The sequence below is a fragment of the Phaseolus vulgaris genome, chromosome 10 (assembly GCF_000499845.2).
Source record: "Phaseolus vulgaris cultivar G19833 chromosome 10, P. vulgaris v2.0, whole genome shotgun sequence".
NCBI classification, from domain to species: Eukaryota; Viridiplantae; Streptophyta; class Magnoliopsida; order Fabales; family Fabaceae; genus Phaseolus; species Phaseolus vulgaris.
Genome location: NC_023750.2, coordinates 28,665,960 through 28,718,914, shown reverse-complemented (window position 1 = coordinate 28,718,914; position 52,955 = coordinate 28,665,960). Strand labels below are relative to the sequence as shown.

At 38.7% G+C, this 52,955-nt stretch overlaps 1 protein-coding gene across 1 annotated transcript; it reads right to left on the bottom strand.

Moving 5' to 3' along the window:
• Nucleotides 1–8,526: 8,526 nt before the first annotated feature.
• On the bottom strand, nt 8,527–46,852 carry LOC137817849 (filament-like plant protein 1). The gene is made up of 3 exons (XM_068621075.1): nt 46,191–46,852; nt 8,981–9,046; nt 8,527–8,560 (listed from the first exon to the last, which is right to left on the bottom strand). The coding sequence occupies exons 1-3, from the start codon at nt 46,850–46,852 to the stop codon at nt 8,527–8,529; spliced, it is 762 nt and encodes a 253-aa protein (XP_068477176.1).
• Nucleotides 46,853–52,955: the final 6,103 nt, after the last annotated feature.

The following is a 52,955-nucleotide window of genomic DNA, read 5'->3' as shown; positions in this document are numbered from 1 at the left end:
CTTGCCGCAATGAATACAAATCTTCCTATTGCCACTAAACCTAAAATTTTTATTTTCTTGAATGGGGAACCCCACCCTTTTGAAACAAATATTCTCAAATTTTCCACAGAAAGAGCAAGTAGGAGCATAATTACGATATTCAGTATCAGGAAGTTACTTGCTAATTGGCGTTCTTGCTGAACCACTAAAGAAATTTTTTTAGAAATAGGTGGTACCGGTTCCATAAGGAGTACGTGCGATCAAATGTTGTTGAATTGATCATTAAGCCCACGTAGAAATTGCATAGCTTGGTCCTCACATTTTCTTTTACTGATATCAGAAGCTACAGAGCAAGTACACTTAATTTGACAAACAAGTCGTTCTGACTCAAAGAAGATGCTTCAGATTGCAAATCAGAAATCCTAGAGAGATCACCTTGCGAATATCTAGTTTTCAAGTTGTTACAAATATCGATAACTACATCCATCCAAATAATGCTTTGTCTAATTGGGAGAGATACCGAATGTACTAACCACGAAACAACCATGTTGTTGCATCTGATCCGAGCTGAATGTGTAGATTCGTTTGTTGGTGGACAGTGGTGAGTACCCAAAACGAATTTCACCTTATTCTTCGCACTCAGCGCTGTTATGATGGACCTGCTCCAGGAATGGTAATTCGTCGAGTCAAGCACTAGCGAGACCAATGAAGCTGCTGGATTCTCACCAGGATGGAGATAAAGGTGCTAGTGGAGGGTTCCAGCGTAGGTGTATTTGTTCTCGTTGTTCGCTCTTCTGCCATTTCGCTAAAAGAAAACAAGAAACAGATCGTAAGCACATAAAAGATGTTGAATCAAGTGTGTTCAAGCTTTGAAGAATCCAAACCCTTTGAAGGTTGATGAAAGGCTGGATGTGCTTGTTGTTGCTAAGCTGTCTTTATACAGGATCTGGGGTAGATTTTATGTGTAAATCCACTATTGATTGAATCCAAAGCATAAGCATTCTCAAACCTTTTAATTGAAAAGTGTTTTTCAAACTACGTGAAAAACAACTTGTTGTTTTGTCGAAACACCCGATTGTTTTATACTTAGGTGTTTTTAGAAAGGTTGAAAACTGTTTTTGATAGTTGACTTGCTGTCAAACCAAAACAACCGATTGTTTCGTGAAAATAACAGATTGTTTGTTTTGGGACCATAACAGAAAACTGTTTTGTGCTTTGACTGAGCATTAAATGATTTTATAACTGAATACGCTCCAGTTTTAAATGCTTTGACCAGTCTTTGAAAGCAATAAATAGTTTGTTAAGATTGTGTAACAAACAACTGAGTTTTAATCACAAAAAAACATATTTGAGTTTTTCACTAATTTTGCTTTTGAAAGAGTTAGAGATTTCTTTGAGATTGCTGGATCAAAGAAAGTGTGATATAGGATTTTCATCTTGTATTGATTTCAGATCTTTTCTGTAACAAGTGTAATCCTCTGTACTTTGAAAGAAACTATGTGTGTGTAGCTGAGAAGTGTTGTGTGTTCTTGAGGTTGTCAAGATCAACATTCTTAGTGGTGTTGTGCTGAAGCCAAAGGAAGTGTGTGTCTTGAGGGGATCAAGGTCACTTCTTTGGTGGTGTTGTAAGTAATCTAGGGTTGATTACTTAGTGGATTCCCCAATGGTTTCTAGGAAGACTGGATGTAGCTCTTGGTTAAGAGTGAACCAGTATAAACCTCTGTGTGCATTCTCGCTATCCTTAAACTCTTTAATTTCAGTTTTATATTTGAAAACTGGTATAAACAACCGATTGTTTCTGCGAAAGAACCGATTGTTTTTCTAGTGTTGTGCTTATTTGCTTTGTGTTTTGGCAAACTGAATTCTGATTCAAGTGTTTCTCGAAGTAATTTCATTCTAGACTTAAAAGTTTGCAAAAACCCTCTTTAAACCATTCACCCCCCCCCCCTCTGTAGTTTAAAGTCATACATTCTAACAATTGGCATAAAGAGCTTGGTTCTTGAAATTTATTCAAGTGTGATCCTAAAATTGTTTTTAAATGGCTAATAGACTACCTTTTGGGGAAGGTGCTTCAATCAACAGACCACCTCTGTTTTGTGGTTTGAACTACCAATTTTGGAAAGTCAAAATGAAAATCTTTGTAGAATCACTTGACAAGGGTATTTGGGATGCAATTGAAAATGGCCCCTTTGTTCCAAAATTTGAAAAAGATGGATCTTCCATTGAAAAACCTTGGTCTCAATGGACTGATTCTGAAAGTAAGAAGGCCAAATTTGATTGCATTGCTAAAAACATAATAACTTCTGCCTTGAATTCAGATGAATTTTTCAGGGTCTCTCAATGCAAATCAGCAAAGGAAATGTGGGACACCTTGCAGGAAACTCATGAAGGTACCAATGAGGTGAAAAGAGCTAGGAAGCATACTCTAATCCAAGAGTATGAAATGTTCAGAATGCTCAAGGGTGAGACAATTGCTGAAGTTCAGAAAAGGTTCACGCATATCATCAATCATCTCATGAGCCTTGACAAAACCTTTGAAAAAGAAGAGCTAAACATCAAGATCCTCAAGTGTCTTGATAGGTCTTGGCAACCTAAGGTAACTGCTATATCTGAATCTAAAGATCTAACATCATTGAGTATGGCTTCTTTGTTTGGAAAGCTTAGGGAACATGAGTTAAAAATGAATCGACTCAATGTTCAAGAAAGTGAAGACAAGCATGTAAGGAGTATTGCCTTAAAAGCTGTCAAGCACAAAAGCAAGCAAGAATCCAGTGATGATAGTGATGAAGAGAACCTTAGTTTGCTATCCAGAAAGTTTAGCAAATTCTTGAAAAGGAACCGCAACAAAGACAACAACAAAGAAAGGTATGGAAACAAAAAATCCAATGATTTTAATTCCAATAACTATACCTGTTTTGGTTGTGGTGAGCAAGGGAACATAAAGGCAGATTGCCCAAACAAAGAAAGGAAGGAGAAGAAGTCAAGCTACAAAGAAAAGAAGGGAAAGACAAAAAGGGCCTACATAGCTTGGGATGAGCATGAAATCTCCTCATCAAGTGAAGAACAAAAAGCAAACATATGTTTGATTGCTGAAGAAGATGATGAGTCTTGCAGCTCAAGTGAGGTAAGTTAATGTGCTTCTTTAAATGAAGAAAATTATAGTGAATTGCTTGAAGTTTTTTAAGAAACACATAATGAAGCTAATCGATTGGTTCTTTCAAACAACCGATTGAAAGATCTTAACAGCTGGCTTGAAAAGAGAATGAAGGCACTTGAAGAAGAGCTGGAAAAATCTAAAAGGGATTTTAAAAATCTTGAAACACATTTCAAAAACTCTTCTTGCAAGTGTGACACTCTCATTTGTGAAAATTGTGAAAACCTTGAAAAGAAAGTGCATTATCTTGTAAGTATTGTGGATAAGTTTTCTAAAGGAAAATTCAACTTTGAGAATGTCTTGGCATCTCAAAACTGTGTTTTTGGAAGAGCTAGATTAGGCTTTAATCCACAAAACAAGCAAGATAAGTTTTCAAAAAAAATTTTCAAGAAAGCCAGTAAAACAACTGATTGTTAAGTCGAAACAATCGATTGTTACATGCTTTTATTGCATGAAGAAAGGCCATTCTGTTAGATTCTGCAAAATAAGAAAATTTTCGGTTCCCAGAGGCTTTATGAAATGGATTCCTAAAGGTTGTGAGGTTTCAAAAGAAAACAGTAAACCAAATGACCCAAATTTGTAAGGGGACCAAACCTTGTTGCTTGAATTCATGTTTATGCAGGGAATCTAGAGGAATATGAAGAACTGAATCAACTAATCAAGTTCTTAGAAGGAAAAGAATAACATTGAAGCTGAATCAATGTTATGTATCAGTCCAAGGCTCTCAATAATCAAAAGAGTATGCTTGATCAAAAGGCATATAGCTCATTGAAGGAACATCACAAAGAATAAGACATTCCTTATCTCTATCTTTAATTCATTTTTTTTTAAATTCATATTCATGCTTAATATCTCTCTTAAAATGTTCAAATACATCTGTTTTGAATTCTTTCTGCTCATGATTAAAATTTTAAAATCTGTTTTACTGCTGCAGAAAAACAACTGATTGTTTCCACGAAACAACCGATTGTTTTATGTCTGACAATACTGTGAAGGAATGGATTTAATTTCTTTTTGATTTTTGGCTGTTGTAGATCACAATTATGAAAGAATCCTTGGTCAATGAAGCAGTGTTGAAAGCTGATTATGTTCTGAAGGAAGTTACAACATGTCATAAAGGAATATATTCCAAAATCTTGAAAATTAAAGAGCTTTTATGACTAGTCAAAAATCACATGTGAGGATCATGTAGTTTTCTGCTTTTTCTGACGTTTTCTGTGCAGGTCTTGGTCAAGTCCTTTCTCTCTGAAAAACTGAAACCCACTCACGTCATTGAATGCAGTATGGTTCTGTTTCTTCTTTAAATTTTGTTGCAGTTGTTCTCTCTCACAAGAACAACCAATCGAGCCATCTCTTGCAACATCTCTTGTTCTTCTTGTATGAGTTTTCTTTACCCCTTTTTCTGCTGTCATGGAATCAACTCCTCCTACATCAAAGAGGGTCAAAACCAGAGCAGTGAGGTCTGGAGGGAGATTAGAGGGCTGGTTTTCTGGAGATAATTAGCTCATTGAAAGGTATAGGTTTGAAACTAGCTTAAAGGTGATAAACAACCCCAAAGTTGTTTCCTTTCATTGGCTGAAAAGTCAAAAGCTAGATAATGTGAGGAAACTGCTCAAAGATCAATCTCTAAGAAGGTTATTGGAGATGAAGGGGAACATTTACCTTGATTTGATTCGGGTGTTCTACACCAACCTCAAGTTTGAGGGAAACAACCTTGTTTCTCATGTGGAGGGGGTTGACATGGAGATCACATATGATATGTGGACTGTTGTTGCTGGTCTGGAGTATGCTGGCCTAAGAATCAACAAGGGAAATCTGGGAGTAGTGGAGGATTTAAACAAAGTCCAATACTACAAAAGTTGCTTGAAGAATCTGGGAGTTGTTCGGTTGGAGGCTTAAAGCTAGATGAGAGATTGCTTGCTCTTATTGTAACTTGGATTCTTACTTCAAGGGGGAGCAATCATTTTGTTCTTACAGAAGAAGAACTTGTGTACATCTACTGCATAATGAAGAAGATCGGAATCAATTGGATCCACATCATCAAAGAGCACATGCAAAAAGCCATGAGGTTAAGTGATTATCACTATCCCTATGCTGTTTTGATCTCTAAATTTCTGCTTTATTTTGAAGTGAGTCTAGAACATCAGACATCTGAGTTGGTTAAGTCAACTCAAGAGATGAACAATGGCTCTCTTAGCAAGATGGGATTCACCAAAATAGGTGGCAAATGGGTGAGCAAAGATGGTGATCATGGTGCCTCTTCAAGTGTTGTTGCTGCTGAGTTTGATGAAGAAGATCAAGCTGCTGACATGGAATTTCATCAAGAAGAGCAACCTGAAACCAATCTAGGTGCTGGAACCAGTGCAGGAAATCAAGGAGATGAAATGTCATCCATGTCTTCTTTTAAAAGATACATGGTAAATACGCTTGATTTATTTGCCGAGAATCAAAGAAATCTTCATGATTTGTGTGTAAGCAACTTCCAAAGCATAGATAACAGGTTCAACAACATGGATACACGGTTCATGACCTTGGATGAACAGATAAAAGCTGTTCAGAATCAAATCTTTGAACTCCAGTATGGCAAGGAAGATTAAAGGAAAAACAACCGGTTTAATTGCTTCTGTTTTAAATTTCTCTATGATCTGGAACAATTATCTCTTTATCTCTTCTTTTTGTCTATTTGTGAATACAAATAGGGGGAGATTTAAGCTGTGTTGTCTTTCGTTATCCTTTAATTTATGCAAAACTCTATGTCGTTTATGGATGTTTAAGTAAGCCTTATTTCTGCTGGTTTTAGAACTCCTGCTGTTTTTACTCTAACTCTATATCAGAGATACTGTGCTTTTCTTAAACTTTGTCTTGCAGGAACTACTTCGGATTCAATCAAACCCAACACAAGCAACTAGGGATTTGTCTTCATCAAATAGGGGGAGATTGTTGAATCAAGTGTGTTCAAGCTTTGAAGAATCCAAACCCTTTGAAGGTTGATGAAAGGCTCGATGTGCTTGCTGTTGTTGAGTTGTCTTTAGATAGGATTTGGGGTAGATTTTATGTGTAAATCCACTCTTGATTGAATCCAAAGCATAAGCATTCTCAAACCTTTTAATTGAAAAGTGTTTTTCAAACTAAGAGAAAAACAACCTGTTGTTTTGTCGAAACAACCAATTGTTTGTTTTGGGACCATAATAGAAAACTGTTTCGTGCTTTGACTGAGCATTAAATGATTTTATAACTGAATACGCTCCAGTTTTAAATTCTTTGACCAGTCTTTGAAAGCAATAAATAGTTTGTTAAGATTGTGTAACAAACAACTGAGTTTTAATCACAGAAAAAAATATTTGAGTTTTTCATTGATTTTGCTTTTGAAAGAGTTAGAGATTGCTTTGAGATTGCTGGATCAAAGAGAGTGTGACATCTTGCATTGATTTCAGATCTTTTCTGTAGCAAGTGTAATCCTTTGTACTTTGAAAGAAACTATGTGTGTGTAGCTGAGAAGTGTTGTGTGTTCTTGAGGTTGTCAAGATCAGCATTCTTAGTGGTGTTGTGCTGAAGCCAAAGGATGTGTGTGTCTTAAGGGAATCAAGGTCACTTCTTTGGTGGTGTTGTAAGTAATCTAGGGTTGATTGTTTAGTGGATTCCCCAGTGGTTTCTGGGAAGACTGGATGTAGCTCTTGGTTAAGAGCGAACCAGTATAAACCTCTGTGTGCATTCTCTCTATCCTTAAACTCTTTAATTTCCGTTTTATATTTGTAAACTAGTATAAACAACCGATTGTTTTTGCGAAACAACGGATTGTTTTTTTAGTGTTGTGCTTATTTGCTTTGTGTTTTGGCAAACTGAATTCTGATTCAAGTGTTTCTTGAAGTAATTTCATTCTAGACTTAAAAGTTTGCGAAAACCCTCTTTAAACCATTCACCCCTCCCCCCTCTAGTTTAAAGCCATCACTACAAAAAACAGTGTATATTGTGGCGGTTATTTTCGTATAAAGTGGCGTTTATAACCGCCACAATATACGCGTGTGGCGGTTTCCCAAACCACCATAGAACTGGCCGGCACAAAGTTTAATGTGGCGGTTTCACACTACTCGCTGCAACACCCGCCACTTTAACACTATGTTTAAAGTGTCGGTTTTTATATATAAGTAGTGTCAGTTATAACTGTCGCAATTTAATTCATTGATGAAGATTTCAGCACCATTAGTAGGGTATAATGTGACGTTTTTAACTGTCGTAATTTTAATTCTAAATAAATAAATTTTATCCAGCTCTTTTTTATAAAAATTTTTATATTCTGGTTTGCACAATTAAATAAACATAATATATTTTCATAATAAAAAAATAAAATACTAATAAAATGAAATAATGTATAAAGTTATAAGCCTTCATTCATTGCATTGAAAATTAAAACACATATAATATTGTTTAAAAGTTGATATACATAATTGAAAATTGAAACACAAATAATTATTCAAAAGTTGATACATAACTTCAAATTAAAATACACATAATTGTTCAAAAATTGGTACATAATTTAAAATTAAAACACATTGTTCATCCCCTTGATCCTGTTAATTGATTAGGTGATGGAGCACCGCTTCGAGTATCTGACGCCTGAAATAAATAATTTTAAGTTAATGATTTTTAATGTTTATAATTAATTATAAAATAAAAGACAAAATTATAATTATAAAAAAACACTATAATCAAATTAAAATATGCTTAAGAACTCCAAGAAAAAATGATATCATCAGCCAGTTTGGAAGTCATTAAAACAAATAGGCAATTTTGAAAAATTTGAAACATCATCCATTAATTAATATCTAATATTTAATACAATTTTATACACACGCACACAAACTTGGGCATCAAATGAAAGTAGAAACACATACCCAAAAATTAAGTACAATTTTGTAAGATTATTATGATCAACCATGAAATGCAGGCAAAAGGTTGAAAATTTAGTACCTTGAAAGATTTTCACTTGCCGGGAATTGCATTTTTTCCTGTTTTTTTGTCTGCTTGAGCTCCAAGTGTGCGCTAAAATTGCGATTGGTTTGGCTGATGAGGATGAGTTTCACTAGTTGCAACTGAATCTTTATAAATGGAAAATGGAGTTGCTCGAGTCCTGCATGAAGAGAGAACAATATGATGGACATTCATCAAGAATTCTAAAGAAAAACTCATAGGATTTGAGAAACCCTTCACATTAGAAATGCCTATGGAAAGGAAGGAAATGTTGCGAGTATTGAGTTAAAATTTCATATATTTCTCTACAAGAGAAAAATGTAGTGTGCAATTCAAAAAATAACTATCACATGGCAAACTCCAACCAAATAAAGCTAAAGAAACAATCATATTACGTATCATTCCTATCATTCTTGGCAGAAAGATCACCAGTTGTTATCAAGGCGGACAGGGAAAAACCTGCAACCACAGGGAAAGATGTTCAGAATTCAAATTCATAATTTTGAGAAAAATGATTGTGCACCAAGTAATGAACTCACGATTTTCTCGAGTGCCAAGAACAATTCTAAAGCTACGCGAGGGTGCTAGTTTTTCTACTGAATCCTAGACAACAAAAGAATATAGTAGATAGATCAAAAGATCCTTTTACAACTATAACAGTTTCAAAGAAGCACTCAATTGGAACACCACATACATCTTTAGTTGTTGTTGGCCTTGCCAACGAGTGTGCAAGAAATTTTCTATAAGCAGCCTTCAATTTATCATCTGGTTATCATTCTGAAAAATGGAGCAATCAAATAAGGTACAACATGCTATAACTAACTATTATCAAACAAGAAAATGCTTCATTCCCCGGCTCCAAGAGATTAGGGTCTTTACCTGGATATGTCAAGCTGAAAGCATGGCTCAAGATTATAACATTCATAAATAACTGACAAAGCGCAACTATACAGCAAAAGCACAAGCAAGATAAAATTTTGAAAACTGGTATTCACTTTAGTAACATATAAGGGTTATGAACCTACATAATCCACAAAAAATCTCCCAAACCCAACATTCTGCCAATTAAGTGCGATCTTTCCTAAAGCATAACCCATACCCAATTGAGTGTTATTCTCCTTTTATTTTCCAAAGGATATTAAACAGTAGAATTATGAGGAAAAGAATCTGTAATTGCATATCTCCAATGGAGTCAACAGACATCTTCACTCCACACAATGAGCACCAAGCTTTATTATCCTATGCTTTCTTTTGAATTTTACCTCACCAACTCCTTTCATAAGCAATATTCATTTCCTGTTTCTTTCAAGTTTAGGAATTTACACTTCTAATAATGATTGTGTGAACAAAATGAAAGCACACGTTAAAAATAGAATTGTTTATCTCTTTAAAAATGTCCTGAAAGCCAAAATCAATTCATATTGCATACATAAATAAATTGGAACTTTTCCTTAGTTTTATAATTTTCTAGTGATCCTAATGTATATTTAGATTGGGAGGCTAAGTGTGAACAAATATTTGAGATCCATGAGATCCAAGATGAGCATAAGCTTAAGCTAGCCACCCTAGAGTTTAGTGATTATGCCATGAAATGGTGGCATGGAATTGTGAAGGACATTATCTATCACAAGGGTCCTCCCGTGGACTCTTGGAACTCTTTAAAGGATCAAATGCGCGCTAGATTTGTGCCCCCACATTTTAGGAAAGACCTCATGTTGAGACTCCAACGGTTTCAACAAGGCACGCTAAATGTGGATGAATATTATAAAGAGCTAGAAACGCTTGTGCTTAAAATTGAATTAGAGGAAAGTGAGGAAGCTATGATTGCTAGGTTTGTGAGTGGTCTTAGGAAGGATATTCAAGACATTGTTGAGTTACAAGAGTATTCATCATTGGGCTCTTTAGTTCATCTTGCAATGAAGGTGGAAGCCCAACTTGCTAAGAAAAACTCTTTCAAAAATGCTTCCAATGATGGATACTACTCCAAGTCTTGGAGAAACAAAAATTCTTTTTCTAAACATCCTTCCAAAGATTCTTCTTTCAAACCCAAGGATCCTACGCCATCTACTTCTAGGCCTAAATCCCCAATTAAATCGTCTAGTCAAAAGTGTTTTAAATGTTTGGGATATGGTCACATTGCTGCAAATTGCCCTTCTAAACGAAGTATGTACATGCATGAAGGCATTGTAGTTAGTGAGCATGATTCCAATTCACCTAGGCATTCTTCACCTTCTAGACCATCAAGTGAAAATGAGAGTGAAAGTCCTTGTGAAGGTGACTTATTGATGGTAAGACGTATGTTGGGCACAATTCCAAAATCTTTGAATGATACTCAAAGAGAAAATATTTTTCACACCCGATGTCTTATCAACAACAAGTTATGTTCCTTGATTATTGATGGGGGAAGTTGCACTAATGTGGCTAGTACAAGAGTTGTGGAGAAGTTAGCCTTACCCACTATCTCTCATACCAAGCCCTACAAATTACAATGGCTTAGTGAAGTAGGTGAAATCATGGTGAATAAACAAGTTCTCATTAACTTTGAAATAGGAAAGTATAAAGATGAGGTTTTATGTGATGTTGTGCCCATGGAAGCTTCTCATCTTCTTTTAGGAAGGCCTTGGCAATATGATAGACATGTTTTACATGATGGCCTATCCAATACAATGTCTTTTTCCTTCCTAGGGCGCAAGGTTATATTAAAACCCCTCTCTCCCAAAGAGGTTCATGAGGACCAAATAAAAATGAAAACTAAAAGAGAAAATGAGAAAGAAAAAGAAGTAAGTACTACACCGAGTCACACCATTTTCTCCTCTAAATCCATCATGTTGACTCGTGCTATACCTCAAATGGACCCTCCAGGGTCTTCTTCTTCTTTATCTTTTTCATTACCCAAGGTTCCTATTTCAACACCACCTTGGTTAAAATATGTTAGGGATGATTTTTTTTTCATACCTCCTAATGGGTTTCACCATTTAAGAGGTCTTTTTCCCAAAAATATCATCATTCCCTAACACATTTTTCCAACTTGGTCGATTTGTAGGACCTCCTTTTCTGCAATCCCTTTGGTTCCATCTGCTAAGTCATGTATTCCTTTTTCTTACACTTTTGATTGTAAAAGTAAACTGACTTTGTTATATGAAGGGATTCAGAATTCGTGGGCGAATTCTCTCCAACTCGGGGAGTATGATGAGAATCAACTAAAGGTGGCTTTTTATAATGAAGAACAAGATCATTCGCCTTCACATTTAAAGTTTTTCTTGTTAATCTTTGCAAAAGATAAAGCCCAAGCCCAAGCCCAAGCTCAAGAAGGCCAAAGCCCACAAAAGCCCAAAGACCATCCCATGAAGGGCAAGGCCAAGTTTTAAATAAATATTGTTTAGAAAGGTGCTTAGAGGGAAACATTAGAAACCTCTATTGTTAAAGCATCTTTTAGTCTTTAGTTAAGAGTCTTAGGGGGGGGGGGGTGTTAGTAGATAGGTGTAGGAGTAAATAAGGAGGTGCCAAAGTGAGAGAAAGGATCACACCTTCCTCATGCTTTGTTTTAGGCGCAAATTCTAGAAGCTTTTTGGGAGGGAGTTTTTGAATTTGTGTAGCTTACATTTCAGCACCTTAGGCTATAAATAGAGGTGCTCTCTTTGTAAATTTCAGATTGGAATTAATCTAAGAAAACTCTACTCAAATTTTGAGTGAACTTTGGAGAGCTTTTGGAGCCTTCTTCTCTAGTCTTATCTTGATGGATCATTGGAGTCCTCAAGTGGCGGCATCACTCTCATCTAGGAGCATTCCACACTTCTAGTGGCGAGATCATCCAACATTCTTCCATCTTCATGAGCACTCTCTTCTCCTTCCTTCCTTCTCTTTCAATTGTTCATGTTGTCTTGTGTTCTTGAGTTGTTTGGTTCAGCTTTTCTATTTTTTTCCAGCACCTATGTTCTGTTCTTGTCTTTTAATTACACTTTTGTTCGGTTCATATGTTTGCTAATTCAATTCTGTTCAGTCCTTTCAATTTTACCTCTCTTTGTTGATTCAATTTGACAATATGTGGAGCATCCAAATGAGTTTGGGATTTGGTACTAGTTTTTGGTGAGTTCTTGTCTTAGAACAATGATCCAACTCTAAGAAAAGTGCCTCTATAATGTCCAGCTCAAGGTGATTCCTAAGAATGTCAAGAATCATTCTCTATATGGCTAGTGGAATCACATCATGTGGTATCATGAGTCTTAGGTTCTTCTTGCTTAATTGTTGAGTTGTGTGCACTTTAATTTCAAGAGCTCTTTAATTTCTTGCAATTTAAGTTTCTGTTTTAGATTTTTACTTGAGTATTCTTGCTGTTTTTCTTTTACATCAAGTGTTTGTGAAAAGGTTTATGGCACTCATTCTTCTTATGAGTATGGTTGCTCTTTTGGAATGACATTATCCTTCCTAGAGTTTACCTTAAGCTTCCTTTCACTTGTTGTTAAATTTGTGATGTGTCTTTTAATTTTGTAATCATGTCAAGTTTTGTCTTAGTCATGTTATTCCATAATTGTCATTACTTCTAGTAGTACTTTTATTGCTTTGATTGTTTCTTGCTTTGGTGTCATATAATTTTCTGAATTGATATTGATCCTTTGAGCATTTTATGTTTTAGTTTGAGTTCATGCTTGTATTCTAGACTTATACAAGTTCCAATACATCATTTTCCATTATGTCTTTGCTAGTTCATAATTCTGTTTTTTTTGTTCCTATTAGGATTCCTCTGTTTCTGAAAGAAGTGCTTACTGTTTTTCCTTATTACAATTGATTTACTCACTAGAAAATTCTGAAATTCTGGATTTGTGATATTAAAGGTGTTAGAAAAGAGTAGAAAAAAGAATCATTCAAAAATTCAAAGTACACAAAAAATGATAAATAAAATAAAAAAAGTGTACAATTCTGCCGAAAAGAATACGGTAATCTGGCAGCGATTTTAAATTATTGAGTTAACATCTTGAAGCTTCTGTGGTTTAAATTTCATAATCCAGTTCGCTCTACATCATTCCAGTTAAATCAGTGAATATCAAGCACAGTTTGCCTTTTAAAAAAAAATAAAAATTCCAGTAGCTAATTTTTTGTTTTCTTCATCTACTCTAGTGCTTTTCCTTAAGTATTCTTTTGTGTGCCTACTTTTCTCATTGAGTTCTTTATTTTCTTGATTGTCTTTCATTCTTACTCTTTGATTTTGTCTTACACATAGTTTTCCTTTTGCAATTACCTTTCCTTGCTTATACCTTTTCTTGTTTGTCTTTATTGTTTCATTGGTTTTGTGGTGGTTGCTCTTGAGATTGGTGTGCTTGCTTTGACATATTTCATTTGAGGATTCCAAGGCCTCAAGATCAGATTGGTGCAAGAACATTATTTCCTTGAGAGTGATCTCTTTTTCAGCCTCATTTCACTTCGGCAGTTTCATTGCCAAAGCTCACTGTTTTTGCTAATTTTTAACTTGTTTGCTGTTTTTGTGTGTTTGCTCTTTTTAATTACAAATGGCTGGATTTTCAAGTGATGCATCCTACAAGCAGAATTCTCCTTCCAAAGCTTCAATCCTTGGTGAATTACATGAAGCTCAAAGAACCATTAGACGGTTGGAGGAGAAATTGCAAAAGATGGAGGTCCAACAAGCTAGACCATCTCCTTCTATCCATGATGGGCATCATTCTCATAGACCATCTTCAAGAGCCTCTTCAAATGATTTTGGCCGTGAAGAAGAGCATAGGAGAAGGAGGAATCCACCACAATTTCATGGACAAAGACCTCATCATCAAGGAGAAAGACATCACTACGGCAATGGTTACTACCAAGATGCAAAGGCTAGGCTACCTTCGGTCAAGCTTCCTTGTTTTAATGGCTCTAGTGATCCTAATGTATATTTAGATTGGGAGGCTAAGTGTGAACAAATATTTGAGATCCATGAGATCCAAGATGAGCATAAGCTTAAGCTAGCCACCCTAGAGTTTAGTGATTATGCCATGAAATGGTGGCATGGAATTGTGAAGGACATTATCTATCACAAGGGTCCTCCCGTGGACTCTTGGAACTCTTTAAAGGATCAAATGCGCGCTAGATTTGTGCCCCCACATTTTAGGAAAGACCTCATGTTGAGACTCCAACGGTTTCAACAAGGCACGCTAAATGTGGATGAATATTATAAAGAGCTAGAAACGCTTGTGCTTAAAATTGAATTAGAGGAAAGTGAGGAAGCTATGATTGCTAGGTTTGTGAGTGGTCTTAGGAAGGATATTCAAGACATTGTTGAGTTACAAGAGTATTCATCATTGGGCTCTTTAGTTCATCTTGCAATGAAGGTGGAAGCCCAACTTGCTAAGAAAAACTCTTTCAAAAATGCTTCCAATGATGGATACTACTCCAAGTCTTGGAGAAACAAAAATTCTTTTTCTAAACATCCTTCCAAAGATTCTTCTTTCAAACCCAAGGATCCTACGCCATCTACTTCTAGGCCTAAATCCCCAATTAAATCGTCTAGTCAAAAGTGTTTTAAATGTTTGGGATATGGTCACATTGCTGCAAATTGCCCTTCTAAACGAAGTATGTACATGCATGAAGGCATTGTAGTTAGTGAGCATGATTCCAATTCACCTAGGCATTCTTCACCTTCTAGACCATCAAGTGAAAATGAGAGTGAAAGTCCTTGTGAAGGTGACTTATTGATGGTAAGACGTATGTTGGGCACAATTCCAAAATCTTTGAATGATACTCAAAGAGAAAATATTTTTCACACCCGATGTCTTATCAACAACAAGTTATGTTCCTTGATTATTGATGGGGGAAGTTGCACTAATGTGGCTAGTACAAGAGTTGTGGAGAAGTTAGCCTTACCCACTATCTCTCATACCAAGCCCTACAAATTACAATGGCTTAGTGAAGTAGGTGAAATCATGGTGAATAAACAAGTTCTCATTAACTTTGAAATAGGAAAGTATAAAGATGAGGTTTTATGTGATGTTGTGCCCATGGAAGCTTCTCATCTTCTTTTAGGAAGGCCTTGGCAATATGATAGACATGTTTTATATGATGGCCTATCCAATACAATGTCTTTTTCCTTCCTAGGGCGCAAGGTTATATTAAAACCCCTCTCTCCCAAAGAGGTTCATGAGGACCAAATAAAAATGAAAACTAAAAGAGAAAATGAGAAAGAAAAAGAAGTAAGTACTACACCGAGTCACACCATTTTCTCCTCTAAATCCATCATGTTGACTCGTGCTATACCTCAAATGGACCCTCCAGGGTCTTCTTCTTCTTTATCTTTTTCATTACCCAAGGTTCCTATTTCAACACCACCTTGGTTAAAATATGTTAGGGATGATTTTTTTTTCATACCTCCTAATGGGTTTCACCATTTAAGAGGTCTTTTTCCCAAAAATATCATCATTCCCTAACACATTTTTCCAACTTGGTCGATTTGTAGGACCTCCTTTTCTGCAATCCCTTTGGTTCCATCTGCTAAGTCATGTATTCCTTTTTCTTACACTTTTGATTGTAAAAGTAAACTGACTTTGTTATATGAAGGGATTCAGAATTCGTGGGCGAATTCTCTCCAACTCGGGGAGTATGATGAGAATCAACTAAAGGTGGCTTTTTATAATGAAGAACAAGATCATTCGCCTTCACATTTAAAGTTTTTCTTGTTAATCTTTGCAAAAGATAAAGCCCAAGCCCAAGCCCAAGCTCAAGAAGGCCAAAGCCCACAAAAGCCCAAAGACCATCCCATGAAGGGCAAGGCCAAGTTTTAAATAAATATTGTTTAGAAAGGTGCTTAGAGGGAAACATTAGAAACCTCTATTGTTAAAGCATCTTTTAGTCTTTAGTTAAGAGTCTTAGGGGGGGGGGGGGGGGGTGTTAGTAGATAGGTGTAGGAGTAAATAAGGAGGTGCCAAAGTGAGAGAAAGGATCACACCTTCCTCATGCTTTGTTTTAGGCGCAAATTCTAGAAGCTTTTTGGGAGGGAGTTTTTGAATTTGTGTAGCTTACATTTCAGCACCTTAGGCTATAAATAGAGGTGCTCTCTTTGTAAATTTCAGATTGGAATTAATCTAAGAAAACTCTACTCAAATTTTGAGTGAACTTTGGAGAGCTTTTGGAGCCTTCTTCTCTAGTCTTATCTTGATGGATCATTGGAGTCCTCAAGTGGCGGCATCACTCTCATCTAGGAGCATTCCACACTTCTAGTGGCGAGATCATCCAACATTCTTCCATCTTCATGAGCACTCTCTTCTCCTTCCTTCCTTCTCTTTCAATTGTTCATGTTGTCTTGTGTTCTTGAGTTGTTTGGTTCAGCTTTTCTATTTTTTTCCAGCACCTATGTTCTGTTCTTGTCTTTTAATTACACTTTTGTTCGGTTCATATGTTTGCTAATTCAATTCTGTTCAGTCCTTTCAATTTTACCTCTCTTTGTTGATTCAATTTGACAATATGTGGAGCATCCAAATGAGTTTGGGATTTGGTACTAGTTTTTGGTGAGTTCTTGTCTTAGAACAATGATCCAACTCTAAGAAAAGTGCCTCTATAATGTCCAGCTCAAGGTGATTCCTAAGAATGTCAAGAATCATTCTCTATATGGCTAGTGGAATCACATCATGTGGTATCATGAGTCTTAGGTTCTTCTTGCTTAATTGTTGAGTTGTGTGCACTTTAATTTCAAGAGCTCTTTAATTTCTTGCAATTTAAGTTTCTGTTTTAGATTTTTACTTGAGTATTCTTGCTGTTTTTCTTTTACATCAAGTGTTTGTGAAAAGGTTTATGGCACTCATTCTTCTTATGAGTATGGTTGCTCTTTTGGAATGACATTATCCTTCCTAGAGTTTACCTTAAGCTTCCTTTCACTTGTTGTTAAATTTGTGATGTGTCTTTTAATTTTGTAATCATGTCAAGTTTTGTCTTAGTCATGTTATTCCATAATTGTCATTACTTCTAGTAGTACTTTTATTGCTTTGATTGTTTCTTGCTTTGGTGTCATATAATTTTCTGAATTGATATTGATCCTTTGAGCATTTTATGTTTTAGTTTGAGTTCATGCTTGTATTCTAGACCTATACAAGTTCCAATACATCATTTTCCATTATGTCTTTGCTAGTTCATAATTCTGTTTTTTTTGTTCCTATTAGGATTCCTCTGTTTCTGAAAGAAGTGCTTACTGTTTTTCCTTATTACAATTGATTTACTCACTAGAAAATTCTGAAATTCTGGATTTGTGATATTAAAGGTGTTAGAAAAGAGTAGAAAAAAGAATCATTCAAAAATTCAAAGTACACAAAAAATGATAAATAAAATAAAAAAAGTGTACAATTCTGCCGAAAAGAATACGGTAATCTGGCAGCGATTTTAAATTATTGAGTTAACATCTTGAAGCTTCTGTGGTTTAAATTTCATAATCCAGTTCGCTCTACATCATTCCAGTTAAATCAGTGAATATCAAGCACAGTTTGCCTTTTAAAAAAAAATAAAAATTCCAGTAGCTAATTTTTTGTTTTCTTCATCTACTCTAGTGCTTTTCCTTAAGTATTCTTTTGTGTGCCTACTTTTCTCATTGAGTTCTTTATTTTCTTGATTGTCTTTCATTCTTACTCTTTGATTTTGTCTTACACATAGTTTTCCTTTTGCAATTACCTTTCCTTGCTTATACCTTTTCTTGTTTGTCTTTATTGTTTCATTGGTTTTGTGGTGGTTGCTCTTGAGATTGGTGTGCTTGCTTTGACATATTTCATTTGAGGATTCCAAGGCCTCAAGATCAGATTGGTGCAAGAACATTATTTCCTTGAGAGTGATCTCTTTTTCAGCCTCATTTCACTTCGGCAGTTTCATTGCCAAAGCTCACTGTTTTTGCTAATTTTTAACTTGTTTGCTGTTTTTGTGTGTTTGCTCTTTTTAATTACAAATGGCTGGATTTTCAAGTGATGCATCCTACAAGCAGAATTCTCCTTCCAAAGCTTCAATCCTTGGTGAATTACATGAAGCTCAAAGAACCATTAGACGGTTGGAGGAGAAATTGCAAAAGATGGAGGTCCAACAAGCTAGACCATCTCCTTCTATCCATGATGGGCATCATTCTCATAGACCATCTTCAAGAGCCTCTTCAAATGATTTTGGCCGTGAAGAAGAGCATAGGAGAAGGAGGAATCCACCACAATTTCATGGACAAAGACCTCATCATCAAGGAGAAAGACATCACTACGGCAATGGTTACTACCAAGATGCAAAGGCTAGGCTACCTTCGGTCAAGCTTCCTTGTTTTAATGGCTCTAGTGATCCTAATGTATATTTAGATTGGGAGGCTAAGTGTGAACAAATATTTGAGATCCATGAGATCCAAGATGAGCATAAGCTTAAGCTAGCCACCCTAGAGTTTAGTGATTATGCCATGAAATGGTGGCATGGAATTGTGAAGGACATTATCTATCACAAGGGTCCTCCCGTGGACTCTTGGAACTCTTTAAAGGATCAAATGCGCGCTAGATTTGTGCCCCCACATTTTAGGAAAGACCTCATGTTGAGACTCCAACGGTTTCAACAAGGCACGCTAAATGTGGATGAATATTATAAAGAGCTAGAAACGCTTGTGCTTAAAATTGAATTAGAGGAAAGTGAGGAAGCTATGATTGCTAGGTTTGTGAGTGGTCTTAGGAAGGATATTCAAGACATTGTTGAGTTACAAGAGTATTCATCATTGGGCTCTTTAGTTCATCTTGCAATGAAGGTGGAAGCCCAACTTGCTAAGAAAAACTCTTTCAAAAATGCTTCCAATGATGGATACTACTCCAAGTCTTGGAGAAACAAAAATTCTTTTTCTAAACATCCTTCCAAAGATTCTTCTTTCAAACCCAAGGATCCTACGCCATCTACTTCTAGGCCTAAATCCCCAATTAAATCGTCTAGTCAAAAGTGTTTTAAATGTTTGGGATATGGTCACATTGCTGCAAATTGCCCTTCTAAACGAAGTATGTACATGCATGAAGGCATTGTAGTTAGTGAGCATGATTCCAATTCACCTAGGCATTCTTCACCTTCTAGACCATCAAGTGAAAATGAGAGTGAAAGTCCTTGTGAAGGTGACTTATTGATGGTAAGACGTATGTTGGGCACAATTCCAAAATCTTTGAATGATACTCAAAGAGAAAATATTTTTCACACCCGATGTCTTATCAACAACAAGTTATGTTCCTTGATTATTGATGGGGGAAGTTGCACTAATGTGGCTAGTACAAGAGTTGTGGAGAAGTTAGCCTTACCCACTATCTCTCATACCAAGCCCTACAAATTACAATGGCTTAGTGAAGTAGGTGAAATCATGGTGAATAAACAAGTTCTCATTAACTTTGAAATAGGAAAGTATAAAGATGAGGTTTTATGTGATGTTGTGCCCATGGAAGCTTCTCATCTTCTTTTAGGAAGGCCTTGGCAATATGATAGACATGTTTTATATGATGGCCTATCCAATACAATGTCTTTTTCCTTCCTAGGGCGCAAGGTTATATTAAAACCCCTCTCTCCCAAAGAGGTTCATGAGGACCAAATAAAAATGAAAACTAAAAGAGAAAATGAGAAAGAAAAAGAAGTAAGTACTACACCGAGTCACACCATTTTCTCCTCTAAATCCATCATGTTGACTCGTGCTATACCTCAAATGGACCCTCCAGGGTCTTCTTCTTCTTTATCTTTTTCATTACCCAAGGTTCCTATTTCAACACCACCTTGGTTAAAATATGTTAGGGATGATTTTTTTTTCATACCTCCTAATGGGTTTCACCATTTAAGAGGTCTTTTTCCCAAAAATATCATCATTCCCTAACACATTTTTCCAACTTGGTCGATTTGTAGGACCTCCTTTTCTGCAATCCCTTTGGTTCCATCTGCTAAGTCATGTATTCCTTTTTCTTACACTTTTGATTGTAAAAGTAAACTGACTTTGTTATATGAAGGGATTCAGAATTCGTGGGCGAATTCTCTCCAACTCGGGGAGTATGATGAGAATCAACTAAAGGTGGCTTTTTATAATGAAGAACAAGATCATTCGCCTTCACATTTAAAGTTTTTCTTGTTAATCTTTGCAAAAGATAAAGCCCAAGCCCAAGCCCAAGCTCAAGAAGGCCAAAGCCCACAAAAGCCCAAAGACCATCCCATGAAGGGCAAGGCCAAGTTTTAAATAAATATTGTTTAGAAAGGTGCTTAGAGGGAAACATTAGAAACCTCTATTGTTAAAGCATCTTTTAGTCTTTAGTTAAGAGTCTTAGGGGGGGGGGGGGGGGTGTTAGTAGATAGGTGTAGGAGTAAATAAGGAGGTGCCAAAGTGAGAGAAAGGATCACACCTTCCTCATGCTTTGTTTTAGGCGCAAATTCTAGAAGCTTTTTGGGAGGGAGTTTTTGAATTTGTGTAGCTTACATTTCAGCACCTTAGGCTATAAATAGAGGTGCTCTCTTTGTAAATTTCAGATTGGAATTAATCTAAGAAAACTCTACTCAAATTTTGAGTGAACTTTGGAGAGCTTTTGGAGCCTTCTTCTCTAGTCTTATCTTGATGGATCATTGGAGTCCTCAAGTGGCGGCATCACTCTCATCTAGGAGCATTCCACACTTCTAGTGGCGAGATCATCCAACATTCTTCCATCTTCATGAGCACTCTCTTCTCCTTCCTTCCTTCTCTTTCAATTGTTCATGTTGTCTTGTGTTCTTGAGTTGTTTGGTTCAGCTTTTCTATTTTTTTCCAGCACCTATGTTCTGTTCTTGTCTTTTAATTACACTTTTGTTCGGTTCATATGTTTGCTAATTCAATTCTGTTCAGTCCTTTCAATTTTACCTCTCTTTGTTGATTCAATTTGACAATATGTGGAGCATCCAAATGAGTTTGGGATTTGGTACTAGTTTTTGGTGAGTTCTTGTCTTAGAACAATGATCCAACTCTAAGAAAAGTGCCTCTATAATGTCCAGCTCAAGGTGATTCCTAAGAATGTCAAGAATCATTCTCTATATGGCTAGTGGAATCACATCATGTGGTATCATGAGTCTTAGGTTCTTCTTGCTTAATTGTTGAGTTGTGTGCACTTTAATTTCAAGAGCTCTTTAATTTCTTGCAATTTAAGTTTCTGTTTTAGATTTTTACTTGAGTATTCTTGCTGTTTTTCTTTTACATCAAGTGTTTGTGAAAAGGTTTATGGCACTCATTCTTCTTATGAGTATGGTTGCTCTTTTGGAATGACATTATCCTTCCTAGAGTTTACCTTAAGCTTCCTTTCACTTGTTGTTAAATTTGTGATGTGTCTTTTAATTTTGTAATCATGTCAAGTTTTGTCTTAGTCATGTTATTCCATAATTGTCATTACTTCTAGTAGTACTTTTATTGCTTTGATTGTTTCTTGCTTTGGTGTCATATAATTTTCTGAATTGATATTGATCCTTTGAGCATTTTATGTTTTAGTTTGAGTTCATGCTTGTATTCTAGACCTATACAAGTTCCAATACATCATTTTCCATTATGTCTTTGCTAGTTCATAATTCTGTTTTTTTTGTTCCTATTAGGATTCCTCTGTTTCTGAAAGAAGTGCTTACTGTTTTTCCTTATTACAATTGATTTACTCACTAGAAAATTCTGAAATTCTGGATTTGTGATATTAAAGGTGTTAGAAAAGAGTAGAAAAAAGAATCATTCAAAAATTCAAAGTACACAAAAAATGATAAATAAAATAAAAAAAGTGTACAATTCTGCCGAAAAGAATACGGTAATCTGGCAGCGATTTTAAATTATTGAGTTAACATCTTGAAGCTTCTGTGGTTTAAATTTCATAATCCAGTTCGCTCTACATCATTCCAGTTAAATCAGTGAATATCAAGCACAGTTTGCCTTTTAAAAAAAAATAAAAATTCCAGTAGCTAATTTTTTGTTTTCTTCATCTACTCTAGTGCTTTTCCTTAAGTATTCTTTTGTGTGCCTACTTTTCTCATTGAGTTCTTTATTTTCTTGATTGTCTTTCATTCTTACTCTTTGATTTTGTCTTACACATAGTTTTCCTTTTGCAATTACCTTTCCTTGCTTATACCTTTTCTTGTTTGTCTTTATTGTTTCATTGGTTTTGTGGTGGTTGCTCTTGAGATTGGTGTGCTTGCTTTGACATATTTCATTTGAGGATTCCAAGGCCTCAAGATCAGATTGGTGCAAGAACATTATTTCCTTGAGAGTGATCTCTTTTTCAGCCTCATTTCACTTCGGCAGTTTCATTGCCAAAGCTCACTGTTTTTGCTAATTTTTAACTTGTTTGCTGTTTTTGTGTGTTTGCTCTTTTTAATTACAAATGGCTGGATTTTCAAGTGATGCATCCTACAAGCAGAATTCTCCTTCCAAAGCTTCAATCCTTGGTGAATTACATGAAGCTCAAAGAACCATTAGACGGTTGGAGGAGAAATTGCAAAAGATGGAGGTCCAACAAGCTAGACCATCTCCTTCTATCCATGATGGGCATCATTCTCATAGACCATCTTCAAGAGCCTCTTCAAATGATTTTGGCCGTGAAGAAGAGCATAGGAGAAGGAGGAATCCACCACAATTTCATGGACAAAGACCTCATCATCAAGGAGAAAGACATCACTACGGCAATGGTTACTACCAAGATGCAAAGGCTAGGCTACCTTCGGTCAAGCTTCCTTGTTTTAATGGCTCTAGTGATCCTAATGTATATTTAGATTGGGAGGCTAAGTGTGAACAAATATTTGAGATCCATGAGATCCAAGATGAGCATAAGCTTAAGCTAGCCACCCTAGAGTTTAGTGATTATGCCATGAAATGGTGGCATGGAATTGTGAAGGACATTATCTATCACAAGGGTCCTCCCGTGGACTCTTGGAACTCTTTAAAGGATCAAATGCGCGCTAGATTTGTGCCCCCACATTTTAGGAAAGACCTCATGTTGAGACTCCAACGGTTTCAACAAGGCACGCTAAATGTGGATGAATATTATAAAGAGCTAGAAACGCTTGTGCTTAAAATTGAATTAGAGGAAAGTGAGGAAGCTATGATTGCTAGGTTTGTGAGTGGTCTTAGGAAGGATATTCAAGACATTGTTGAGTTACAAGAGTATTCATCATTGGGCTCTTTAGTTCATCTTGCAATGAAGGTGGAAGCCCAACTTGCTAAGAAAAACTCTTTCAAAAATGCTTCCAATGATGGATACTACTCCAAGTCTTGGAGAAACAAAAATTCTTTTTCTAAACATCCTTCCAAAGATTCTTCTTTCAAACCCAAGGATCCTACGCCATCTACTTCTAGGCCTAAATCCCCAATTAAATCGTCTAGTCAAAAGTGTTTTAAATGTTTGGGATATGGTCACATTGCTGCAAATTGCCCTTCTAAACGAAGTATGTACATGCATGAAGGCATTGTAGTTAGTGAGCATGATTCCAATTCACCTAGGCATTCTTCACCTTCTAGACCATCAAGTGAAAATGAGAGTGAAAGTCCTTGTGAAGGTGACTTATTGATGGTAAGACGTATGTTGGGCACAATTCCAAAATCTTTGAATGATACTCAAAGAGAAAATATTTTTCACACCCGATGTCTTATCAACAACAAGTTATGTTCCTTGATTATTGATGGGGGAAGTTGCACTAATGTGGCTAGTACAAGAGTTGTGGAGAAGTTAGCCTTACCCACTATCTCTCATACCAAGCCCTACAAATTACAATGGCTTAGTGAAGTAGGTGAAATCATGGTGAATAAACAAGTTCTCATTAACTTTGAAATAGGAAAGTATAAAGATGAGGTTTTATGTGATGTTGTGCCCATGGAAGCTTCTCATCTTCTTTTAGGAAGGCCTTGGCAATATGATAGACATGTTTTATATGATGGCCTATCCAATACAATGTCTTTTTCCTTCCTAGGGCGCAAGGTTATATTAAAACCCCTCTCTCCCAAAGAGGTTCATGAGGACCAAATAAAAATGAAAACTAAAAGAGAAAATGAGAAAGAAAAAGAAGTAAGTACTACACCGAGTCACACCATTTTCTCCTCTAAATCCATCATGTTGACTCGTGCTATACCTCAAATGGACCCTCCAGGGTCTTCTTCTTCTTTATCTTTTTCATTACCCAAGGTTCCTATTTCAACACCACCTTGGTTAAAATATGTTAGGGATGATTTTTTTTTCATACCTCCTAATGGGTTTCACCATTTAAGAGGTCTTTTTCCCAAAAATATCATCATTCCCTAACACATTTTTCCAACTTGGTCGATTTGTAGGACCTCCTTTTCTGCAATCCCTTTGGTTCCATCTGCTAAGTCATGTATTCCTTTTTCTTACACTTTTGATTGTAAAAGTAAACTGACTTTGTTATATGAAGGGATTCAGAATTCGTGGGCGAATTCTCTCCAACTCGGGGAGTATGATGAGAATCAACTAAAGGTGGCTTTTTATAATGAAGAACAAGATCATTCGCCTTCACATTTAAAGTTTTTCTTGTTAATCTTTGCAAAAGATAAAGCCCAAGCCCAAGCCCAAGCTCAAGAAGGCCAAAGCCCACAAAAGCCCAAAGACCATCCCATGAAGGGCAAGGCCAAGTTTTAAATAAATATTGTTTAGAAAGGTGCTTAGAGGGAAACATTAGAAACCTCTATTGTTAAAGCATCTTTTAGTCTTTAGTTAAGAGTCTTAGGGGGGGGGGGGGGGGTGTTAGTAGATAGGTGTAGGAGTAAATAAGGAGGTGCCAAAGTGAGAGAAAGGATCACACCTTCCTCATGCTTTGTTTTAGGCGCAAATTCTAGAAGCTTTTTGGGAGGGAGTTTTTGAATTTGTGTAGCTTACATTTCAGCACCTTAGGCTATAAATAGAGGTGCTCTCTTTGTAAATTTCAGATTGGAATTAATCTAAGAAAACTCTACTCAAATTTTGAGTGAACTTTGGAGAGCTTTTGGAGCCTTCTTCTCTAGTCTTATCTTGATGGATCATTGGAGTCCTCAAGTGGCGGCATCACTCTCATCTAGGAGCATTCCACACTTCTAGTGGCGAGATCATCCAACATTCTTCCATCTTCATGAGCACTCTCTTCTCCTTCCTTCCTTCTCTTTCAATTGTTCATGTTGTCTTGTGTTCTTGAGTTGTTTGGTTCAGCTTTTCTATTTTTTTCCAGCACCTATGTTCTGTTCTTGTCTTTTAATTACACTTTTGTTCGGTTCATATGTTTGCTAATTCAATTCTGTTCAGTCCTTTCAATTTTACCTCTCTTTGTTGATTCAATTTGACAATATGTGGAGCATCCAAATGAGTTTGGGATTTGGTACTAGTTTTTGGTGAGTTCTTGTCTTAGAACAATGATCCAACTCTAAGAAAAGTGCCTCTATAATGTCCAGCTCAAGGTGATTCCTAAGAATGTCAAGAATCATTCTCTATATGGCTAGTGGAATCACATCATGTGGTATCATGAGTCTTAGGTTCTTCTTGCTTAATTGTTGAGTTGTGTGCACTTTAATTTCAAGAGCTCTTTAATTTCTTGCAATTTAAGTTTCTGTTTTAGATTTTTACTTGAGTATTCTTGCTGTTTTTCTTTTACATCAAGTGTTTGTGAAAAGGTTTATGGCACTCATTCTTCTTATGAGTATGGTTGCTCTTTTGGAATGACATTATCCTTCCTAGAGTTTACCTTAAGCTTCCTTTCACTTGTTGTTAAATTTGTGATGTGTCTTTTAATTTTGTAATCATGTCAAGTTTTGTCTTAGTCATGTTATTCCATAATTGTCATTACTTCTAGTAGTACTTTTATTGCTTTGATTGTTTCTTGCTTTGGTGTCATATAATTTTCTGAATTGATATTGATCCTTTGAGCATTTTATGTTTTAGTTTGAGTTCATGCTTGTATTCTAGACCTATACAAGTTCCAATACATCATTTTCCATTATGTCTTTGCTAGTTCATAATTCTGTTTTTTTTGTTCCTATTAGGATTCCTCTGTTTCTGAAAGAAGTGCTTACTGTTTTTCCTTATTACAATTGATTTACTCACTAGAAAATTCTGAAATTCTGGATTTGTGATATTAAAGGTGTTAGAAAAGAGTAGAAAAAAGAATCATTCAAAAATTCAAAGTACACAAAAAATGATAAATAAAATAAAAAAAGTGTACAATTCTGCCGAAAAGAATACGGTAATCTGGCAGCGATTTTAAATTATTGAGTTAACATCTTGAAGCTTCTGTGGTTTAAATTTCATAATCCAGTTCGCTCTACATCATTCCAGTTAAATCAGTGAATATCAAGCACAGTTTGCCTTTTAAAAAAAAATAAAAATTCCAGTAGCTAATTTTTTGTTTTCTTCATCTACTCTAGTGCTTTTCCTTAAGTATTCTTTTGTGTGCCTACTTTTCTCATTGAGTTCTTTATTTTCTTGATTGTCTTTCATTCTTACTCTTTGATTTTGTCTTACACATAGTTTTCCTTTTGCAATTACCTTTCCTTGCTTATACCTTTTCTTGTTTGTCTTTATTGTTTCATTGGTTTTGTGGTGGTTGCTCTTGAGATTGGTGTGCTTGCTTTGACATATTTCATTTGAGGATTCCAAGGCCTCAAGATCAGATTGGTGCAAGAACATTATTTCCTTGAGAGTGATCTCTTTTTCAGCCTCATTTCACTTCGGCAGTTTCATTGCCAAAGCTCACTGTTTTTGCTAATTTTTAACTTGTTTGCTGTTTTTGTGTGTTTGCTCTTTTTAATTACAAATGGCTGGATTTTCAAGTGATGCATCCTACAAGCAGAATTCTCCTTCCAAAGCTTCAATCCTTGGTGAATTACATGAAGCTCAAAGAACCATTAGACGGTTGGAGGAGAAATTGCAAAAGATGGAGGTCCAACAAGCTAGACCATCTCCTTCTATCCATGATGGGCATCATTCTCATAGACCATCTTCAAGAGCCTCTTCAAATGATTTTGGCCGTGAAGAAGAGCATAGGAGAAGGAGGAATCCACCACAATTTCATGGACAAAGACCTCATCATCAAGGAGAAAGACATCACTACGGCAATGGTTACTACCAAGATGCAAAGGCTAGGCTACCTTCGGTCAAGCTTCCTTGTTTTAATGGCTCTAGTGATCCTAATGTATATTTAGATTGGGAGGCTAAGTGTGAACAAATATTTGAGATCCATGAGATCCAAGATGAGCATAAGCTTAAGCTAGCCACCCTAGAGTTTAGTGATTATGCCATGAAATGGTGGCATGGAATTGTGAAGGACATTATCTATCACAAGGGTCCTCCCGTGGACTCTTGGAACTCTTTAAAGGATCAAATGCGCGCTAGATTTGTGCCCCCACATTTTAGGAAAGACCTCATGTTGAGACTCCAACGGTTTCAACAAGGCACGCTAAATGTGGATGAATATTATAAAGAGCTAGAAACGCTTGTGCTTAAAATTGAATTAGAGGAAAGTGAGGAAGCTATGATTGCTAGGTTTGTGAGTGGTCTTAGGAAGGATATTCAAGACATTGTTGAGTTACAAGAGTATTCATCATTGGGCTCTTTAGTTCATCTTGCAATGAAGGTGGAAGCCCAACTTGCTAAGAAAAACTCTTTCAAAAATGCTTCCAATGATGGATACTACTCCAAGTCTTGGAGAAACAAAAATTCTTTTTCTAAACATCCTTCCAAAGATTCTTCTTTCAAACCCAAGGATCCTACGCCATCTACTTCTAGGCCTAAATCCCCAATTAAATCGTCTAGTCAAAAGTGTTTTAAATGTTTGGGATATGGTCACATTGCTGCAAATTGCCCTTCTAAACGAAGTATGTACATGCATGAAGGCATTGTAGTTAGTGAGCATGATTCCAATTCACCTAGGCATTCTTCACCTTCTAGACCATCAAGTGAAAATGAGAGTGAAAGTCCTTGTGAAGGTGACTTATTGATGGTAAGACGTATGTTGGGCACAATTCCAAAATCTTTGAATGATACTCAAAGAGAAAATATTTTTCACACCCGATGTCTTATCAACAACAAGTTATGTTCCTTGATTATTGATGGGGGAAGTTGCACTAATGTGGCTAGTACAAGAGTTGTGGAGAAGTTAGCCTTACCCACTATCTCTCATACCAAGCCCTACAAATTACAATGGCTTAGTGAAGTAGGTGAAATCATGGTGAATAAACAAGTTCTCATTAACTTTGAAATAGGAAAGTATAAAGATGAGGTTTTATGTGATGTTGTGCCCATGGAAGCTTCTCATCTTCTTTTAGGAAGGCCTTGGCAATATGATAGACATGTTTTATATGATGGCCTATCCAATACAATGTCTTTTTCCTTCCTAGGGCGCAAGGTTATATTAAAACCCCTCTCTCCCAAAGAGGTTCATGAGGACCAAATAAAAATGAAAACTAAAAGAGAAAATGAGAAAGAAAAAGAAGTAAGTACTACACCGAGTCACACCATTTTCTCCTCTAAATCCATCATGTTGACTCGTGCTATACCTCAAATGGACCCTCCAGGGTCTTCTTCTTCTTTATCTTTTTCATTACCCAAGGTTCCTATTTCAACACCACCTTGGTTAAAATATGTTAGGGATGATTTTTTTTTCATACCTCCTAATGGGTTTCACCATTTAAGAGGTCTTTTTCCCAAAAATATCATCATTCCCTAACACATTTTTCCAACTTGGTCGATTTGTAGGACCTCCTTTTCTGCAATCCCTTTGGTTCCATCTGCTAAGTCATGTATTCCTTTTTCTTACACTTTTGATTGTAAAAGTAAACTGACTTTGTTATATGAAGGGATTCAGAATTCGTGGGCGAATTCTCTCCAACTCGGGGAGTATGATGAGAATCAACTAAAGGTGGCTTTTTATAATGAAGAACAAGATCATTCGCCTTCACATTTAAAGTTTTTCTTGTTAATCTTTGCAAAAGATAAAGCCCAAGCCCAAGCCCAAGCTCAAGAAGGCCAAAGCCCACAAAAGCCCAAAGACCATCCCATGAAGGGCAAGGCCAAGTTTTAAATAAATATTGTTTAGAAAGGTGCTTAGAGGGAAACATTAGAAACCTCTATTGTTAAAGCATCTTTTAGTCTTTAGTTAAGAGTCTTAGGGGGGGGGGGGGGGGTGTTAGTAGATAGGTGTAGGAGTAAATAAGGAGGTGCCAAAGTGAGAGAAAGGATCACACCTTCCTCATGCTTTGTTTTAGGCGCAAATTCTAGAAGCTTTTTGGGAGGGAGTTTTTGAATTTGTGTAGCTTACATTTCAGCACCTTAGGCTATAAATAGAGGTGCTCTCTTTGTAAATTTCAGATTGGAATTAATCTAAGAAAACTCTACTCAAATTTTGAGTGAACTTTGGAGAGCTTTTGGAGCCTTCTTCTCTAGTCTTATCTTGATGGATCATTGGAGTCCTCAAGTGGCGGCATCACTCTCATCTAGGAGCATTCCACACTTCTAGTGGCGAGATCATCCAACATTCTTCCATCTTCATGAGCACTCTCTTCTCCTTCCTTCCTTCTCTTTCAATTGTTCATGTTGTCTTGTGTTCTTGAGTTGTTTGGTTCAGCTTTTCTATTTTTTTCCAGCACCTATGTTCTGTTCTTGTCTTTTAATTACACTTTTGTTCGGTTCATATGTTTGCTAATTCAATTCTGTTCAGTCCTTTCAATTTTACCTCTCTTTGTTGATTCAATTTGACAATATGTGGAGCATCCAAATGAGTTTGGGATTTGGTACTAGTTTTTGGTGAGTTCTTGTCTTAGAACAATGATCCAACTCTAAGAAAAGTGCCTCTATAATGTCCAGCTCAAGGTGATTCCTAAGAATGTCAAGAATCATTCTCTATATGGCTAGTGGAATCACATCATGTGGTATCATGAGTCTTAGGTTCTTCTTGCTTAATTGTTGAGTTGTGTGCACTTTAATTTCAAGAGCTCTTTAATTTCTTGCAATTTAAGTTTCTGTTTTAGATTTTTACTTGAGTATTCTTGCTGTTTTTCTTTTACATCAAGTGTTTGTGAAAAGGTTTATGGCACTCATTCTTCTTATGAGTATGGTTGCTCTTTTGGAATGACATTATCCTTCCTAGAGTTTACCTTAAGCTTCCTTTCACTTGTTGTTAAATTTGTGATGTGTCTTTTAATTTTGTAATCATGTCAAGTTTTGTCTTAGTCATGTTATTCCATAATTGTCATTACTTCTAGTAGTACTTTTATTGCTTTGATTGTTTCTTGCTTTGGTGTCATATAATTTTCTGAATTGATATTGATCCTTTGAGCATTTTATGTTTTAGTTTGAGTTCATGCTTGTATTCTAGACCTATACAAGTTCCAATACATCATTTTCCATTATGTCTTTGCTAGTTCATAATTCTGTTTTTTTTGTTCCTATTAGGATTCCTCTGTTTCTGAAAGAAGTGCTTACTGTTTTTCCTTATTACAATTGATTTACTCACTAGAAAATTCTGAAATTCTGGATTTGTGATATTAAAGGTGTTAGAAAAGAGTAGAAAAAAGAATCATTCAAAAATTCAAAGTACACAAAAAATGATAAATAAAATAAAAAAAGTGTACAATTCTGCCGAAAAGAATACGGTAATCTGGCAGCGATTTTAAATTATTGAGTTAACATCTTGAAGCTTCTGTGGTTTAAATTTCATAATCCAGTTCGCTCTACATCATTCCAGTTAAATCAGTGAATATCAAGCACAGTTTGCCTTTTAAAAAAAAATAAAAATTCCAGTAGCTAATTTTTTGTTTTCTTCATCTACTCTAGTGCTTTTCCTTAAGTATTCTTTTGTGTGCCTACTTTTCTCATTGAGTTCTTTATTTTCTTGATTGTCTTTCATTCTTACTCTTTGATTTTGTCTTACACATAGTTTTCCTTTTGCAATTACCTTTCCTTGCTTATACCTTTTCTTGTTTGTCTTTATTGTTTCATTGGTTTTGTGGTGGTTGCTCTTGAGATTGGTGTGCTTGCTTTGACATATTTCATTTGAGGATTCCAAGGCCTCAAGATCAGATTGGTGCAAGAACATTATTTCCTTGAGAGTGATCTCTTTTTCAGCCTCATTTCACTTCGGCAGTTTCATTGCCAAAGCTCACTGTTTTTGCTAATTTTTAACTTGTTTGCTGTTTTTGTGTGTTTGCTCTTTTTAATTACAAATGGCTGGATTTTCAAGTGATGCATCCTACAAGCAGAATTCTCCTTCCAAAGCTTCAATCCTTGGTGAATTACATGAAGCTCAAAGAACCATTAGACGGTTGGAGGAGAAATTGCAAAAGATGGAGGTCCAACAAGCTAGACCATCTCCTTCTATCCATGATGGGCATCATTCTCATAGACCATCTTCAAGAGCCTCTTCAAATGATTTTGGCCGTGAAGAAGAGCATAGGAGAAGGAGGAATCCACCACAATTTCATGGACAAAGACCTCATCATCAAGGAGAAAGACATCACTACGGCAATGGTTACTACCAAGATGCAAAGGCTAGGCTACCTTCGGTCAAGCTTCCTTGTTTTAATGGCTCTAGTGATCCTAATGTATATTTAGATTGGGAGGCTAAGTGTGAACAAATATTTGAGATCCATGAGATCCAAGATGAGCATAAGCTTAAGCTAGCCACCCTAGAGTTTAGTGATTATGCCATGAAATGGTGGCATGGAATTGTGAAGGACATTATCTATCACAAGGGTCCTCCCGTGGACTCTTGGAACTCTTTAAAGGATCAAATGCGCGCTAGATTTGTGCCCCCACATTTTAGGAAAGACCTCATGTTGAGACTCCAACGGTTTCAACAAGGCACGCTAAATGTGGATGAATATTATAAAGAGCTAGAAACGCTTGTGCTTAAAATTGAATTAGAGGAAAGTGAGGAAGCTATGATTGCTAGGTTTGTGAGTGGTCTTAGGAAGGATATTCAAGACATTGTTGAGTTACAAGAGTATTCATCATTGGGCTCTTTAGTTCATCTTGCAATGAAGGTGGAAGCCCAACTTGCTAAGAAAAACTCTTTCAAAAATGCTTCCAATGATGGATACTACTCCAAGTCTTGGAGAAACAAAAATTCTTTTTCTAAACATCCTTCCAAAGATTCTTCTTTCAAACCCAAGGATCCTACGCCATCTACTTCTAGGCCTAAATCCCCAATTAAATCGTCTAGTCAAAAGTGTTTTAAATGTTTGGGATATGGTCACATTGCTGCAAATTGCCCTTCTAAACGAAGTATGTACATGCATGAAGGCATTGTAGTTAGTGAGCATGATTCCAATTCACCTAGGCATTCTTCACCTTCTAGACCATCAAGTGAAAATGAGAGTGAAAGTCCTTGTGAAGGTGACTTATTGATGGTAAGACGTATGTTGGGCACAATTCCAAAATCTTTGAATGATACTCAAAGAGAAAATATTTTTCACACCCGATGTCTTATCAACAACAAGTTATGTTCCTTGATTATTGATGGGGGAAGTTGCACTAATGTGGCTAGTACAAGAGTTGTGGAGAAGTTAGCCTTACCCACTATCTCTCATACCAAGCCCTACAAATTACAATGGCTTAGTGAAGTAGGTGAAATCATGGTGAATAAACAAGTTCTCATTAACTTTGAAATAGGAAAGTATAAAGATGAGGTTTTATGTGATGTTGTGCCCATGGAAGCTTCTCATCTTCTTTTAGGAAGGCCTTGGCAATATGATAGACATGTTTTATATGATGGCCTATCCAATACAATGTCTTTTTCCTTCCTAGGGCGCAAGGTTATATTAAAACCCCTCTCTCCCAAAGAGGTTCATGAGGACCAAATAAAAATGAAAACTAAAAGAGAAAATGAGAAAGAAAAAGAAGTAAGTACTACACCGAGTCACACCATTTTCTCCTCTAAATCCATCATGTTGACTCGTGCTATACCTCAAATGGACCCTCCAGGGTCTTCTTCTTCTTTATCTTTTTCATTACCCAAGGTTCCTATTTCAACACCACCTTGGTTAAAATATGTTAGGGATGATTTTTTTTCATACCTCCTAATGGGTTTCACCATTTAAGAGGTCTTTTTCCCAAAAATATCATCATTCCCTAACACATTTTTCCAACTTGGTCGATTTGTAGGACCTCCTTTTCTGCAATCCCTTTGGTTCCATCTGCTAAGTCATGTATTCCTTTTTCTTACACTTTTGATTGTAAAAGTAAACTGACTTTGTTATATGAAGGGATTCAGAATTCGTGGGCGAATTCTCTCCAACTCGGGGAGTATGATGAGAATCAACTAAAGGTGGCTTTTTATAATGAAGAACAAGATCATTCGCCTTCACATTTAAAGTTTTTCTTGTTAATCTTTGCAAAAGATAAAGCCCAAGCCCAAGCCCAAGCTCAAGAAGGCCAAAGCCCACAAAAGCCCAAAGACCATCCCATGAAGGGCAAGGCCAAGTTTTAAATAAATATTGTTTAGAAAGGTGCTTAGAGGGAAACATTAGAAACCTCTATTGTTAAAGCATCTTTTAGTCTTTAGTTAAGAGTCTTAGGGGGGGGGGGGGGGGGGGGGTGTTAGTAGATAGGTGTAGGAGTAAATAAGGAGGTGCCAAAGTGAGAGAAAGGATCACACCTTCCTCATGCTTTGTTTTAGGCGCAAATTCTAGAAGCTTTTTGGGAGGGAGTTTTTGAATTTGTGTAGCTTACATTTCAGCACCTTAGGCTATAAATAGAGGTGCTCTCTTTGTAAATTTCAGATTGGAATTAATCTAAGAAAACTCTACTCAAATTTTGAGTGAACTTTGGAGAGCTTTTGGAGCCTTCTTCTCTAGTCTTATCTTGATGGATCATTGGAGTCCTCAAGTGGCGGCATCACTCTCATCTAGGAGCATTCCACACTTCTAGTGGCGAGATCATCCAACATTCTTCCATCTTCATGAGCACTCTCTTCTCCTTCCTTCCTTCTCTTTCAATTGTTCATGTTGTCTTGTGTTCTTGAGTTGTTTGGTTCAGCTTTTCTATTTTTTTCCAGCACCTATGTTCTGTTCTTGTCTTTTAATTACACTTTTGTTCGGTTCATATGTTTGCTAATTCAATTCTGTTCAGTCCTTTCAATTTTACCTCTCTTTGTTGATTCAATTTGACAATATGTGGAGCATCCAAATGAGTTTGGGATTTGGTACTAGTTTTTGGTGAGTTCTTGTCTTAGAACAATGATCCAACTCTAAGAAAAGTGCCTCTATAATGTCCAGCTCAAGGTGATTCCTAAGAATGTCAAGAATCATTCCCTATATGGCTAGTGGAATCACATCAGTTTTAGGAAAATGTCCCATTTTATTCCATGCCACAAAGTAGATGATGCTCAAAATATTTTTAAACTCTTCTTTAGAGAAGTGGTGAGACTCCATGGTCTCCCTAGAAGTATAGTGTCCGATAGAGATCCCAAGTTTATAAGCCACTTTTGGAAAACTCTTTGGGGTAAACTTGGAACAAGACTACAATTTTCAACTTCTTGTCATCCTCAAACGAATGGGCAAACCGAAGTAGTCAATAGATCTCTTGGAACTATGCTTAGGGCTATCATAAAGGGCAGCCACAAATCTTGGGATGAGTATCTTCCCCACATTGAATTTGCTTACAATCAAGTGGTTCACAAGACTACTAATGCTTCTACTTTTGAAGTAGTATATGGTTTTAATCCTCTCACACCCATGGATTTGATACCTCTTCCTAATCCACAAGATTTTGTGCATAAGAAAGGAGTAATCAAAGCTGACTTTGTAAAGAAAATGCATGAGAAGATTAAACTCCAAATACAACACTAAAATGAGAAGTACACAAAATACAACAATAAAGGGAAGAGAGAAATAATTTTTGATGAAGGAGACTTAGATTGGCTTCACCTTCGCAAAGATAGATTTCCAACTCAAAGGAAGTCCAAACTAAGTCCCCGAGGTGATGGACCCTTTCAAGTCCTCAAGCGAGTCAATAACAATGCATATAAATTGGACCTACCTCTTGAATATGGAGTACATGGCACTTTTAATGTAATTGACCTTTCTCCATTTGTAGGTACCAATGACGATGACGAGCTGGATTTGAGGACAAATCCTTTCCAAGGGGGAGGGGATGGCCTTGGGTTGGCCGAACCTCCCTAGCTTCATACACATCATGCACCTTCAAGATCAACACCACTCTTAGGAGGATCTTGCTCACACACCTTCATTGCTTCCGCACCACTTTTTCTTACATGATTCAAGAAGACCTTCATGAAATGCCATCAATGGTGGACCAAGGAAGCTCGGCAGATGTGATGTTCTGGCCGACTTTCACACAGCTGCAACTACCCCTTGACCAGCTGAGGCCCTATGGAGGGTGCTTTTATGGTTTCGCTGGTGATCAGGTGGAGGTTAGGGTGTACATCGAGTTAAGAACTACATTCACAGATGAGGCGGGCTCGAGGACGGAGAAAATCAAGTACCTCGTCGTGAATGCTCCCTCAGCATATAACATTCTGTTGGGAAGACCAACACTCAACAGAATAGGAGCTGTGCCGTCGACCAGGCACATGAAGGTGAAGTTGCCGTCTATGGAGGGGGTGGTGATCACCATCAAATCTGACCAGAAGGAAGCGAAGAAGTGCTATGAGAATAGCCTGAAAAATAAGAGGTCAGTAAGTTACATCACTACCATGTCGCCTCCCGGTGTGAAGCCCAGGTCGACGATGCTGGAGGCGACCGCCGGTAGCGATGTTGTCATGGTAGATGCTGAAGCAAGGGAGGAGAACACCGATCGGGAAGAAGAGGCGAGGAACCGCCTAGAGGAAGCGAGGGAGCTGGGAATCGCCAGGGCGGTGATCGCCAGGGAAACCCGACCCAAACCCATCGAGGAGTGGCTCGAGAGGGAGATCGGGGGAAAGGTCTTCAAGCTGGGAAGATCTTTGGAGGCTGAACTCCAAGACCAGATCGCCAAGGTGATATAGCGGCATCTGGATGCCTTCGCATGGTCTGCTTTAGACATGCCTGGAATCGACCCCGACTTCTTGTGCCATCGCCTAGCAATGGACAACCAGGTCAGACCAGTGCAGCAAAGAAGAAGGAAGTTTAACGAGGAGAGGAGGCAGGTGATCAGGGATGAAACACAGAAGCTCCTCGCCGCAGGCCATATCAGGGAGGTTCAGTACCCTGAGTGGTTGGCCAATGTCGTGCTGGTGAAGAAAAGCAATGGGAAGTGGCGCATGTGCGTCGACTTCACTGATCTGAACAAGGCTTGCCCAAAGGACTCGTATCCTTTGCCAAGCATAGATGCCCTGGTCGACAGTGCTGCGGGGTGTAAGTTGTTGAGTTTCCTGGACGCCTTCTCGGGGTACAACCAGATACAAATGCATCCTATGGACGAAGAGAAGACCGCCTTCATGACCGAGAGATCGTGCTACTGCTACAAAGTGATGCCCTTTGGGCTGAAGAACGCGGGGCCCACGTACCAAAGATTGATGCATAGGGTACTTGCACCAATGCTGGGAAGGAATGTGCAAGCATATGTGGATGATATGGTCGTGACCTCGCCAGAAACAAGCAAGCACGTTGCGGACCTGGAGGAGTTGTTCACCACAATCGCCAAGTTCAGGTTGAAGCTGAACCCCGAGAAGTGCATTTTTGGCGTGGAGGCAGGGAAGTTGATGGCATTTCATGTGTTCTTCTTGAATCAAAGTAGTGAAAAATGGGGCGGAAGCAATGGGTGAGTGAAACAAAGCCCTCCTAGGAGTTATGATGGCTTTGAAGGTGCATGATGAGTATGGATTAGAGAGGTTCGGCCAGCTCTATGAAGAAAGGTGAAGGGAGTGAAGTTTATAGCCTAGATTTCTAGGAGAAGTAAAGCTAGTGCACAAAATGGGCAGCATAACAATACTCAAATAAACTTGTCAAATACAATGAGCTAGCCTTCCTATTTATAGGCTAGTTTGGGACGTAAATGATAAGCTACATTACAAGGAAAAGAAAACCAAAATTAAATCTAAATGCTAAGCCATGTGCCAATCCATGACCGGCCACACTAACCTAGTTTCTAGAATGTTTCCTTCATAAAGTGCTTTTCTACACTATCCTATCTACTAAGTACCCCTAATGGGCCTTTATGCAACAAAGCCTTCTTTTCCTAAAACCGTAGCTTGGCTCATGTGTGTGTGAAGCTAGACGGTCTAGGACTCTTCATAGATGCTCCTTATGTAGCCATGGCTAGACGCTCCCTTGTGAAGCTAGACGCTCCATTTGGAAGACTAGACGCTCCTTTGAGAGGCTAGACGCTCCTTTGTGAATCTAGTCTTAGTCTTTTGGCTTTCATAGTGTGGTGAGCTTGGGCCCTCTTCCATCATCCCCTCCCTCTTGAAAAGGATTTGTCCTTAAATCCAATGCTTTTGCTTAGGGAAATGGTTGTGGCTGGATGGTGTCCATCATCTCCTCCTTCTTTTGAGAAGATCTATCCTCAGATCTTCAGGCTTGATCTCGGATAGCAGCATCTTGTTTCTTCAAAGATTGTCCTCCTGGATCAAACGTCCACCTATAGAAATAATCAAATAAATCATAGGTGTTAGTTTGCAAATTAATTTTACTAGGTTGCCATTGTTGTTTGTCTTTTGGTGTTGGCAACCTTGGACAAGATTTCTCTTTTAAGGGCTGTGTGTGGCCTCTAATCATCTTTTGTATTTTAAAATGGTCATTTGTGGTTACCTTCTCTTGAGGCATAAATCCTATAGGAGATGGTAACAACTTAAAAGAAGAAAGATGATTGAGCACACACATAACTTTAAAAGTAGAAGTAGTTTTGTGAACTACTTGATGGTATGTTTGCTCATCTCTAAAATTGTGTGTGCACTTCATGATTATTCTAGGCATAATAGAAAGAGCTATATTTTCAAAAATATTTTGACCATGCGTTTGAGGATGATAAGCATTTAAAGTGTGCAACTTAGTTGCAAGTTTTCCAAAGGAAATCCTCAAATCATGGTTTGCGAAAGTTGGAGCTCTATTCAATACTATGCTTGAAAATAAACCATGAAGATGTATCACTTCTCTAGAGAAGAGTTTATCCATAACCATGAAGATTGAATTAAAACCTTTTGTTGTCCTAGGGAGTTTTAAAATGAAATTTGTATCTTCCCAAGGATCATTTGCAAAAGGTGAAGGAGTATAGAGTTCATGAGACTTTACTTTAGGTGTAGTTTGAAAACATGAGTTGTACTTAAAGTAATGTCTTTGAACTTCTTTTCTCATGGGTGACAAAAGTTTTCCTCTTAAAAGCTCTAGCGTTTGATCAACTTTCTTTTGTCCCATGAGTTCTCCTTCTTGATCTATGCAAGCTTCTTGTAAGGACTTTTCTTTTGTGTTCATGCTTGCAAGTGTTCCTTTACAAAAGGAAAGGCTAGGTTGTTCAACAAGAAGCATGTTTGTAAAGGTATTTTTAATGTGCTTGACTTGTTGAATGTCCTTGTGGGAAGGAACACTATTCTCCCACGCCTTTTGTTTCCCAAATTTTTTTTCTTTTTCTATTTTTTCTTCATCCCTTTTGTGTTTCATTTGCATTTGGTCTTTTACCACTTGGGAATGTGGTAAAGGGCTAAGTACAAACCTTTTATGCTTGTGGATGAAAGAAATCTCGTTAGTTAGACCATTATGTGTGGTTTTCTTATCAAATTGCCATGGTCTACCTAATAAGATGTGGCAAGCTTCCATAGGTACTACATCACATAAAACATTGTCTTTGTAGTTGCCTATAGAAAACTCGATCTCCACTTGTTTGTCTACACGTAGTTCTCCATCCTCATTGATCCATTGTAAATTGTAAGGTTTTGGATGAGGAACTACTTGTAGTTTTAATTTTTCAATCAATCTAGTGCTACAACAATTGCAACACCATCCACAATAAGAGAGCATATATTTTCTAAAACATTGCATCTAGTATGAAAAATGTTCTCTCGTTGTGTTTCAATGGATGCACTAGGTTGATTGTGGAGGATTCTTTGAATCATCAATAAGTCCCCCTCCAAAGGATTTATCCTTTCTCCTTCCCCTTTTTCTTGGGTACTAGGGTCATCTTCACCACTTGTGTATTCATTTTCTCCTTTTAAAAACAAAACTCTTTGGTTTGGACATTGTGCTTGCACATGCCCTCTTCCAAAACATTTAAAACATTTGGTGTCCCTAGTACGGATGTATGGGGTGGAGGCATCTTTCACTAAGGGTTTGGTAGTCTCTTTGGATTCGTCTCTAGGTGTACTACCCTCCCTTTTAAAGTCTTTCTTGGGATAAGAGTTGGAGTAAGAACCTACCCTTTGACTTGAAGTTTTGTGCAAATTTTGTTGTTCAACTTTAATGCAAAGTTGAACCAAATCATTCAAGTCTTGATAGGGTAATAGTTCTACTCTATCTCTTATCTCAAGTGATAGGCCACTAAGGAACCTAGATATGGTGGTTTCCTCCTCTTCTCTAATGGAGGCTCTCATCATGTAGAGCTCCATCTTTTGTCTATACTCTTCTACGCTCATATTCTTTTGTTGGAGTCTTTGGAGCTTGTCCATCAACTCCCTATGGTAGTAAGAAGGTATATGTCGACGTCTTAGGGCTCCCCTATGGTCATTCCAATATTCTATGGGAGGTTCCCTATGAAGACGTCGGTCTCTCTCTAAAGAGGTCCACCAATACATAGCATTTCCTTGGAAACTAAGGGTGGCTAAGGGTACCTTACGTTCCTCACTTACCCTATGGCAAGCAAAGAGTTGCTCAACCTTCATCTCCCAATCTAGATATACTTCTACATTTTCCTTTCCATGAAAATGAGGTAGGTCTACTCTTGTTTCCCTTGGCACCTCTTGTTCCCTTTGCCTAGTTCTTCTAGGGGGTGGTTGGTAATAATCATTGATTCTACGGCTTCCCTCCCCTAGAGATTCAATACTTTGAGAATGTGATGCATGAGTTTTTTTTGATTTTTGTGATTTTTGTGACTTCTCTTCTTGAGCTTTAGCCAACTCATTGATTTTGTTCTCATTCTCCAATTGTCTAAAAGATATTAATTGTACCGCTTGGGATACTTCTTTTAAAAGAGTTTTCAAAGATTTTACTTCACTTTCTATAGACTTTGGAGAGTGAGAAGACGAAGACATGGCTAAAACTTTGTGTATATAGGTGTTTTACTTGGAGAAAGTTTAGGAAAGTTAGAGAAGGGAGTTTTCCAGGTAAGGGAGGTGAGTCACAATGGACTACTTAAGTACCAAGCCTTTTCCTTGCCAAAAACTTTTCCTCCAATGACTTCACACAAAATTTTCTCTTAGTAGAACACTTAGAACACAAGAAGTTGAGAAATCAAAAAGCAAGAAAACTTATGTAAGCTAGATATGCAGCAAACTAGTCGGTATAGCACAAATTTAAACAATACTAAACATGCAAAACGTTTCTACCAAAACAAAAGAAATACAAGTTCAAACAAGCAACAAATTACTAAGCAAAATAACTATGCTATTCGGCCCTAGGTGAGGCTTCTTGGACACTTTGAGCCCTTGAAGACACACTCACCGTCTAAAACGTAATTTAAAAGAGGTAATTAACAATAATCCAAGTTGTAAAGGAGATAAGAAAACTCCCTTTGTTGTTCCTCTTTTTGGTTAGTGCACTTTCTTTGTTGTCTTGATTGTTGATCTTCTAGGTGTTTGTAGTGTTTGTTTCAAGAAACTTGTTTCGGCCTTAGCTTGACTCCTCCTTAGAAAGTTGGCTTTAATTCTCCAATTTCCAGCACCTATTCACAAGGGCTTAGCCTTAAATCAAGTCAATTTCCATGCACATAAGCACCAAGAGAGAATTAATTTCCAGAACCCATAAAAGAGAGGTCAAGAAACAAAAGCAAGAAACAAATTTAATTGAAAGAAAACAGTACCACCAAAAGGATTTATAATATGACAACTTAGAAAGAGATTCAAGGAATTAAAGCAAACAATTAAAGGTACTCAATAAAAGTTGGCACACAAAAGGAATTCCTAAAGAAAAGCACTAGATTAGATGACCAAATAAAAAAAACAGCACCACTGGAAAATGTTGTGGGCCAGAAAACAGTTTTGTTCCCCGATTTATGCTGAGCTGTAATTGTAAAATTTGTTTCTGAAATTTGGATACAAGAAAATTCAGGATCTTAGCTAAATTTTGGCTTTGAAATCACCTAAAACGCATGCACCATTTTTTTTTAATAATTTTTGCAAATTTGGTGTGCAGTTAGGCCAGCTGTAACGCTCAAGATTTGCACTCTGATTTTGTGAGATTTATCATTTTTTTTCTGTTGCTCCTTTCGACCTCATTCTTTTTTTGTCTTTTCTATAACACCTTAAACTTGCATTTTCCAGAAATTCAGAATTTTCCTATGGGTAGAAAAATTTTGTTAAACAAAACAGCCCAGAACAGAGAGGTGTTACAGGGGAAATCTGGAAAACTGGAAGAAAACAGCAAGATAACCAAAATTAACACAATGGAAATGTGAGAATGGAAATTGTGTATGAACTAAGACACAATTATGAACTCAAACTAAAAATAAAAAGCACCAAAGGATCAAAATAACAGCAGATTAAAGCAATATAAAGAGACCCAAAACAAGAAACAATCAAGCCAAAAAAATAGGACTACTAAGAATTGATGACAACATGGATGAACATGACTTGACAAAACATGTATAGATTCAGAAAATTAAAGACTCAAAGCATAATATGAAGCAAAATAATGAAAGCAATAAAGACTCAAAGCCTAAAACAAAATAGCAACACAAAGGTGTATGGAATCCTATCACAAATTGCCCAAGAACTTGTTCAAGATCAAATGAACAAGAGTGCTTGGGTTGGATCTTCCACAAAGCACACCAAGAACAAATTAAAATATAAAAACAGCAAGACAAGTAAGGAATTGAAATGACAAAGATGAAATAAAGAAGAACTGAAATTAAAAAGACAAGCTACTCATCTTGAAGAACCAAAAGCTCATGATACCAAATGATGGCATTTCATGTGTTCTTCTTGAATCAAAGTAGTGAAAAATGGGGCGGAAGCAATGGGTGAGTGAAACAAAGCCCTCCTAGGAGTTGTGATGGCTTTGAAGGTGCATGATGAGTATGGATTAGAGAGGTTCGGCCAGCTCTATGAAGAAAGGTGAAGGGAGTGAAGTTTATAGCCTAGATTTCTAGGAGAAGTAAAGCTAGTGCACAAAATGGGCAGCATAACAATACTCAAATAAACTTGTCAAATACAATGAGCTAGCCTTCCTATTTATAGGCTAGTTTGGGACGTAAATGATAAGCTACATTACAAGGAAAAGAAAACCAAAATTAAATCTAAATGCTAAGCCATGTGCCAATCCATGACCGGCCACACTAACCTAGTTTCTAGAATGTTTCCTTCACAAAGTGCTTTTCTACACTATCCTATCTACTAAGTACCCCTAATGGGCCTTTATGCAACAAAGCCTTCTTTTCCTAAAACCGTAGCTTGGCTCATGTGTGTGTGAAGCTAGACGGTCTAGGACTCTTCATAGATGCTCCTTATGTAGCCATGGCTAGACGCTCCCTTGTGAAGCTAGACGCTCCATTTGGAAGACTAGACGCTCCTTTGAGAGGCTAGACGCTCCTTTGTGAATCTAGTCTTAGTCTTTTGGCTTTCATAGTGTGGTGAGCTTGGGCCCTCTTCCATCAGAAGTTCTTGGGATTCCTCTTGACTGAAAGAGGAATAGAGGCAAATCCTGATAAGTGTGTCGCCATCTTGGCGATGAGGAGCCCGGCTACCATGAAGGAAGTGCAGCAGCTTACAGGTCGGATGGCCGCCCTGTCTCGTTTCGTGTCGGCCAATGGAGAGAAAGGCCATCCGTACTTCCAGTGTTTAAGGCGAAACAATAAGTTTGCTTGGACGAAGGAGTGTGAAGAGGCCTTCGTCAAGCTTAAAGAGTACTTGGCAAGCCCGCCGGGTATGTGCAAACCGTTGGTGGGAACCCCTCTCAGGTTGTATTTTGCTGTGACTGAGAGGGCGGTGAGTGCGGTGCTCGCCCAAGACCAAGACCAGGCTCAGAAGCCTATTTATTTCGTCAGCAAGGTGTTGCAAGGCCCGGAGGTGAGGTATCAGGCCTTGAAGAAAGTTGCACTGGTTGTGGTATTTTCGGCAAGGAGGTTGCGCCACTATTTTCACAGTTTTACAATACTGGTGCTGATCGACTTGCCCATCCAAAAAGTCCTGAAGAAGCCTGATGTAGCTGGGAGGATGGTGAAATGGGCAGTGGAGCTGTCGGAGTTCAACATCAAGTATGAGCCCTGAAGACCGATCAAGGGGCAAGTTTTCGCCGATTTCGTGGTCGAGCTCTCGTCGGAGGCCGCACGAGTTGAAGGGGATGGTTTTCGTTGGGTGCTCTCGGTGGACGGATCGTCAAACCAGCAGGGTAGCGGTGCTGGAGTCATCCTGGAAGGGCCCAACGGTGTGCTGATTGAACAGTCCCTGAGGTTTGCCTTCAAAGCCAGCAACAATCAAGCAGAATATGAAGCGCTGATCGCCGGAATCTTGCTGGCCAAGGAGATGGGAGCTAGGGTGTTGATGGCTAAGAGTGACTCGCTGTTGGTCACGGGACAAGTAACAGGCGAGTTCCAGGCCAAGGATCCACAAATGGCGGCTTACTTAGCGTACGTGCTGAAATTGAAGGTTTCCTTTGTCTCCTTTGAAGTGGTGCATGTGCCCAGAGAGCAGAATGCCCGAGCAGACTTGCTAGCTAAGCTCGCCAGTTCGGGCAAGGGGGGTAGGCAGAGGACGGTGATCCAAGAAACTCTGAAGACGCCTAGAGCATTTGTGGCAGACCACATGATCCTTCAAATAAGCAAGTCGACGGAGAAAGCGGCGAGGAGTCACAGGTCTTTGACTCAGGAAACCTTGAGATCGCCGAGAATAAGAGCATGTCAGGGGGGAGAGGGTGAACATGACGCAGGTCTGCGCTACGCATGAGCCAGACACATGGGGATTGGTACAAAGCGCCTCCAGAAGAGTTAAAGTCGATTTACAGCCCTTGGCTGTTTCATACATGGGGAATCGACATCCTGGGACCTTTCCCATTGGCGATCAGGCAGATGAAGTACTTGGTGGTGGCAATTGAATATTTCACCAAGTGGATCGAAGCAGAACCAGTAGGCCAGATCACCGCACACAAGATCGAGAGCTTTGTGTGGAAGAATATCGTGTGCCGGTTTGGTGTGCCGAAGCGCCTGGTGTCAGACAACGGGACTCAGTTTGCAAGTCACCTGTTGAAGAAGCTGTGCAAAGAGGTGGGAATTCAACAAGTATTTGCATCCGTCGAGCACCCTCAGACGAATGGCCAAGTAGAGTCCGCTAATCGGGTGTTGCTAAGAGGCTTGAAGAGAAGGCTGGAGAAAGCCAAAGGATCCTGGGCTGAGGAGGTACCCCGCATAGTTTGGGCGTTCCACACCACCGAGCAGTCAGGAACGCATGAGACCCCGTTTAGCCTGGTCTATGGATGCGACGCAATGATTCCAGTGGAAATCCAGGAGAGCTCGCCGAGATTCCATAACTTTGTAGCGGAAGACTCGAATGAGGAAAGAAGGTTGAATATGGATTTGCTGGATGAGGTCAGGGAGGAGGCGAGAGTAAAAGCCGAGGCAGTGAAAAGGAGGATTGAACGAAGGTATAACTCGAAGGTAATGCCGAGGCAGTTTAAAGAAGGCGACCTAGTGATGAGGAAGGCCCACCAGTACGAGATGGAAAACAAGTTGTCGCCTAAGTGGACGGGACCGTTCAGAATAACCGAGGCGCTCGGGAACGGCGTCTACCGCTTAGAAACGTTGGAAGGAGGGGCGATTCCTCGCACTTGGAACGCCACACACCTCAAGTTATATTACAGTTGAAGCTTTGTAAGTAAAAACAAACACGAAGAGGTTTGCAAGCTTTCTGTTAAAACAGTTTGAAGGGGGCACTCTTTTTTCCCTAAGGAGGGTTTTTAATGAGGCCACCCAATAAAGAAGAGTTTTCAAAGTTTAAAGTTTCTAAGATTGCATGCTTGTTGTTTCGAAAGTTTTAGAAAAAGACCTTGTGACTCGTACGTGATTTAAGGCAAGTTTGAAGTTATGCTGCATGCTTTCTAAAAGTTTTAAAGTCCCCATCGCTTTTCGGCGATTGGCGGCATCAGTTAAAGTTAAAAGTCCTCATCGTCTTTCGGCGATCGGAGGCACCAGCAACGTTTAAAAGACCTCAACGCCCTCGCGCGTCCTGAGGCGAGAAAGAGATTAAAGTCCTCCTCGACTTTGTGCGAGTGCAGGCGAGAACAAGTTAAAAGTCCTCAGTGCATCCAGGGAAGAGGAGATGTAAACCTGGGCAAAATAGAGGCACCAGATAAAGACCTTCTCGCCGTCGAGCGAGTTCAGGCAAGATAAAATCCTTCTCGTCTCGAACTAGTTCAGGTATGGTGTGAAGGGTGGAAGAAGTTTAAAGGATGGCTAAGGTAGGTTCAAAGTGAACACCTAGCTATCCGGCTTATTGTTCTGAAACTCAAGGAGGTAGAGAGGGATCCGAAAGGCGCCTCTACCCCCAGATGAGGGAACAATAGCCAAGTTATGAAGGCAAAAGGAAGCTTACATCGCCAGGACCCTATGGCGATCAGAAGAAGTCCAGGCGATGGCAAGAGTAAGGGCCCATTTCGATGGAGCAGATCAGGTGAACTATGTCTTAAACTATCAGTTGGGTTGAAACTCGCTGTTTAGTAAGTAGTTTCACGCTGAAGTTCGTTGCCTTAAGTTCACAAGTTATTAAAATGCCATCGTTTGAGAGTTGATAGTTTGCTCGAGTTTGAAGCAGTAAGTAAACGATTGAGCCCGCAGAAGCGCTAAGTTAATTTGTTTAAGCGGTTTCTACAAGGAAAAGCGAAGTGAACAGAGAGACCATGTGCAGAAGCGGGAGAAGTTATAATAAAGGTGGTATCAGTTCGAATGCATAAGAAGAAAAGAAAAGTTATTACAGGTAAAGTTTGTGCAAAAAGGAACAAGCGTTAATTCCCAGGGAATAAGTGATGGAGGGAGACGACTAATCTTCAGAAGGCACGATCTTCCCATCCACCACTTCATTACATATCGACACCATGGAGAGGTCGAGCTCGGGGTACTGGCAGACGACTTGCTCCAGGGCGGCGTTGAATCCGGCGGCAAGGACTTGGGCGGAGCTTAGTTCGAGCTCTTCGTTTTGCTGTTTGAGCCCCTCGGTTTGATGCTTCAGCTCGTCAGCTCGTTTCTTCAGTTTTTCAGTTTCCCCATGAGCCTGAGCAAGGTCGTCAGCAACCTTCTTGCCTTCGTCCCGCGCCTGGGACAGCTCTGCAGCAATTTTCTCGTTTTCCTCTCGAGCCTTGGCGAGCTCGTCCACGGCGTCGTCCTTCTCCTTCTCGACCTTTCCGAGGAGAACCTTCCGATCAGCCGACCTCTTTTCAAGGTTCTCTACCTTGGCCGCATCCGCTTTCATCGATGCCTCCAGGTTGGCCACCTTAAGCCTATAGGGAACCAGCTTGCTCTCCAGCTCGATTTTCTCTTGAGCTAGGAGGTGCAGTTTCTGGCGCAGATCGGAGGCCTCCTTGTGCGCAACCCTCAGCTCGGCACTCATGGCGTCCTCCACCCTTGAGTGATCGATCTCTGCCATCATCAGGTTGCAAGACAACTTTTCCACCTCGATCCTTATCAGGTGATTCTCCTCCTGGAGTGTGGAGATCTCGTCTTGAAGCTTTTTGTTGGAGCTCTTCACAGCCTTTGTTATGATTGAGGCAAGATCCTCTGCCATCATCTTTAGCTTAGCTGTGAAAGGCCCCAGACTTCTTTGACCAAGGGGGGAAGGCTTGCAGCTGCCGTTGGTGGAGGTTCTGAAGGAGCCTGGTGCTGACTCTCACCACCACCCTCTTGAATTGGTTGAGCAAGGGGGGCTTCCTGGCGTAGTGGTGAAGTGGGGGACTCGGTTATGAGTATCGGTGAGTTGTGAGCGCCTTCATCCCCACCTGGTGCGTCTTCAACAATTGAGGCGGTTGAAGGAGGACCCTCTCCAGCAGATACGAACGGCGTGGAGGCACTAGGAGGGTTCTCCACGAAGTTGGGCTCGTTGCCTTCAACCGCAGGAAGCACGACTGCCAAGGGTGTCGCTTGGACCGGCGGTGTTGGAGCTAGGGGAGAGGGCGGTGTTGGAGCTGGGGGAGAGGGCGGTGTTGGTGTTGGGAGAGCGGGTGGTGAAGAAGGTGCCACCCTTTTCTTTTTGGTGACAAGGCCGTCCTCAGTCGCCTCATCATCCTCATCCTCATCCTCTTGAACTACTTGAGGGGTTTTCCTCTTTGGTTTCCTTAAGACGAGCTTTTTTCGTTGAGGGGCGGGTAGTGTCTCTCGAGGAGCTGGGCCTTGAGGAGGCGATCTGCCCCGGGCAGCGGCGATCTCCACCACCGAGTTGGGCACTGTTTGGGAACCCGTCGCCAACTTATGAGTTCGGGTGAGCGCCCTCAGTTCAGCTAATTTGCCTTTGCCCAACATGAGGTCTGCACAGGGTAAAAATATACAAGTAAGCACAAAAGCAAAAGCGAAATATACGAGTACGTGTGCGAATAATGCAAACAAATGACGCATGAATTAAAAACCAAGTCCAATGTGCAACAAGCAGGACGCCCGATGGTAGATAACAGAGATGCGCAATCGGTTCCAACGCAAAACGAAAAGCTAAGTGTCGAGGTAAGTGCTAACCTATGTGAGCTTCGAGTTGGTCCTCGAGGAACTCGAAGGAGATTATTGCGGAGGTGGGAAAGGTGATGTTGGCGGCTGCTACTTTCTTCCAGAAAAGGCATAGATCTTTGTCTAGCTCGCCCATGTTGTCGGGACTTCTGGGCCTCCTAAAGCTCTCTTTGACGTCTTTGTTCCCCTTGTGTACCCAGTACAAGGGGAAGCCGTCGAGCAGGGAAGGATCTTGGTCGTTGGCGCACACCTTCACGAATTTTCCTTTCCAATCTTTGTAAGATTGTTGGAAGATGGAGAGGATGGACCTCCCAGCGATCCCGTTCAGGCTAATCCAGAGGCGGTCTCCTGGATTCTTAGCTTCAAAGAGGAAGAGGAAAACGTCAACCGAAGCTGGCAGTCCCAGGTGTGCGCACATAATCTGGAACGCCCTTACGAACGCCCAGCTGTTGGGATGAAGCTGGGCGGGGGCAATGTCGAGCTCAGTTAATAGTTCCCTCTCGAAGCGAGTGAAGGTGAGTCGGAGCTTCACCTTCTTGAAGAACGTCGCGTAGAGAAAGCAGAACAACTCGTCGTTGCTCGCTTTATCGTCAGCACAGATTGGTTCATCCGGGTGGCAGGGCAGCACGGCCATTTTGCTGTCATGCTTCTTATGGAATGAAAGATCAGATTGGTCCCCTTTTCTTAGTCGGTGCACGCCCAACGTTGTGTTTATGGAAGAGGTTTCTTTCAACAGAGCTTAGGTGGCCCACGGATAAAGCTTCTTGTAGTCTTGTGTGGCAACAGAGGCTCCTCCGGCGACCGGTGGAGTTGCCTGAGCAAGATTGGGGTGAGAGGTTGCAAGCCTCTCAGCCTGGGAAGAAGGAGCACCAGATGCTCGTGGTAAGTTATGCGCTTAGGGTGGAGGGTTTCGTGATGAAGGAGGAGGGTTCACGGTGGTTTTCGTACGAGCCATCGCGGGAACTGCAAAGGAAAAAGGAAAAAGGATGAACAAAGGTTACAGAGAACGACTCGACGGTGGACGAAGAATGGAGAACGAACGAACGGGAGTTCGTTGTGATGAATGCAATGGAAGACGAAGCCCTAAGTTACGAGAAGGAAGAAGAAGAGGAAACAGTATGCACCAGACAGATAATGGATGATGTGAATCGGTTAAAATGCAGCAAGTATCAACAGAAGAAGTAAAAGAGGTACCTTTCGATGATCAGATGAGCGTTGAAGGGAGTTGGAGATTGAGGGAGCTGAGAAGCGTCGTGGGTTTGCAGAGAAAACTCAAAGCGTTTTGAGAATGCAGAGAGATGATGAAACAGTAGAAATGAAGGGGTTTAAGGGTTTTTCAAACGTTTTTGGAAGCGCAAACGACAGCTGAAGATGACCGTTGATGAAGCCACGTGTCAGGCGATTGGAAAAAGGGGTTTGGTGGAGCGTTAGAAAGCAGAGGGTACGAACGTTTGGAATTCCGTGCCAGCGCCACGTAGATCGACAGTGACGTGACCTCTTAGTCTTTTCGCTGCACAAGTCTTCGCTTAAGACTGGGGAGCTTGTGTACCGCCCAGGTAGTCGGAATTGATGACGTGGCCGCAAGCAATAGTATAGGCGTGTTGAACGGGACACCTGGCTGGCAGAAGGGAAGGACGTCGGGGGGTTCGTGTGATCGCCAGTCGTTAAGTTGGCGTGCCCCGATCTCTAGCATACCTAAACCGGCGATCACCAAGTTTGTGTTGTAGTCGCCGGGTGTGAACCCAGGTGACAAGGCGATCGGAGATCGCCGAGAGGAGGACATCGCCGAAGGATCAGGAAAGCTTGTTCCAGGCTTTCGGAGCAAAGGATGAAGTCGTCAGATAGTCGTTTCTCAGCTGGCCAGAGGTTGAGGTCGGGGGATAGCTTACCCGAGCATGCAAAGTGAAGTAAGTAAAGTAGAGTATAATGGCGGCCGGCGAGACCACAGGGAAGGTGTATATGAAGACACCCGTACTCGCCACACAGCAGAGATCGCTCTCCAAGGCAGCTACACGCTGAGTTGCTTCCTGCATAAGTAACTCGGTCGAAAAGCCTGAAGAGTAAGAGGTGACGCTCAAGTCAAGAATGCTCCAGATGGTGACACGTGTACAGCTGGATGCGAGTCACGTGTCCAGATGTGTAACTGTCACGAGAGAGAACGTGCGCAGGTATATAAGGGATCCTAACGAACTTCTGAGGTACGCGTGTTTTAGAATACTTCTTTTACGCTTGCGAGAACTTGAGTATGCTGAGAGAGAACATTGCACGGTTCCTGAAGTCTTAGTTTTCTCTTACTATTTTGGTGGTTCAGTTGCTGACTTGGGCGTCGGAGCGCGATAGGCCGCAACGGCGCCGTTCTGTCTTTTGTAGGTTCTTGAGGTGAATCAAGGCGAAGGACGGAAGCTAGCACGGCGCAAAGTCGATCCAGATTTGACGAGGCAAGGCTCTTGCGTTCTGGTCAACAGGCAGGATCAATGTGTAACAAAACACCAACAACATATAGGCAAAAAAGAGATTTCCACCACTTGGCTTCCAATTCCAGGCTCTATTCACAAACCTATTTCAACCTCCAAGCTACACGGTTACAAAAGGATAAGAATTGCCCTGACGTGCTTCTCCTTATTGACATAAAACCTAGCTCTACTTTTTCTACCTTCCAGGATCAGAAAAACCCCTGCTCCCTCACTAACACCCGTACAACCAAGTGCTCGTTGAACTACACAAACGGACTCTGCTGGGAAAGCACTTAACTGCTTCACATCTGAAAAGGATTTACCTTCCAAACACATGAAGTAATCTCTACTACCAAGGTTTATTTCTTCCATTTTAACACAAACCCAACACTGCTTACATATATATTGACTACAGCTCCATCGCTTATTTAACAACCAACACGACCTGGATCTTCTTATAATGCAACAAATAGTTGACTACCATTACTGCACTGAATAAAACAGAATACAGGCACCCTGTTATGGTTGTAAACACTAAAATGAGCATAAATCTACCATCCCACTTACCCTTGCTCGAACCAGCAAACTTTGCTCACCAAGTGCTCGTCAGAATTACCCTTAGCATAGCCAAGCATATACCAAGCCTTTTTTTTCTCCTTCTCTTGTAATATTTGGGTTTCTATTTTTGTTAGGATTTCACGTAAAAATTCTTCAACATTCAAATGAGTATTAATTAGTGTTTAAATGTAATTAATATTATAATAATAATATATATTTACTTAAATTATTACGTCTATTTATATGTAGTATTTCATAGGTCTCTACGGTTAGACCTAAATTAAAATGTATATCACAATTAATATATATTATATGATTTTTTAATGTTTAATTACTGTTGATACATATTTTAATTAATGCATTAGTACCAACGTGTTATGGGACCATTACACCCCGAAAATATAGAACACATTAGTTCTAGACGATTTTGTATATGTGTTCTTCAATACTCAACTTATTTAATTATATAATATTTTTTTAGTGGGTAGCTGGCCTTATCATGTGAAACTTTATAACTTTTTTTTTAAGTTACCTTTGCAGAATTGCTGTTGCTCCAAAGTTTCTTTGGAGTAAAGATTTTTGTAGGGTTGGTTGGAGTTCAAATATGATGTGTTTGATCTGGATTGTGATTTATGCTATGCTGTAAATTGTATTGTTTAAATCTTTGAACAAGTATATCTTTGTTAGACGTTTTTTAGCATAAACTTTTTTCGTTTTGGTATGGGTACTGGTGTAATCTAAATTTGGATTTTCCTGCTCTAGTTAAAAACATGATAGAATTTGTATAAGGGTTGGGACACCCCTAATGTGTCCTTTTTTAATTTATTTATATTTTTTGCCCAAAATAAAAATCCAACTTATTTAATTTATCCTCTGGTTATAATTTTCTTTTATACAAAATATCATCAATTATAATGACACGAGACCCCTATATTATATTATATTATATTATATATATATATATATATATATAATTGATTGTCTAGATAATAGTCTACTTTGTCATCTCTTCCAATTCTATCCAAACAAAACTGTGGTACAAATTTAATATGATGACTATGGTGTGATGGACCAACAAGCATATCAATAAAAAAATATTATTTAAAAATTAAAATAAATTTTTTTATAATTGCGTGGAAATTAATATTATTTGTTGATTGAAACTCAAACCTTGAGTGAATTTTAAACTACAACAGGTTCAGAATTTTTGAGTGAGTTACAGTGTTTTTCTTTTCTTTGATTTTGAAAAGTTTTATCTTTTTATATAAGCTGCATTTAGATTGGTTTTCAGTCCAATATAACAAGTCGTTCAGTTTTAAAAGTCTTTTATGTTAAAAGGAATTTTTCTATAATTACAAAAATTATATATATATATATATATATATAAATATATATATATATATATATATATATATTTTGAGTAAAATCCAAAATTGATGGAATAGCTAAATTAATTCAATTTAAATACATTAATGACATGCATCTTGGCCCGAGTTGATCTCCTTGGTGGAGTAGTATTCATATTTGCAGTGGGTATAATGAGCTCAGTAGCAGTATTGCAATTGTCAGAAAAAAAAATCATAATTTGAATTATAAGATTGTGGAATAGGCAGAGAGACAAATTGTTGGGACTATCATTTTTATCATCTTTCAAATTATATGGAAAGAGATTTTCATAAAAGACAGTGTGTCGTGAGATCTCAATTTTATGATTTCTAAGATTAAGAAAAAGGTAACATTTAGTATGAGGTTGAAAACCTAAAAAAATACTAGATACAGATCTGTCATCAAGTTTCTTTTTGTGAGAAATAATAGTGCTAGAGTAACAAAGACAACCGAAAACACGCAAAGAAGAAATATCATAAAGAGAGCCATGTAACTTTTCATAAGGAGTCATGTTTTGCAATAAAGGGGTTGGAATACAATTAATGAGTAAAACAACATGCAAAACAGCAAATTGCCAAAAAGTTGGGGGTAAATTGGCTTGAAAAGGCAAAGCACGTGTAACGTTAAGAATATGTTGGTGTTTACGTTCGGTAATACCATTTTGTTCCGGTGTTTCAACACAAGTTTTTTTATGAATGATGCCTTTAGAAGAAAACAAATTAGTCATGGCAAACTCAACACCATTATCAGAACGTATAATTTTGACAGTTGTGTGAAAAT

Excerpts from the sequence above, each read along its gene's own strand:
- LOC137817849 (XM_068621075.1), bottom strand. The coding sequence starts at position 46,852 with ATGGCAGAGGATCTTGCCTCAATCATAACAAAGGCTGTGAAGAGCTCC. Across the intron at positions 9,047-46,190 it reads CTGGAGCAAGTCGTCTGCCA|TTGCGCTTTGTCAGTTATTT; the intron begins GTACCCCGAGCT and ends TTTGCTGTATAG. Across the intron at positions 8,561-8,980 it reads TTTCAGCTTGACATATCCAG|GTTTTTCCCTGTCCGCCTTG; the intron begins GTAAAGACCCTA and ends CTGTGGTTGCAG.